Below are 72,089 nucleotides of genomic sequence, written 5' to 3'. Positions count from 1 at the left end.
TCTCAATTTGCAGATCGCATCCTGGCCACCAGAATTCATCACGTATTCTCTGTTTAGTCTTCACTATCCCTTGATGACCTTCATGACCTAATTCAACGATTCTTTGTTGTAGGCCCACAGGTGGAATAATTCGATCTCCTCTCATGATTCTGTCATTCGTCACATTGAGTTCATCTGCTGCTCTCCAGTATTCCATGAGATTGGATTCCTTGAGTTTGACTTTCCTCAGGTTTTCACCGTTTTGTATAATCTGTTTCAAATTAGTCATATTATCATCTTGCCTCTCTGCTTCCTCCCACTCAGTTTGAGATATAGATAATGTTTCTATATTCAAAACCACTTCTGAATTATTTTCACCTTCGTCATCTGCTTCAGAAGTATTGGTAAGTCTCGACAGACAGTCAGCAGCACGATTCTTCACTCCTGGTACATATTTTACTTTACAATTGTATTCTTGCAACAGTACAACCCATCTTTTGATTCTGTTAGATACATTGTCCAAACCCTTATTCATAATGACATGTATTAATGGTTTGTGGTCAGTGCGAATCTCTACTTCCACTCCCCAGATGAAATTTCTGAATTTTTCTGTCGCCCACTTGATGGCTAAAATTTCTTTCTCTATTGCAGCATATGACCTTTCTGCACCTTTTAATAATCTTGAGGCAAAAGCAATTAAGACTTCTTTTCCATCAACTTCTTGGGTGACAACAGCACCTAACCCCAAGTTGCTTGCATCTGTTGTAATTATGGTCTTCCTCCCACTCTTGAAATTCTTTAATGATGGTGCCCTATTTAATTCCAATTTGATATTTTCAAATTCCTCCTCACATTCTATGTTCCATTCAAATATCTTTCTTTTTAAAAGTTCACGGAGTGGAACTGTGTGCACTGCAAAGTCCTTTATAAATTTAGAATAGTACTCCGCCATCCCAATGAACGTCCGCACCTCTTCTTTTGTTTTTGGTCTTGGCATATTTACTATGGCATCAGCCAATTGCTTCTTTGGCCTTATGCCTGCAGCAGAAATGTTATGCCCTAAATATTCAATTTCACTGCGATTGATGTTACATTTGTCTCTACTGAGGGTCATTCCTGCTTCATATAATTTTTTAAAAACGTGTTGTAGTCTTTCATTATGTACCTTTTGGTCAATGGCATGCACTAAAATATCGTCTTGGAAACAAATAATTCCTTCATCACCTTCAAACAGCTGGTGCATGATCCTTTGAAATACTGAAGCAGCTGATACTAACGCAAAAGGTAGTCTCCTGTATTGGTACAATCCATCCGGTGTGATAAACGCTGTCATCTTCTTAGATTCTTTATGCAGCTTAAGTTGGTGGTATGCTGACCTCAGATCAAGAGTAGAAAAGTACTTCGAAGTTCCAATGGTGGAGACAATTTCCTGTATGTTAGGAAGTGGATGTCTGTCTGGGATCACATTTTTATTTAATTCCCTCATGTCCACACATATCCTCAGTTTTCCAGATTTTTTTCTCAAAACTACTAATGGTGAGACCCATTCACTGGCTTCTATTTTTTCAATTATCTTCTGATCTTCCAATAATTTAATTTCCTTTTTTACTTCTTCTCTCATAGAGAGTGGGATGCTGCGCAACTTCTGCACTACAGGAACATAGTTCGTCTTCATTTTAATCTCATGAACAAACCCACGTAAGCATCCAATTTCCTCTCTGAAAATTTTCTTCATTATGTTAACATTATCTGTGCTCCCTTTAACACTTTGAATTCCTCCAGTACCACTTTCAATAGAATATACTGCTTCGTCAGATGCAGCATCTAACTTCACTTTTAATTTGCTCTGGTGAGTCCAGCTTAACAAAGGTGTTCTCCCCTTCTTTGTTATGTATATTTTTCCATTGGCTCTCCTCTCTTTGAACTTGAGTGCTCCCCAGAACCAACCAATGACATCTATTTTAACTTCGCCATATGCTCTGGGTCTTATGTCTGGTTCATGTAAATACTCATGTCTCTTTCTGTCCCAGAGATTTTGTGGTATCAGAGTGTATTTAGCTCCTGAGTCAATCATCATGTGCATGTCAGTACCATCAACACACACCACAGCCTTGGGACTTTCCATCTCTTGCTCATTTTCTTCATCTGTTACAACAAATACACATTCATCTCCATCTTCATCACTACACTCGTCGTTTCCTATCCAATTAGTGGAAGTGTTCTGCATTCTGCAACATCGAACATAATGCCCTTTACCTTTACATTTCCCACATATAATTTTCAGGGCAGGGCATTCTGGATTATCTGCCCAATGATCTATGCTATCACATCTAAAACATCTCCCTGTATTCCTCCTTCTAGGTTCATCTCCTCGTCTGCGTGGACTTTTCTTCCTCCCATCTCCATTACTGACTTTTAGGCTAGGTTTTTTTCTTTTATCGTCATTCCAAAGCAATCTTCCACTCCTTTCTGACTTGTATCTTTTACCGGGATTTTCTGTCACTTGAGCAATAGACTCATTATTCTTGATCGCTCTGGGTATAGTAGTCTTATCCTTGGAGATTTTAATGTTTAATTTCAGTATTTTGTAGTCTGTTCTCCAACTCCTTGACACATTTTTCGGTGTGTTCCACCTCCTTGGCCATGCGTAAAACTGTGTCCAAAGTGGGGTCGTCCTCAGCCCACAACCTTTCTCTTACTTTACTGCTCCTACACTCCAACATGAATTGATCCCTTAATCTCTCATCCAGTTGGGCATTAAAATTACATGTTTTAGCCAATTTCCTCAAATTTGTAATGTATTGTTCTATACTTTCACCTTCTCCTTGAGTCCTCTTCCCACACTTATAATGTTCTAGGATTGTGCTCAGTTTCTTTTCATAATGCTTGCCCATTTTCTTCACTGATCGTTCGTATTCATTCAGGTCAATATCTTCATTGGGAAGTAGATCCGGCAGATCTTCAAACTTCTCCTGCCCTGCTGGGCCCAAACAATGCATCAAAAGGGATTTCCTCTTTTCCACGCTGCAGTTTTGGCCACACACAACACCAGCGTAATGTTCAAACGATTTAATCCATCTCTTCCATGGAATTGCCGGTTCGCCAACATCTGACAAAAAGAACATGGGCGGTGGCACACTACTGAAAGCCATGTTGTAAGAGATTAATCATACAGGGTGTTGGAAAAAAATATATGTGTGGCTGTAGAAAATGGATTTGCTGCAGAATTTATTAACAAAATTCAGTAGCTGTACTGCCAATATGCTGACAAAAATTTTATATATGTCCAGCAATTGTGCTTGGTTTAGCACAAAACAATTGCCATCTGAATTATTGTCTTCACACAAAGTCAAATACAGCTGTATTTGTAAATTCACTTGTCCTTATATACAGTATTATACGGTAAGAACCGTCTTGAATTATAAAACTGCCTGTCCTCGTGTACTGCGTAATATAGTAAGGATTCAAATGCACTTTCCCTTATATACAGTATTATACGGTAAGAACCGTCTTGAATTATAAAACTGCTTGTCCTTGTGTACTGCGTAATATGGTAAGGATTCAATGCAGCATGCAACACATCCGGACGACACGAACATACGCAGCAATGAAAACAATTTGGGGCCACGCAGGCACTCACTGCGGTAACGTTCCCGTGCTCAGGATCACGGAACAGGAAACCGATGGGCGGAGCGGCCACAGCTTTTAGTACAGCTGCAGGGCCTGCTACACACCCAATGCACAGCTGACAACCCGAGCGGAGCGGCCACAGTTTCTGACAACTGCGCGGCCTGCTACACACTCAAAGATGTGTCTTTGGAAGTCGTCATCGCCGGAGGGAGAATCTGGAGGAAATGTGCAGGGCGGTGGGGCCTGAAGTTTATCCTCATTGCCACTTGAAGTACCGGAGGAAAGACCAGGGAAATTATATATAAGGTAAACATAAGTTGTTTATTCAACTACTAGAATTAAAGTATGTGTGGACAGGCCCCACCGACCATGGGCAGCAACTGAAAGCTGCATTTGAAATGCTCGTTCTTGTCGCGTCATAACATTCCATTCGTCCTTCCATCACGAGGCGAGCATGCGCAGCTCCTCGTGATGAAAGGACGAAGAGTGTATTACATTACAGGTTTCCTTAAATGTTTGTCTTTGAGTGTTTTTTCAGCATGAGATGAGTTAGGCTGGTTATAATATGAGGTTGTGCATGGATTTCCCAGCGATACAGAGATGAAAAACACAGTACAGCTCAAGATGTGTGGTGCAGGATGTGTGATTTAAGGGATAACTGGAATAGCCATGTACAGTGCAGGAACATGTGATTTAGGGAGGGGGGATACCTCAGCCATCTAAAGCTTAAACATGTACAGTATGGTCTGTGCAATTTACGGACCAGCCCTACTCTTTAGCCTGACTATCTATAGTGCAGCAGATTGTGTTTAGGGAGAGAGGCGTGCTGACTAAAATGCCACATGCCAAGATTGCATTTTCCCTGCTGCCTAGCCTGAAATAAGAGCCTGTGCATGTAAGCATCAACCAGCCTTATTGCAGCCTGTATCAGTGCAGCCTTGCCTGGTCATCTGGACAGCAGGAAAGGGTGATTGTTGCGTATCTGTTCACCTCTCACACTGCTGTGCATTCCGCCTGTCACCAAGAAAAACCCCTCACTCAGAAATTCCTTCAGCTTGCATGAGGAAAAATGCAATAGTTGTTCCACTGTGTGAGAATCTGTGACATCTGTTGTGAGGCCGGATCATCTGTGTTGTGTTCCTGGGCCCCATTCCTTGTTATAGCTGACCTATGCATTGCCAAAGTCCTGTTTTGGTTAGGACTATTCAGGTCCCTGAAGGATACACATCTCACCACCCTCTGCAGACCCGACTCAGAGCTTAAGAGGGCTTCTTCAAGGAATGCTATAAGTCGGTTTTTACCATAAAGTACTTTTTACTGGAAACATCACTGTGCACCAGACATCCCACTACGGAATGACAAGTCTGAAGAACATGTTTAAACACATCATCACAGGCAAAGTACAGGTACAGCTATAAGGCACACCAACAACTTAAGAACACAGTTGGCAATCAAGTTTGTAGGTAAATCAAAATAGAGATACACTTGGAATGTTGTATATGCTATTGCACAACTATCCAATGGACAGATTGAGTAACTGCCTACTGATCAGCCCACTTACACGACACAATGGTCACCTATTCTCCCCAAACAAACAATATAGAAAACACACCACAAGCACAACCGGACGAAGAAGACTGTAATCCTCACTCTTCATCTAAAATGATCCTATAGGATTGCATTTAAACCCAGCACAACGGGAAACAAAGAAGAATTGATTAAAGTACAACAGCATTGTAAGAAGAAAAAGAAGACTTCAAATACACTGAATCGCTGGAGGACAATACTAACACACTTTGTACAATCCCACCTTATTACATAACAAATGAACCACCAGAAACATTATACTAACAAAGCCCCTTTATGAAACTCACTCAGACACCTAGCCCCTAAACTCTCTTTCATAATGAGGAACAGGCACACATACACATCAGCAAGCCTGTATACGTCAGAAAACCAAATCAGTGAAGGAAGTGACCCAAAAATAAAACCTACTAGAAGAGCTCAGAGAAAGATTCACCACAACTGAGATAGGATACACAACACCCCAACCCTTGATCAAATAGGGATGAAAGCACATCAGTCAAGCTGCACATGCTTTACAGGAACACAAGCCAAACTAAAGGGAGGACCAAATATGGACACACATTTGCACTGCCTACACATCGAAAGCCATGTCATTTCTAGCTACAGGACCAAAGAACATTCAGAGAATGAACCAAAATATACAACCTAATATTTGATGGATGCGCCAAAATACTCTTCTGTAATGAAACATGTATGTACAACAATTATAAGGTGACAGTACAGCGAGTCATCCGACCCATCTTCACACACATTTACAATAACTTGGAAGGAAAAAGAGGATTTTGAATTGCTGCTGTTCTGAAGAACCACTTTGGCATAAGAGCATAATCAGCAAAGAATATTCAGGATTGCACATCCTACCTTGTTCATCTGAACTTCAACCTTCATGGAAATCTATACATCGTACTTGTATACTAACCTCCATCATACAACTCCTCCTTTGCTGATAATTTTACAGACGTTGTTGCCAACCACTTGATGGAAGAAGAACCTTCATGAATAAGTGCACCTTAAAACATTGTTAAAATTGGAAACCCATTTGGTTGTGAATGATCTGGATGTGAATTTCTGCTGGGTGGAATAACAACATCTGCACATAGCCAAATACTGTGGAGTTTCCACCTCAAGCCCCACAATATGCATGATGAAAGCAGCAAGCTACATGAAACATTGGAATACACTCAACTTTGAATATCTTGACACATTATTGGAGAACACCAAACCAACCTTTTCAGGATTACCACACAGTCTGTTGAGGAGGAAGAACAGACCGTTCACAAATGGATTCCAAAGTGCCGTGCATGCTAACTCCACTGAGACAAATCACTGCATCTGATGAATACATGGAATATCAATGGATCTCACCCAAACTACTGACCCTCAAGAAAATAAACAGGAAACTCTGAACGACATAGAGGTACAGCTACATAAATCAAGACACAGCAACATACCAACTTCAGATCCCCTTTTACCCCCTTGCCCAAAAGACATCTACTTGGACATTTGAGGAAGAAATCAATTTCACACCTCTACTTGTACCTTATTAACTCCTAATTGGTATTGTACAACAGGATTACATGACTGCCTACATCAAATAGCTTCTGAAAATCACAACAGCGAATTTCTAAAATACCATACTCAGCAAATGTGATTGATACTTTTAAAATCAACTCTTGTAGCACAGCAAGACTATCAACATCCTGGACCCTGCCCAAGTAGGCTTCAGCTTGACGAGACGATTGGAATCTGTGTGTCTATCAATGTGGGGTGGCCTGAAGTCCAACACAGATGCCAACATTATCCAAGCCCTTATACTTATAGACATATTTACAACTTACAACTTGGGGAGCCATTCTGAATAAATTACATTATTCAACGAAGCAAGACTGTGAAACACATTTCTATGATGGCCGACCTCATTCTGTGCATACAAAACATTCACTGCATGCCTTACCACCCACAGATATTACACATAAAACATAAACTGTGGATTGCAGGAATGATCAACTCTATGACCTCTACTTTCGAAACATATACATATGCCCACTTATGAGACTCATCAAGAGACATATATGGGCCTCATTAAAGGTTCCAGGTGTCCTGCCGGAAATTCTGCAGGATATCGGGAAACTACCTTACCATCTCTGCCGCCTGATATCACGGTATAACTGGGATAATAAGGGCAGCAGAGACTCCGGTAAGACCCCATCCCATGGAGTCCCATAGAACTCTATGCGTATGCGATTGGGTTGCCCGAATCACCAACACCATTAGTAACGGTGCAGGTGATTCAGGCATTTTTCTGCTGGTTGGGGCCTGATATACCAGTAGGTCAGGCCTGTCGGCAGATAAGAGTCCCTACCTGCAGACTTGGAGTTGGCCAGTCTGGAAAGGTGCCGGAATACTTTGTTACCATTATTTACGGAGCAGACAACTCATAATGAGGACAATAGACTCAAATCCTACAATTTAGGAGAAAATATGAAAATATTGCTCAAATTCACCACCAACAGCTACACACACGCCAACCTCACAATATGCCTCACTCAAATTAAATGATGGATGATGAAAAAGAACATGAATCCTAACTAAACAATTTGGAGCTCAATCATGGTTAACCCTGAATTCAAATCACTGGATCTATTAAGAATCAACTGTGTTAATTGCATACAACTTGGAATACCTGAATATCTGCAAAAAAAGATTTGAAAACTCAGAACCTAGCCACAAGAATGCTATAGTAACTTGACTGAAATAGACTACATTACACCAGCATTGTGAATGTTACACTGGCTACCAGACAAGAACATAATGCACCTCAAAGTGCTTTGCATCACTCATGGCAACCTTTAGGACCATGGAAGTGAATTCATCTCTGGGGAGACCACATCATACCTCCGAGGGGACAATTGAGATCCAGCTGTGACGTAATCCTAACAATTCCATGATATGGAATGCATGTAGGAGCCTCTTTCTCTATGATTACAGATACATTCTTAAACCCACTTTGAAATGGAACTTGCACAACACAGGATCACTAACAGTTTGGAAAACACTTGACATTCTTTTTACTAAATATTAAGAACACAATATCTTTGTCATGCAAATCAAAAGAACTGTTGAGGAGACCTGTCTGCAGTTAATGGAATCATCTGAAATACATGCATGGTTTAATACAAATATATTACACGGACGCAGTAGTGGCCGCGTAGTTATGGTTAAGTTGCTAATCCCATAGGAAGAGCACTTTTTGGGTGGCTTATAACTTCGCTCTCCCTGGACGAATCCTCACCAAACCAAAAAAGTATATGGCCCACTCTGAATTTTTTTGCAAAGTTTGGTGAGGCTTGATCCAGTTATAGGGGGGGTCCCAAAATGTATTTTTTCCCATAGACTGAATGGGGGAAAAATTTGGTGCACGCCTAAAGCCCAAACCGCTGGACGAATTTTCACCAAATTTGCGGCAGGAGCAGCGGCTTGGTCCCGAAAGCGTGCTTTTGTAAATTTGGTGAAAATCTATCCAGTAGTTTTTTTTTAAAAAACGATCAAAAAGTAGGTCTAAAAAAATTAGTGATATCTATGTCCGCTCCGCGGAGACACTTCCCTGTTCGCTCCGCGGGAAGGATACCGATTGGATAATTGGCTCGCGTCATGTCTGCGGACACGCAACGTGTCCACGATTGGCTGAAGTGAGGCATGATGTGCGTCAGATTGTTCCGATGCGCCCGCCATTTCGGGTCCACCAACAGAGCAGCGGCCAACAGAGGCAAAATGCAGTTTTGGGTAGTGTTTTGGTGTGCAAGAGTGCTTGGGGAGGTTTGGGGAGTAAGAGATGGGTGAAATACGGTATTTGTTTAGGTGGCAGGTGCTACTGATGTATTCACCATGCCCTCACTGTCTGGGATGTTCGTAATTAGTGAAAATGAGGGGTGTCCTAAGGATAGTATTCCTGTCCGTGCTGTGCGCAGGCAAGTTGAAACTGTTCTAAGGACACAAGCGGTGTCAGCGGACATAAAAATTGACCATATGCCTCAGTTGAAATGTTTGATTCTATGGGTATGATATGCTGTGGTGGTTGTGGCCAGGGCCTAGAGTCTTGGGTGCATGGCCAAAGGCCGTAGCATATCAAACCCATACATCACACCCATAGAATTGAATATCTATCAGGTGGTTGGGGGCAGGGCCTAGAGTCTTGGGTGCATGGGCGAAGGCCATGCACCCAAGACTGAAGTTATAAGCACTGAAGTTATAAGCCAGCATAGGTGTGATATGCTGTGGTGGTTGTGGTTGTGATATGCTGCGGTGGTTGTCGCAGGGTCTAGAGACTTGGGTGCATGGGCAAAGGCTATGCACCCAAGACTGAAGTTATATGCACTGAAGTTATATGCACTGAAGTTATAAGCCACCATGCGTGTGGTATGTTGCGGTGGTTGTGGGCAGGGCCTAGAGCCTTGGATGCATGACTGAAGGCCATGCACCCAAGACCTAAGTTATAAGTACTGAAGTTATAAGGCACCTTGGGTGTGATATGCTGCGGTGGTTGTGGGCAGGGCCTAGAGTCTTGGGTGCATGGCCGAAAAAGCCATGCACCCAAGACCTAAGTTAAAAGTACTGAAGTTATAAGGCACCATGGGTGCGATATGGTGCGCTGGTTGTGGGCAGGACCTGGAGTCTTGGGTGCATGGCCGCATGTTGTAGGCCATACACCCAAGACATTAGGCCCTGGCCACAACCACTGCACCACATCACACCCATAGATCACACCCATAGAATGGATGATCTATCAAATATTTGAAATCTACAGTTTCTGTACTGTTTGATTTGTATAGTTTGTATGTTAAGTTTTGGCTATGTCATGTTATTAAGATTGCAGCGTTTAGTAACAAGCACTGCAGTATAACATATCCATGGAGGTGAACATTTTGTATTGTGGTGTATGGTTAGATGTTTGCTTCAATGGTTCTGTTATGCAGCAGTATGTATTCGTTGTATTAGAATATACTTACTGTTTGATTTGTTGAGATTGGATATATTTTTTTCATGAGTTTGGTAACTGGAGTACATATTCTTTTCAATGTCTTTGATAAAAGAAAAGAGCATGTTAGTGTATGTATTTTATAAAAATGTATTATATTGCATAATAGACATTTCAGCTTTTTTGTTATGCTAAAGTCTATTTGTTTGTTTGTTTTCTGTGTTCACTTGTTGTTTCTGGCTAATGTTCTATCTGTTGGCTTGTTGCAGATTTTTCGAGCAGTTAGATACCTGTTGACATATTCTAAATGTCTATTTTTTGTTATAATTTAGTGGTATACATTTATCTGTTTGTTTGTTATAGAATCTTGTGGCAGTTAGATACCTGTTGGCGTATTCTAACAGTTTATAGTTTTTTAATTAAAGTTTTGTTAATGTTTAAGTACAGATTAGTTATTCAACTTTGGTTTTAAGAAGATTAAATAAGCGTTTGTAAGATTTGCTGGTAATCTCTGCTTTAGAGTAATGGTACTATCATTACATTCGAACCATCTACAATTCTTTTATATATATGCAGTGTAGTAACCTGAATGGTTGTGGCTCCTGCGTGGTAGATTATACCTATTGTTGTGAAGGTTTTCTTACCAAGTGATACTTGACCATGTGTGAATCCAGTCAGGTTGCAGTTGTTTTTGGTACCATCTGCATTGTAACGTAAAAGCATTAGCATTACGTATTTACCATGTGTTTGTAAGGTGGAGCGATTATCCGAATTGCAGGTAGAACATAATCTACCATGGTTTGCATTTTGTACAAGTTGCTTCATTTATTTTCACTTCTATTTTGTGAAAAGAGTCTTTTTTTATTTTAGTTGTTTTATATTTTTTGGGGTTTTTTATACACGACACACTAGGAGAGGAGGGGAAAGGATGGTAAGGGGGGACACCAACCACGGGGATAAGAAAGGGCGAACTGAGAGAGGAAGATGTAGAGTGGATTTTACTTGGGTAGTGAGCAGATCTTCTCGTGCTCTGAAACGATAGCCTCAAAAGCACTACGAAGTCTCTCCCCCCGCACAGTATGCGTCGCAGTACATACACACAAGTGTGACCCTCGAAAGGTAAGGGTCATCAGTATTGCGTATGGCCTGTGAGGCAGCTTGTTCCTTGTGGTGACAGGATTGGAAATGGAGGATGAAGTAGAGGAAGTCAACCTGCTACGCTCCTCGCAAGGTACAACCTTGCGAAAGGCCCCAGTGTGGAATGACTTTAGGTGTCGCTTCATGGTAGTTGTCCCAAAGCTGTATAACCCAGGACTCCTGCGACTGAGTACCATTTTGCACTTGTTGCAGGTGACTTGGTTTGCACGTGCCTTAGGACCATTACCACGAATGGTAAATAACCGCCACACCCAAGACTCACGCCGAGTGCTGGTAGTAGGGACATCCCCTACCTCATTCCCGTGATCCTCTTCATCCTCCTGTGCATCCTCACTCCTGTTCCCCTCTTCAGGCCCTTGGGGAGGTGGTGGTGGTGGAGGGGGTGGGGGTGTTGCTGAGGCAGATGCAGCACCAGGTGGAATGAGTGGAGCCATTGAAGCCATTAGCTTGGAGATGAAAATCTGCAAATTGGCATCATAATTCGCTGTGTTCTGTAGGATAGTCAGAAACACAATGAGAATGAGCTCTAGGGCGTGGTCTTTTATAGGGGTGCTTGTGCGTGGTTCGCTGACATCCGCGCTGTCCGCGGACAGATTGAACAGAAAAAAGGGTTCAAAAAGTCACAAAATGTTTGTAGAAACTCAGGATTACTATGTGGGACTTGTTCTATGGTGAGTTTTTATTGAAAAATATTGTAGATTACTTAAAAATGTAGTTTTAAATTGTTCAGGGACACAAAAAGTGTTCATAATCAGAACATACGCTCATCGGGTGCACTGTCACATGATAGGTTCGTGAACTTGTTCGCGAAGGGAGCGGGTGTACGCAGGACACCAAATGCACTGAAACTGTTTTGCGCATGCGCGTTGGTGTTCTACGGACACTGTTCAGGCCCTGAAGTGATTAAAAGTGCGTCACAAGTGAAACAAACAGTTACGGACAGGCGTTTGTTCCTAGAACAGTTTCAACTTGCCTGCAAACAATACGGACAGGCATAGCGTCCTCAGGACACCCCCATTTTGTTTATTTACGAACATCCCTGGACACTTGATGTGTTCTTAGAACAGTTTCAACCTGCCTACGAACAGTACGGACAGGTATAGTGTCCTCAGGATACCCCCATTTTGTTTATTTACAAACATTTTAGGAAACAGCCTGTGTTCTTAGAACAGTTTCAACTTGCCTGCGAACAATACAGACAGGCATAGCGTCCTCAGGACACCCCATTTTGTTTATTTACAAACATCCCAGAAAACCTATAACAGTCTCAACCTGTCTACGAACAGTAAGGGCAGGTATAGTGTCCTCAGGACACCCCCATTTCGTTTATTTACAAAAAATTCAGGACACAGCCTGTGTTCTTAGAACAGTTTCAACTTGCCTGCAAACAATACAGACAGGCATCACATCCTTAGGACACCCCCATTTTGTTTCTTTACGAACATTTCAGGACACCGCGTGTGTTCTTAGAACAGTTTCAACTTGCATGTAAACATTACGGACAGATATAGTGTCCTTAGGATGCTCCCATTATCGTTTCTTTACGGACATTCCAGACACCCGCGCTGTCCGCGGACACCTGAACTGCTTTTTAAAGAAAGACAAGAAATGAATTACGACACAATATTATAATTTTACTTTATTTTACATGGATGTTACATTTATGACAGAGAAGGTGAGGCAGAAAGTGAAACAAAAACAGGAGAATTGGGGGTTTCAATAGGATATATATGAGGTGAAGAAGGGATGGAAGTCTCATCAAAACGTTTTGGTTCATGGAGAAGGTTTGGGGATAATAGAGTTGGATATGGTGAGGGGGGACAGGTACATGTGGAATAATGGTATGTAGTTGTTCGTTTCAAGTGATCCTCCACAAAGTTTTTTAAATTATTAAAATTTGCCAAGAGTAGGTCCATTTTTTGTTCTATGTGCTGAAGAGTCTTATCCAATACTGCTTTTTCTTTAGTATTTTCAATTTTTGTCTGGTCTGTACAAAAAATATATATATATATGTTAAATGTATATAAAATAATATATATTAATTGGTTTATATAGTAAAGTGTCTACCATTAGGTTCTCTATCTTCTGACATTTCCTCACGTGGGAAATGCTCCTCTAAACACTCCACAGTACTTGACATTTCTGTAAGAAAAAAAACATAATATCAGTGTTTTGTATCTAATACAGAAAGTTTACAAATATATGAGTACATTGCCCTTTGTGAGATATCTCTTTTGTTTTTTCCACGCCAGGGTATCAGTGTTGTGTGCCCTTGAGTGGTCTACTGTCATATACTCACATGAAGATTCCTGTGCCAGGAGGGGGGCATTGTGATTATTTCCACAATGGCGTTGGTCAGGATGATTTCAGTGTCAGTGCTGCTTTCTAACTGAAGCAAAATCCCTCTTTCACTATATGCTAAGCATTTCAACTAAGTCACTCACACAGAGCATTTCAACACACCTTTTGATTCAATAAAACCACCATAACCCTACAACTGCAACTTGAATAATAAAGTCAGTCATCATGCGTCCTTATATTAAGAACACCAACATATCATTTGAGTATCCAGGTACCTCGAACACCCATGAAACAAATCCCCAGACCAACAAAAAAACACATCATGGGTAATTCATATCTACACACTTCAACAAAAAGTCAAGCTACCATGCCTCTTTTTCCCTTTTATCCTACTAACTAAAACTACTTTTTTTCACAGATCCCATTGCGCCAAGAGACCATGAACATTGCAGTATATTTTGTTTTGGAACCCAATAATATAACATACAGTAAATGATATTTTTGATGTCTTTCATGTCCTGGGAATTAGTCTTAGCAGTGCACGGTGGTGGAGCAAGTTATGGTTGCTTAGTTTACCATAACTGGTGAATTTCCGAGGTTTTTCAGTTTTATTGTAACCATAACCTGAGGTAACAGCCCTGTAGTTATGGTTAAGTTGCTCAACACATAGGAAGAGTACTTTTTGGGAGGTTTATAACTTTGCCCCCTCCCCCGGATCAATGCTCATGAAACTTTGCAAAAGAAGTATATGACCCCGTCAGATCGATCTTGTGAATTTTGGTGAGGTTTCATCAAGGGTGGGCAAATTTATAAGGGTGGTCCCAAAATGTGTGGTTTTTTTGAATAGACGCAATTGAAAAATTCGTCCAGTAGTTTGTTTTTAAATGACCAAAAAGTAGGTAAAAACAAATTAGTGCTATCTGGGTTCAGTCCGCGGACCCACTCCCCTCTTTGGTCCGTGGACGGGCTCGCTCGCTGATTGGTCAATAAAAAAGTGAGGTATGTCATATTTTTAGAAGCAGTCGCCGTGTTGGATTCATGGGCAGGTCCCTGTGTGCGCATACATCATGGTAAAACATATTAAAGAACACAACATTGCACTTGTCAAACTTATCAAACAATCTCTGGGGAGGTCAGGGGTGATGAGGATGGGATGGTATGTGGCCATAAAAAGCCCACCAAACAGGTGTTTTTCTTTTCTGATGTCCGCAAATAGTCCGGGGCAATCCTGAGATGATCGTGAACATCAAAGATGTTCAGGGGCATCTATGCTTATTTGTGAATTACAGGGTTGATGAAAAGCAGTTTTTGGATGTCTTATAACCTTGGCGCCACTCAATGAAACTGCATGAAACTTGGAATCTCATTTTAGACCTGATTCTGAATGGTTGTGGAAAGTGTGGTCCTGCTTAGTCAAGAGGGAACAAAATTAGAGGGGGGGGGGGTCCTAAAATATTGTAAAGGTTTATAAATGTGGTGCAATTTGACGAATGTGCACAAAGGATTTCAAAACTATCTTAAATCTAGATTTAAATGTGTTTTGCAAAGTTTTGTGGGATTTTGTCAGAAAGGGACAAAATCATAGGCGGGATCTCAAAGTATTGTAAAGGCTTATAAATGTGATGCCAATTGACGAATCTGCACAAACTTTTGCAAAAAAAGATTTTAGGTCTAGTTATAAAAGTTTTTGCAGAGTTTGGTGGAGTTTTGTTAAGAAGGGGATACATTAGAGGCTAACTAGATGTGAACCTTGTTGTATGTTCTTAAAATATTTTCCTTAGGGTTAGGTCTCAGCTCATGGTGCACATACATGGGGCAATAAGCAGGCCTCAAACCCACAATTTATTTGTATACATGACAATAGACACATAGGAAGAGTACTTTTTGGGCGGTTTATAACTTTGCCCCCTCTCCCGGATCAATGCTCATGAAACTTTGCAAAAGAAGTATATGACCCCGTCAGATCGATCTTTTGAATTTTGGTGAGGTTTCATCAAGGGTAGGCAAATTTATAAGGGTGGTCCCAAAATGTGTGTTTTTTTTTAATAGACGCAATTGAAAAATTCGTCCAGTAGTTTGTTTTTAAATGACCAAAAAGTAGGTAAAAACAAATTAGTGCTATCTGTGTTCAGTCCGCGGACCCACTCCCCTCTTTGGTCCGTGGACGGGCTCGCTCGCTGATTGGTCAATAAAAAAAGTGAGGTAAGTCATATTTTTAGAAGCAGTCGCTGTGTTGGATTCATGGGCAGGTCCCTGTGTGCACATACATCATGGTAAAACATATTAAAGAACACAACATTGCACTTGTCAAACTTATCAAACAATCTCTGGGGAGGTCAGGGGTGATGAGGATGGGATGGTATGTGGCCATAAAAAGCCCACCAAACAGGTGTTTTTCTTTTCTGATGTCCGCAAATAGTCCGGGGCAATCCTGAGATGATCGTGAACATCAAAGATGTTCAGGGGCATCTATGCTTATTTGTGCATAACAGGGTTGATGAAAAGCAGTTTTTGGATGTCTTATAACCTTGGCGCCATTAAATGAAACTGCATGAAACTTGGAATCTCATTTTAGACCTGATTCTGAATGGTTGTGGAAAGTGTGGTCCTGCTTAGTCAAGAGGGAACAAAATTAGAGGGGGGGCTTATAAATGTGATGCCAATTGACGAATCTGCACAAACTTTTGCAAAAAAAGATTTTAGGTCTAGTTATAAAAGTTTTTGCAGAGTTTGGTGGAGTTTTGTTAAGAAGGGGATACATTAGAGGCTAACTAGATGTGAACCTTGTTGTATGTTCTTAAAATATTTTCCTTAGGGTTAGGTCTCAGCTCATGGTGCACATACATGGGGCAATAAGCAGGCCTCAAACCCACAATGTATTTGTATACATGACAATAGACTTTAATGTTATTCATATGTTCTTGTGGTGCTGTTTCTTTCTTCCTTTGAGCTCAGAAGAGAAGTTCAATAAGTACAATTAAAAATATGCAGACAAAGAGAACTGGATCAGGTACACCCATCCATAAACACTCATTTCCTTTTGACACGACAAAGGGTGTCAGTGGGCAAGCCAAAGAGGAAGGGAAGGATGTCATAGAGTTGTTAGGTTCTTTAAATGCATGCTGCAATGGCATGCAAGCTTGAGCAGCAAGAGGGACGTTCTGCCAAGCTGAGAATGACGAGATGGTCAGCTGCAAGCTTCAGCAGAGCCTAGAACCAAATCGAGGCAGCTCACACCATCAGAGAGTGCCCCTACTGGTCGAAAAAGCAAACACTTCTGCATCCACTATTAGCCCTTCACATTCTTGTACACGCCCTGCTTGAGGTACAATGGGCAAGTACTAATAGACCCAGCTGCAACAGCTACCAGGGGTTACTGCATGCTGAAAAGGTAATTCTGTCAGGGTACACGCCCCATGGACCCTGGCAGATAGGGAGATATAAGAAACGTTCCTAATGTGTTTCTGATTTATTTGTAATAATACAAAGGAGCCAGAAAATGTTACCAAGAGTTGAGTTACACCTCCTCCTATGCCAGCTAATCAGAGTACAAACCCAAACAGAGGCATGCCATCACTTAAGTCATAAGTGTAACTAGCCTTATTAAGACACAGGATAGGGACAGAGCCAGCTTAAGTGATAGATCATTTGAGGGTGAAATTTCCAGTGGTATGCCCTAGAAAGACTGATTGGGTAAAGATACAAAAATTGTGAATTGAATAAGAATGAAAGTCATGCAGATGATCTTTAGTGTGTGCAGGTTGTGTTTGTGCAGCAATATGGGATTAACAAACTGACATAAACCATTCAAAAGGACTATGGCTAAAGCTTCTGTACAGAGAATGATGCTGAAACTCTAGCAGGTGATGACGGCTATTTGCACACAGCTAATGGCAAATAATTGATTTCCTTGTCAAGGACAACAATATAAATGAACTGAGTGTAAGATAAAGGCTCTTCAATGACAACATGTGCAAGGTCAGTTCAGGGGCATAAATATGCATGTGGATGCAGATGTAAGGGTTCGGTTACATTTGAACGCCAAGTCGCGTGGACGTGGAAGAAGAAGTGGGAGAGGATGGAGTGGTGGTGCCCACGTCACAAGGTTGCCAGAGTTTTCAGATTGGCACTTTGACACACACAATAGCATGGCTTTAGTGCAAGCAAGATGGGCTCTAAACGTTTGAATACTCCAACGGATCTCAGTTGCAAGCTGCTGCAAATTCTGCTGCCCCCTTTTCAAATGTGTCTGCATAGAACTTTTAATTTCAAACAAAAAGTGAGGCTTGGACCAGCAAGGGGAAAAGCAACAACATTCAAGCATTGACTCATAGATCATAGATGTGCTTTACAGAGTCATGTCCAGTGCCACTGTGTCAGGAGCATGTATCACGGCTAGGCAATGCAATGTTGCAGTATTGCCAGAAGCTGCTCAAAGGTCTCGAACATATGTGTTCACAGGGTCTGCAGGCACTTCCAATAGGACGTGAAAAGTTGTCTCACCTATTCATGCGTAGGCACAGACAAGGCGCAAGCACTGTGCGCCGAGAAGAAGCATGCGCCTAATGTGGTGCAGAGAAATGAGGCGCAGCATCATATTAATGGATTCCCTAAGGCATCAGTAGCCGTGGCGCAAGGAACAGCAAGCTGTGCCAGTAACACACCCAAAACGCCCCCACATGCAGTAAAAAGCAAGTGTAATGCCGAACAAAGTGCAAGGCTCTGCGACATCCTTGGTCCAGAATATAGCCCCCCTAGCCAAATCGTATGAAAACTCTACATGAGCCCCAGCCGCACCCCAGTGTAATTGCGTGAAAACTCAGCACGTACCCCGGTTGCCCCCAGAGTAATTGCGTGAAAATACCCCACAATCCTGGCCACCCCCAGCCAAATTGCGTGAAAACTCTCCACGTTCCCAAGTCGCACCCCAGAGTAATCACTTCAAAACACCCCACAATCCCTGGCAGCGCCACAGCCAAATAGTGCATATGCACCTCGCAATCCTCTGGAAGCAGACCCCACCTCACAGGACACCCACACCCCAGCCCCCATCACTGTGATGCCACCCTGCAGGCCGCCCTCTCAACATGGGACACCCCAGCCCCCATCACCCATGATGCCACCCTGCAGGCAGCCCTCTCCACATGGGACACCCCCACACCAGCCCCCATCGCCTGTGACGTCACCCTGCAGGCAGCCCTCTCCACATGGGACAGCCCAGCCCCCATCACCCCAGCATGCAGGCAGCCCCCTACAAATGGGACAACCCAACCCCCATCACTTGTGACTCCACCCTGCAGTCAGCCGTCTCCACATGCAACACCCCAGCCCCCATCAACCCAGCATGCAGGCAGCCACCTCCACAGGGGACAACCCAGCCCCCATAAACCATGACCTCACCCTGCAGGCAGCCCTCACTGCATGGGACACCCCCAACCCAGCCCCCATCACCTGTGATGCCACCATGCAGGCAGCCCTCTCCCACGGGACATCACCTGCATGAAGGACACTGACATGGTAACACATGATCACTCCATCGATGGTGTGTTGTGCACCTTGACTGCTGTGACCACCATGAACATCCACAGCAAAATGAATAATGCAAACACAAATAAATGCATACACCTTGGCCACATCCTTGAGTGTGGCAGCTGCTCAAACACAATTGCTGCCTGCAAACATCTCCCAAAATACACATCTGACAAGTAAATGGTAAAGTGAGGCCCAGCTGGCCATCTGACAATGTCATGTCAATAATCCTCATGGAGAAATAGTCACACAATGACAGAATAAAAAGCAGCCTAAATGTGTGCCACATGAACAGACACTGCCCAAGCGTGTCACGGCCAGAGCCTCAATGAGATTCCATTACCAGAACAGATATCCAAATGAACAGATCACTGTTCCTCCCATGTGTGAAGGACATGACATGAAATCATATCAAATGACATGGCATTCATAATGGGCCTATACACAAGTGTCTGAAGGCACAACGAGTCTGGGGAGGGGGAACAGAGTGAAGACAATGACAACCATTGTGGTAGGCCAGGTGGCATTGATATGGCGCCAGTGCATGGGAAGTGTGGAAGGAGAAAAGTGCAGGGCGAAGGGTGAAGGGGCAGTGCAGTACAATGGAAGGACATCATAAAAAATCAAAAACTAAGGAGTTCATCAAACTGCGGGCCAGCTGGTGGCAAATGCAAGGCTAAGTGCAGACATCAGGTATCAAGTTCAGGTAGGGGGCTGTTGGTATACAGAAAAATGGTCCAAGTGCGGGGGATGCCAGGTAGGTAGTGCGGGTGTACAAGTGGTGGGCGAGGTGACCTTGGGCCAAGGTCACAGGGTAGCCAGGTGACCATTGCAGATACACACAGGAGTTCAGCAGGGTAGAGGAGGACAGAAAGCACAAGCAAAGAGGAATTACTTGATTTCTGATCAAGAACATGGCAATTGCACTGCATTGGTCTGCCGATGTGCAAAACCAAAGTAATGCCAATATTGCATGCCAGTGCAAGATGCAGACCAACACCAGAGACAATGATAACTGCACAAACACATGCTGGTGAAGGGGAAAGCACAACATGTGTCTAACACAGCATCAAGCAAATAATGAGCAAATATTGAGAACATGTAACACTCCCACAGTCACCCCACTCACCTCCCTCACAAACACAATGGGGGCCAATACACAGTGAAGCTGCACATGTGAAAGCAAATGCAACTTGACACTCCACACCCAAACTCCCCCTTCACACTCCTCCACTGGTCAGTCACATGTGTACATTCAACACGCAAAATGGATAGGAAACATGACAAACACATGCAAGTAAGCACAGCCATGACCAACAATGGTCAGTACCAGAGACACTAAACAGACTAACAAAGTGGCACACTGATTTTTTTTGTCTGAGAAACAATGACTGTGAGTTAAGAAAATACATTATATTGTACAGTTGTATTTTGCTCCTACACACTGTAAACCATAGTTCCAAATATGTACATGAATAAAACAAAAGAATGGAAACATGCCCATGTCCATGTAAGTTATTTACAATAGCAGCAAAATGATAAAATAAAAACATTACTGCATGGTGAAAACAAAATTATAAAAAAACATGTAAACGATGTACATAAAAACATGAAGTAAAGTCCAAAGTGCCCTCCAAATAATACAATAAATGAAAGCAAAACCACACAGTCCAAAAGCTCTAAATAAAAAATAAAACCAACAGAAACTTATATCTAAATAACTATTTACAAAGGCAGCAGGCTAGTCCTTCTCCTCACCATTCTCCCTCACTGTTTCGACCAGGGCATCATCGTACACTTCGTCCAATTCCAATAGGCGGGCCTCTGCTCTATCCTCAAGGGCTTGGTGGGACTCGAGCATGGTCCTCTTCATCCCTTCCCACTCACTGCAAATATCCTCAAGGATCTCAACCCGCCCCTCTGCCCAACGCAATGCAATCTCTGCTCTGGCTATGGTGAGTCTCGCCTCCCGAGCCCGCTGTCTCTCTGCCCCGATTTGCTGCCCATACCGCACTAACATGGAAGACATCCTTGTGCGAAGGTCCACATTTGTGTGCTGCCTGACGCCGGATACCTGCCCACTTTGAATGGTATGCCCTGAGTCACAAAGCCTCCTACTCAGAGCCCGATGCTGCTGAATTGCCAGTGCCTGTGTTGCATGCTCAGCCTCCAGGCTGATGAAATTACCCTGGGGGCCTCTGGCACGTGCCATGCTCCTGGGTGCCTGCTCACCCTCCATTGCCACAGCTCCTGTCGTAGCCTGGACCGACGTGGTGACCACCTTGGCTGATCCATCGTTGACTCCCAACTCAGGCAGGGATGTTATCTTCACCAGATGGGCTGACGTGGGTGGGACAGGTACACATGGGGCCCTGGTGGTATATGGGCCAGAAGACACCCGGGAGGATGACTGGTGCACAGAGGAGCAAGACGAGGAGGAGGTTGCATAAGTGGCCAGCCTGCATACCCAAGTCGAGAACAGGAATGTTGCTAGCCAGTTCAGGAGATGCCAGACCTCATTGTGATGATGTGCAAGGCCACACTTGTGAGCCTGCACATCATCACGAATGTCAGCTGTATGCCTCGCAACACTGGCTAGCACAGGTTCCGCAGGTATCCGCAGGCATTGGGTTGTTGTTTTTTGTGGGAACATCTGACACCTCCGGCTGGGTCTGGCCTGGGGCATAATGGCATACCGGTGCAGGCGCTTGACCAAGGGCAAGATTTGGCACAGGCACCTGCACAGTGACCTGCTCTGCCTCCTGCCCCTCAGTCAGGACTGCACCAGTCACACCGACCTCACCACCCCCGCCGGGCCCCAATGGCTGGGTTGTTACGGCCTCCTCCTCCTCCCCCACTAACCTGGATGCCTCCCCAGCGTCTTCCGCATTGGATTGCCCCAGTGTGAGCTGACCTGTCCCCCCTGCTGCTGAGGAGTACACGTCCACCTTCACCCTCTTGGACCTCCTCTCGGACAGCTGTGGCTGATGGATCAGATGTGGCACCAGTCTCCTCCCTCCCCGATGATGAAATGACCCGGGGGCATGGCTGGGCCTTGCGTCTCAGCCCGGTGGAGGGATCCCTGCTGCCTTTCTCCACAGCACCTTCTCCACCCTCTTCTTCCAACGCTGCTGTGGATAAGAAGACATAGAATGCAAACATCATGGTATGGTACCTGCGTGTTTGGCACAAAACATGCACATGAAGTACACTGCGAAAGGTCAGAACCATCATCACCCTCCACAACACACAGGTACATGCAATGTACTTACATGCACATACATGTCTGTCCTTCACAACAGAGAATTACATCCTTGGGCATGGCACTCTCACCACCTACAAATTGTGCATGCTACACACACATGTATAATGGGACATACACATGTCATGCAAACACATCACCTGACAGTCCTGAAGCATTGCATTGAGCTATCATATCAGAGTCCCTTCAATGTCAATCAGGCAACAAGAGTAGTGCACACATTGAATTGCACCAGTTAAATCCATCCAGGAGTGATGGCCAGTCACATCTCAGTCACATACACATGTACACCATGCCTGTTCATGATGTTGACGACAATACCCATGTGTCATACCTCTCACAAGGGCACGTCTCACATACATGTAAGAAACCACCTGCACATCATAATATGCTGCAGTACAACACACGTGCTAAAGGTAACACCGTTGGAATCACGTATGTTTCATTGAACACATGTGCAGCACTGTCTGGGACATTCACACAGGCATCGGTACAAGAGGCATACTTGCTGTACGGCCAAGGTGCACACTCCTGCCATACATCAACATGCACATGTACGGTGAAAGTCAAAAACACATGGGCACTCACATGACGACTCCAGACGGTGCTCAAATTGCTGACCTGGGTGTGCAGTTCCGGGTAAAACCACTCAGGGACCCGCATGTCGGTGTTGTTCAGCCGGCTCCGGTTGCCCACTTGGTTCTCACCAGCCTGGAGGAAGCGCTGGGCCTTGTTCTGGGTCCTGCACTTCAGGTCCTCCCGGCGCTTGCGCACATGGATGTAGTCACGGGGTGCCACCCCTATGCTTTAATGGCACCCACGATATGTTCCCAGATCAGCTTCCGTCCTTCCTTGCCGACTTACATTGGGGCATTGAAGAGGGCATCAAAATGCCTTAGGACATGCTCCACCAGGATGTCAACTTCTTTGGCACTGAAGCTGACATCCCTCTGCCTCGCTGCCGTGGGGTTGCCACTTGCCTCTGGAGATGTTTGCTCAGACATGGCAACCCCTGAGGCAGGTGTGGGTGGGTAAGGTGGTCCTGGGGCTGGGCTTTGGAACAGTGCGGATGAACTGGCATGTAGAGAGTCTTCAGAATCAGCTGAGGTGGTCACATGGCTGAGGACAGGAGCTCTGGCAATGGCTTGGCAGCAGGCATTTAAATTGAAGGGGACTTAGGAGATTTTTGGGGGGCAACGGTCTGGTGGTGAACTGGATGAGAATCCCTCTATGCTGTTGCTGGTGAGTGCATCAACTGTTGCCTCTGTTGTAGCCTGTGCATCTGCAGGGGGTCATGTCCCCTCACATGGCCAGTCAGTGCTGTTAGGTCAGTCTGTGGTGGTTATGGCTGCAGGGTCATGCTCCACAGTATTGCTTCCTGGTCCTGGGACAGCTGAGCAAGGGAGGAATGCAGGACTGCAGCCACAGACAGCAGCATCACATCAAGGTCCATGCTCCCTTGTGTCTGGCAGTCATTGGGCCCGCACACACAGTGGCTGTGTTGCGACTGGCGATACAGTGTGGGAGCATTCCATGTATACTGTTGCAAAACAACAGGGTGCTTCCTATGAGATGTTGGCTCAGGCCATGGATAGGGTGGCTGATTCCAATGTCCCTTAAGCAACACAAGTAGAGCACCAGATGCAGGCATTGCGCTCCATATGCCGCTCACACAGGCTGCACATGGAGGCCAGCAACAGGAGCCACTGGGCCGACCTGAGGTCTCTGCAAGCATCCCTAGTTGCAGAGGGTCAGGCACACAGGGAAGCCCTGAGTCGAGATTTTCTGGCCCTCAGACCTACACTGGAAGTGCTAGAGGCAGCCCGCAGTACACAGTATGAACGGCAGATGCAACTGTAGACTCATACCATCTCAAAGGAACTCTGTGCTTCCCATGAGGTGTTGCATGGGACCTTCAAGGATTCCGGTTGCAAATGCATTCATCTCAGTCCTGCCTGGTCGCTGCCATTGAGGACCAGACCAGGGATATACATTGTGAACCTCCCGTACCACTGCCACCTTCAGATACTAGACAGGAAGGTGACAACAGCAGTGACAGCCCTCCCACTCCATGATAGCTCTGCTGCCCATTAACCCATGGTGTTTTTTTTTTCTCTACATCCACACATGTGGATGTTGACCTGCACCATGCACCTCCATCCTCCATGGTGCCGCCCCACTCGACCCCCCATCCAACATGGACATTTTTGATTTGTATTTACTTGTTTTTACCCTTGAGAACCTTGGTTACTTTACTTTCTATTTTACCCTAGTTATTTTAGTTGCCGTTCTTGTCCTCACTTGTGCATCAGTTTTTCCTTTGTTCATAGTTAGGCTACTGGGGTTCACAGCAGGCAATCTGTGCACCTTCCCTTCCCTTGTCTTACCTGTGGTCTATTGTGTATTTATGTAACAGTGTGTTGCCTTCTGTTCCCTCCAAGGGCATCCACTGTTGGTTCTAGCTGGACCCATACCGGCTTGTCTTGTGTTAGTACACTCCTTGTTTGTGCCTTAGGGTCCAGACACAGAAACCCTTCCTGCTTCCCCTTTTCATAGGCTTCCAAGGAGCGGTGCCTGTAAAAGTAATTTACACAGAGGCATTGGGCTTCCCTTATATCTGTGGGCAGTCTCAAATCGAATCTGTGTATATAGCCCTAATGGGATTCCACATTGTTTGTCCAGTGCATGGTTCCCATCACTTTTTGGTTGAACATTGAGATACATCCTTTGTTCCTGTTCCATCGTTATGATTTAACTTGCATATCCCCATCCTTGTTTTACTTCCTGGTGTATGCGCGTACCTGCTCCTTTGCATTAGCAGAGACACACAAAACCCACATGGGTGTCCTGTGTAACCTACGACACATTGAGGCACTTGTGTAATTATGATGAGTCACTGTGAGACAGATTCACTGTTAGGTCCTGTGTTTATGGTATGTTGTTGTGGAAATTACTGTTCCTGTGAACATTATTATGGATATGTATGAGCGTGTGTTTTTTCTCAACTTGTTCCATACATCATTGAGCGCTTTGTGACAGTAGTGTGATGTATAGGCCATTTATGTTTCTCATTTGACATTGCATGGAATGGCACAGTGTGGGGACGATTTTACATGACATGTGGGACAGTTTATGTGACACACTGGCAAATAGATGTGCACTTTGGCATGGTGTTAGTGGCATACACTCACTTCTATGTGTTTCTTTTGTACACACTAGATTGAATTAGTTTAAGTTCTGAGGGATACACATAATGTAGCACTTCCGAGGACACATTCTCAGGATGGTTTGTTGGGCAAAGATGATTGTCCCTTTGTCATCATTGAATGGCATCTGGTATGTGCCAGGGCTGTGTGTACTCCACAGGGGTTGGATTTTAGGTGAAAAATTGTGCCACAAGCTGGGTACGGGCAGCCTTGCCACATGACCTTTCCCCTACCATGCACAGGCAATGTGCATGTGGTTGGGGAAGTGGGGGCACCACCATGTCCACCGGTATGCCACACTGTGTTGCAACATTGTGCAGAACACATGCTGCCACAATAATCCTGCACACTACTGGTGGGGCATATAGCAGCTCACCGCCAGAGTGGTCAAGGGAAAGGAACCATGACTTGAGCACTCCGAATGTGCGCTCCACTATGGCCCGAGTTGCAGTATGGGCTGCGTTGTATCTTACCTGGGGTGGTGTGGCAGGGTTCCGCATAGGTGTATAGGTGTCATCAGGTAGGTGCTCAGAGGGTAGGCACCGACCCTGCAGAGGCGAAAATGTTTGATATTGGTGTGTATTTGTGTGTGTGTGTGTGTGTGTGTGTGTGTGTGTGTGACATGCATGCATGTGCACAGGTATTCATGCTCACCAATGAGTCATGTGTTGCCATGCCTCCCAGCTTCAAGGGCCCGGTGTAGGGGTGACATTCTGAATATGAAACTGTCATGGGTGGAGCCTGGATAGTTTGCATATACAGAAGTAATGACACCTTTGGCATCACATACAAGCTGCATGTTGATGGAATGCCAGTGCGTGCAATTGCGATGGATGTGCTCTGTGGCCCTAGGTGGACGTAGAGCCACATGGGTGCAATCAATCGCACCAAGCACTTTAGGGAAGTGCGCCACCCCATAAAAATACTGGACCACGGCCTGCCTTTCTGCAGGTGTTCTGGTCATGTAGATGTGCCTGTGGACTGAATGGGCGTGCAGTCATGATTGCCAACACCTGGTGTAGGCAGTGTGACTGTGTGGCCTGTGAAATGCCCCCAACTATGGCAGTTGTTCACTGAAATGACCCAGTGGCCAATAAATGCAGAACATTGAGCACCTTTGCCAAGGGGCTCAGTGCTTGGGAGCTCAGGGTGGGTGATATAAGGTAATCCTCCTACTCCGTGACCAGGTCTACTATGATATGAGATGGAAACATATACATGCCATAGACCTAGTCATTAGGCATCCCAAAAAGGCTTGTCCAAGGTAGAAATATCCTTGCCCTGGTCATCCTCCTCCTCTTGTGGTGTCCCACGATCACTGCTGCGAAAAATGCTACATTCATCATAGCTGTATATGCACGTTTTTTTGTTTGCCATGACTTTTTATGCACATGTTTTAGTGCGCGCTGACAATTACGCCAGCTTTCATGTGGCGGATGTGTTATTCAGATTTGCAAGTCTTTTTCTGCGTGCCGGAGAGCCCTGATAAATTCCATGAATACTGGTTTTTGGTGCGCGTTTGGACATAGCGTTGATTTTACTGTGGTACTTCCCTCGTTACACCCATATTTTCGCTTGTTGTTCCCCATTCCACGTGTTCTCCCCCCTTTTTAGATGACTGCGCAGTACAGAACGCACCTTCGCTACGAGTCTCGCACAAGGCGTTCATAGTGTCGCAGTGACTTGCTGGACCAGCGCAGATTCCTCACAACTCCCTGGTAAGCCCCATGCATTGTGTTCCATGAATACATATACTGGCGCTTGCGTGCATTTTCACACGCAAGTCACCCTTTTTTGGTGCTAATAATTCAATGAATCGGGCCCGTGGGTCTTCATAAGAAGTCATGTTAGCATGAACTGTTTGACACACAGATGACGGGGGTCATATGAAATAAATTGTACAGCTAATACTGCCATCCACTGAAGAGATGTGCCATTAAGCTTTATTCCAGTTAATTTTCGAAGTGATGCGCTACAAGACGTGGTGGTATTTGATGGCACTTTGTCTGGCTAGCTATATGGTGTGTTTATTGTTAAATTCCTGTCCAGATGAGATGGAAAATGGATACAAAACTGGAAAAAAAGAAAATGGAAAGACATCAGAGGGTGGTTAGAGTAGTTGGGACATGGCTTAAGGAGGATTTTAGAAACTGACACTTGTGGAAAAGGAGGGAAATTGTTGTGTGACAGGGAGACAATTACAAGAGCACACCCTGGGAATATGGCATCACCTAATATTTGGGAACTGTTTCCCAGTGTAAGTGAGTGCACGTTCAGCCAATTGCCTTCAAGTTGTAAAATGCTCCTTTTGTATGTTTTCAAAGATCGGGAACTCGAAGTTTGTTCTATGGGACTTCCTGCACCAGAATAGGGCATGATTCAAGTCATGCCAAGTCCCAAAATTGAAAATATTTTCCAAAAACTAAAAGCACCAACTGTTAAGCAAATCATATGGTCAAGAGCAACTCAGAAAACTATATTGAATTCCTATTGATCAAATCATCTTTATTTCCTAGAGTAAGGAACATTACACAAGGCAGTGATTCAGTAGATGATAAAAGGCATTAAGAAAATAATAATAATAATAATAATAATAATAATAATAATAATAATAATAATAATTTAGCATTTATATAGCGCTACGAACCCTCTGGCATCTGAGCGCTTATTATTCGAACCTGCGTCAGCAGGCTCTGCACAGATGTCAAAGTGAGCGCTCTACTCGCTGTGCTATCGGACCGGCTAGATGAAGGGGAGGTTTTCTTCTAAGGTGATCAGTTTTGGCACAGCCACATAAATGACCAGGCAGAGACTGTAATGCTACCATTGCTCTGTGTGCCAGATAGTGACAGGCTGAACAGAATACAAAGATCTGAATGGTCATACAGTTGTGTATCCATGGGACAATGTTCTGCCAAGCCAGACTACCCACAGAAAAATTAAACATTCAACATAATCCATTTCTTTATAGAACCAGATACCTTGGTTGATGTTGATGGGGAAAAGGCAATGTGCCCAAATAATCTAATTGTGGTAAATACAATGTTATGCCTGACACAGTTATTTGCCAATATTAAACTTTCATGTGAAATCACATTCTCCAAATTGTTATATGTTTGGCTCAGCACACACATTGTTTAAGGTTAAACACGGGAAGCATATAGATTTGATAGGTTGTATATGAGTTGGCTTAATTTCAGTAGCATCTGCACGAAATACTTGGTTTTAGGTGTATGAAGATAGAATTGGGAAATTGGGAAATTGGAAAAGACAAAAGGACTGTGAAAAGGGGAACAGCTTTTGAATATTGATCCAAGCCTGGGAGAACTTCACATAATTGAACATGTAAGCAGTGTCACACACAAAACAAATCTAAAGTACAAAATTACCTGAAGGATCAGCTGAGGGCCCTCCTGGATTACAACTATGACCAGTCCCTGCTGGAGGCATTGAATGAAGCACTGGGAGTACTGATAGAGTCATTGCCCTGGAGTAATTTGCGGGAGTTCTCCTGCTGAGAGTGTGACATTGAGATAGCAGAAGGTCCCTTCACTGCTTATGGGCCCATCAAGGGAGAGTGTGTTCCTGTGTACTAAAAAGTACCTCACTTTTGGGCAGGTTTTAGAAGAGACTGAGTAATCCGGCATGGTGTTTGAGAGATCCAAATTCTCAAGAGGCAAAAACATTTCTTTGTAAGTGTTGCTGAAGTGGACCAAGATTTGTGGGTCTCAATGGAAACAGAATGTTCCTTGTAGCCCAAAGAACCACAGTCAATCCAGTGCATGGACAAAATGAAACATGCACAAGTATTGACTTTTGGAGGATACATCTTATGTGAAGGCAAAGCAGCGGACTTGATGCTGAATGAAATACTAATGACAGCTATATCCACACTGTTGCAGAACTGACATAATAATCATTTTTCTTTTATAAGACACTTAATACCAGCCAGTGGTTTGTAAGAGCGGGATATGGATTTGCACCTGTGTTGTGCTTCGTTGTCTTGCTGTAAAGAAAAACGTGTTTCCCCTGAGCTACACTTCCTCCCCAATGTAGTGAACTTTGTTCTAGCCAGACTGACATTCAATAATAATATTTTCTGAACAACGAAACTGAGCATCCATGTGAATCTCAGAAATTAGGTGCAACTTGTTTGGTTGTCCTTAGTGCCATATCATTTTGATAACTTGCTTGAGTTGTTTCCTCAAAAATGAAAGTTTGAAAATGTAAAGCAGGAACTATATGTTTTCCAAGTAACTTTTGATAAACATTTACTTTCTTCAACTCAAAAGAGTACATGTGTCATGGAACCCACATGTTTTAACTATCTGATTCCACCATGTTTTCTATCCATATTACTGTAAATATTGCCATCATAATTGCCTTTTTCTTATGCTGGTTTATCTCTGGGCCACAGTAATTATGTACATAAGCATGCAAACTGGATTCTCCCAGTGTTGCTAGGTAGGATACAAATAAAGTTCATAAAGAGAAACAGAGAGATGAAGAAACCCATGATGAAATTGCAAACAAATAAACATTGAACATGTTGCATGTATGGAATACCTTTATGTGTAACATGTTTAAATGCAGTCTTAGAATGATTTTGTGCGTACTGGGATAAAAAATAAAGGCTCATAACATCGAAGAGCAGAAGCATAATTGAACGTAATGCATGGGAATAAAGAGAAATAAAATACAGAGAATCCAACAGTATTTATGTTCTATTATGAGAACTGTAAATGCAGCTTTAACAAGTAGAGCATCATTGTGTCCATGATTAGTGATATTATGTGGCAAGACTGCAAGAAGACATGATTGGTTGGCAGTGATTTAGAGTAACCAGAAATATCTGTGGCAGTGATTTTAGTCTCTGCTTGGGGTAATCGGTATGCCCAGTGGCACAAAACACAAGAGAGTGAAACATGCTTCCCTAAGAACCAGAATAGAGGTTACCTGTGCACTGGTAATTATGTCAGGACCATTACATATTCTGGAACAATTTGCTTTTGTCACATGCGTAGGCAATGCAGAATTGTATAATGATACTTGGCATTATTAAATCATGCTCCTCAAGGTCATATAATGCTTCTTTAAGAAATTTCTCAAACTTACTAAATGACTTAGGGCCTCATCACGAGTTGGGCACCGGGGCTATTAGACCTACCGCCAACCCCCCGGCGCTATTAGCTCCGGATCACGGGTTTGGCAGAACGGTAAGTCCCCATTCCCCATTGGGACCATTCGGGAATTTCCCATTCCTCATTGGGACCAATGGGGAATGTTCAGCGATATTACCGCAGTAATAGTGCCGAAAAACGGCAAAATCGTGGCAGATTTGTCCCAAGCTCAGAGCTGGAGGTAAATCCGCCAAGCACATGATTTGCGGATCCTTAGATTCAGCAGTGATAGCTTTACCGCCGCATTTAAGGGTTACCGGCCAAAATCGTGATGAGGCTGTTAATGTATTTTACAGACTTATGTATGGTTCGCACTACATAAAACCAACATGAAAACTAAGACATTTGTGTATGGGGGCATACCTTTCAGGAAATTGAAAATGGAATGGAAGTTCAGGGGATTTCTTGTCCATTTATCTACAGCTGTACAGAAGTAAAACTGGACTTTGCTGCTCTGGTAATCATGTTGGATTTATTGGGTGGGTATCCACAATTTCTCGTAGAGGATAGAATCCTAGTGAACATTATCCATGATGTACACGTATGTGATATTTGCTATCAATGAGTATCAAATAGAAGATAATTGCAGAATTGTTTGGAGGCAGGAGGTTATATTCATTGGCGGTAACTGAGTGTGTCATTTTTTACTGATGTTCTTCCCCATCTCCCTCCTCTCCCTCTGCATGTGTGACCCTCAAACCCAGCACTCCCATTCTTCAAAGCTTTCCAACCTCTTCTTTACACTTCACCAACAGCATACCACCTGTGTCTCTCATTAGCTCATATCACTCTTTCACTTGGCCTCTGAAATGTACAACAACTATGATATGAAATCATAAAATGAGTCATTTATAACACAGCTGTACACAAGTCCTTCCATTTCCAACATCACTGACAACTTTGACTATTATTTCCCCAACTTTCACTTCTTGTGCTCAAGAAAACTGCAGTATCTCCTCATGACTATGCTATAATAAAGTTTCTCCGCACTGACTATGCTACCTTTTCCCACTCTCCCTGTTGTTAAGGGTGATGGAGCAATGTTTCCTTATCAATAAGGTCCTGACCACTGCCGCTGCCTTCCACTGATATTCAACTTCTCCCTCCCCATTTCTCTCAACTCCTTTTTCCCTAGCTTGAACTTTATTCTTCAGAAACTTCCCACTAACAGCCCCATTGTCATGTTGGTGAGGTGTAACCTTCCCAGGCCCTCTACAACCACCCACCGTGAATTTTACTCACTCCTATCTTCTGACCACATCCTCTGCTCCCTCCAGGACTGTCTGATACACCCAAGTGGGAATTCACGTGACCTTTTCCTTCTCTCCACATCACTTCCCCCTTTTGTCACCCCCATGAACCCTATACCTCTGGTTACTCGACTGTTTGCTTGAATGTCTCAGTCCCTCCACCCTCTAGTCCTCTTTTCCCTGCATAAGTGACCAAAAGGAAACTCATGCAGGGCTCTCTTCCCTCTTACCTTGATGATATGATGACATATTGCCTGTCAGTCATCCATGTTCATGCCTTCTCCATTAACTGTGATTTTCAGCCCTTCACTGAACATATGATTCCCTTTGATCAACAACATATTGCATGCAAATTCACATGTTTCTGCTCCTGCCATCAGCCCCAGATCAGCTTTGGAAATGCACCCTCTAAACAAGCCTGCACTGTAACCTACAATGCTTGCACCAATATAAGACCCCCACCCTACTCCTAGCTAACAACGATTCCCTTGCGCTGTTCTAACATATTCACTGGACACTGATATTCCTCCCACTGGACCAACCACATTTCTCCACTTTTCAATCCCCACACCAAATATTCCTCTACTCTCCATGCTTTGCCCCATGTCCCAAGACACTATTCACTGACTCCTCCCTCTCTGCTTATGAGTCCTTAGTAATGAATGTGATCTCTACTATGTTTCCTCTAATTCGTGACACTCTTATAGCCCTCTTCTTCTTCTCTCCTCCAGGATCCTTCTGTCCACCATCTCTCCTCTAACCCTTCTGCTCTCGACTTCTTCCACCCTACCTCTCCTACAGTATTAGCAGTCATTCTTCACAGAGAAAACCCATAGTGTGCTGCTATGGACCTGTTTGCTCCTCAAATGGTCAAAGCCTCAGTGAATCATCTGCCCTCATCTATATGAGCTCTGTCACATCTCTCTCCCTAATGGACTTTTCCCTGCCTTCTTCAAATCTGAAACCGTCCTATCACTTTTGAAGACACCAACTGTTGACCCAAATATCCTGGCACAACATCACCCAGTTTCTCTTTCACCCTCCTATGCAAAAGTCTTTAAGTGGGATGTCTTCAATCAGATTACTAATTACCTTGGTGAAAATGGCCTTGGAGATCCACTTCCTTCTGGTCTTCTTTGTTAACAGTCTACTGAGAATGCACTAATTCATGTCTCCAATATTCTCTCTGATGCTCATTACTCTAAAATATGTTCTACATAGATCTTTTTGGATCTCTCTGCTGCGGTTACACTGTGAACCACTCCTCTCTCCTACTCACATTCAGGAGCTTGTGTTGAATTACTCAGCTGTAGACTGGATTGCCTACTACCCAGAAGGTCACCCCTTTGCATCTCCTGCAATTTGCAAAGCTATGACCCCCCTTCCTTCCTGTCAGAATCCCCCAAGTATCAGTCCTTGGACTCATTATCTTTACCCTTTAAACGTAGGCCCTAGGTTGTCTAAACTTCTCATTTGGATTTCACAATCACCTCTTTGTTGATGACACTGAAATATCTTTTTTTATTTATTTTTATTGCTTCAACCCAGCCATCTTGGAATTGATTCCAAACTGTCTGACTGCATTCCATAACTGAATGGCTCCCTGAAGCCTTGCATTGAACACATTAAACAATAGTATTAACCTTTTCAAAATTCAGAAAATGTATCTATTTTTTATTCAACCCTCTACAAAAACAATAATCTCCACACTTGTGCTAAGCAAACTTGACTAATGCCATGGCTACTGCTTAGTGTTCCTCTCTACTCCTTTCTCCTCCTAAACACTGTCCTCCAGTGCACTATCCACACTCTCTACAACCCACCCAAATCACCTCCCCCACACACATTTATCTATCAACACCTTGCTGGGTGGCTCTCTAGGTGCAACCACTCCCTTTAAAAGTCCTCTTTCCTACTCTGCAAAGCCATCAATTTCTGTGATTCTCAGTAGTTTGCTGACTGCATCTCTGTCTACTCACCATCTCTTTCCCTTGGGTCCTCCTCTGCACTCAGCTGCACAGTCACATGCCCCCACCATACCACATCTCACTACTGCTTATTCTCTTTACTCACCCCAATCCATTGGAACCTGATATCAATCACAAAGAAAGCAGGATGACTGTTCATCTCTTCAAAGCTCGGCTTCAACTTCGACTACTTGCCGAAGACAGAGCTCACCCTGACCCTCCCCATACTCATTTTTTTACCTAACCCTACCACTCCCTCCAGTGCTCAGTAATGATGTAACGTTGTGTATTTGTACACTATTCCTCTTTAGTGTGCTGTACCTTCCCTCCTAGATGAATGTTATCTTTCTTAACTGCCCATATGTATTTGTCCATAGTCTACATCCAACATTGTTCACTCCCTCATAAACTGTGTCAACACTCACTCTTTGTTTGTGCCATTGTACAGCCACCATTTTGGGCAAGGCCTTTAACAATTGTAAACGTGTTTTTTTTGGTAAGTAGTAGTAATAGCTTTATTCCGCATAAAAATCTTTAGCATAAATTCAGTTTTGACAATTTATACAAGAAAGAAAAAAGGACAGTACATTAAATGTTAAAAGTAATACAATAAAATCAATAGATGGAACTAGCAGTTTAACAGAGCAAGTCGTAGAACACCAGTCACAAAATGTATTACTTCTTCGCCTAATATCACTTTTTTTAGTAGAGCACGCCCGCAGCCTCTTTATGAAAAACACTTCCCATGGGTTGATGGATATCCTCGTCTGCTTCCTTCTGGGCGCCTACTGGCTCGTGGCCCACACAGCGTTTCAAGCCCACGTAGGTGGTGTGTTCCCAGGTTATCCCCAATTTCCTTGTATTTTCTGCAATGTCTCCTCTACACTCTCCGCTTCTCCCCCTTGGTGCGGGCCTGTGGGGAAGGCTCTGCAACCTCCTAGTATGGGATAAGGTTGTGTGGAGGGCAAGGTTCCTGGGGTGGAGAGGCTCCCTGCACAGCTGGTGGGACCGGGTCCTCCAGTTGCTCCGTGACTACCCTCCAGGGACCACTTAATGGGGATCTGGGTCAATGGCCACTGTGAGCACCTCCACCCACTCTCCTTACCTTCTTGCACAGCTTCGCTGCATGTGCGACTCTCTACAGCGGCACCTGGTGGATACCGCCTCCTACCAGTCATCCCGACTTGTCACTACCGGGTCCAATTGCTGTCAGGGCCTGCCAAGCAGGTGGCTCCGGGGGCCTGTGTGTTCTGGCCGCCTGTCTCCTCTTGAATGCGGGCCGGCTCCCCACTTCCTCACCCGCATATACCCAGTCTTGGGGTTTCTTCGCCGTGAGGGGGGCCTGTGTTGGCAGGATCCCAAGGGAGTCCCTCTCCGGTTCCAAGGGCTACAGGGCCCAGCCCCACTCAAAGTGCACCCCGACCGGTAGCGGGGCTGTGGAAACTTTGGCGCAATCGGCACCCACTGCTGGATCCCTTGGCCTCTTTAGGTTGCTGCTAGGCTCTCGATGCGGCAAACGCTCCTGGTGCTTAAATCTGCCTGTTGCCGCAGAGCGGGGGGTTTCCTGTCAGGCAATGTAGATTCTGTTTCACCCCTTAACAGCCAGGCGGGGGAGCTGGCCAGGCCTTGGTGTGCCCCTGTTTCATGGAAGGGATGGTGTGGCGGGGAAGGGGCGGGTCAAAGCTGCTGCTTGCCGCCGGCTCCTCTTGGTGGACCCAGGCGTCCAGCTTATCCTAGAAGCTCTGCGTGAGAGCCCCTCGACTGGGCACACCCTGATGTTCACTGCAATGAGATATCGTCACCTCCACTACTGCTGCGCTTCACCCAGGACTTTCACACTTTCACACTTTGCAGGTTGCAGGTTAGGGATGTGTTTGCTTCCATTGGTTCCGACTCCCTCAGAGCTCCTTGCTGCATCTCTGCACCCCCAGGTGTCACCTCCATGGCACCACATGTGTCCCCTGTTCGGCCACGTCACAGGGTTCAGGCGCAGGGGGGGGGGGCTGATAGGGAGAATTCTCAAGAATGTGCTAATTTCCCTTACCTTTTCAGACCCCCAGCAACTTTGATGGATTTCTAGGATTTACCTGGGAAGAGTGTGAGTCTTCTTTTTACCACTCTTCCATTTATTTTTATGTGTGTTTTACTTTTGTGTTCTTTGGTTATGGAGTTTTAGGACAACTCCATAGGCATCATCTTTTTCTATGTGTCACACAGCATCTTCAGTGCAGTGGCACAGGGATGTCTTTCAGACTTCCCAAGGTTTAAATACCTTCTCTGGGACTGACTGCTGTCTTCCAGAGCATGTAAAGTTAAATTGACTTTACTAGTCTCTTTAAATGTACAGACCCAACAGACACTGTCTTTCTATAAAGTGCTGGAGGGGTTGCCTAGCTTCCCCTGAGTCAAAACACTCATGTAACAGTCAAATGTTACCCTTGCGTACATTAAATTGCTGGTGGCAGTGGTTTAGATCAAACTACCGTGATTTTTCTGGCGCCTGAGTGTCTGGGATGGACAGAATGTGAGGGAGGTGCCCGAAACTCCCTGTACTTAGTCTCCTGGGAGACCTGAATGCACTCTGGCGTAATTGGCCAGCTGGCTGTCAAGCAAGGACAGCCACCCTGCTGTGTGAGTGACAGCCAGACTGGAATGAATGGGTAAAAACTGTTTAAAAGCAGGTCTCTGGCACTTGGAAAGCATAGTCGACCACTGGAATGAAAGAACCGATGACGAGCTGAAGGAAGAGGACTGCTGCAACTCCTGGATGACCGGTGAAGCCCTGCTGCAGGTCCGAATTGCCTGAAACTCCGTCGACAGAGAAGCCCTTCAAGGTTAACTTCTTCCCTTGAGTTTGGTGGGAACAACCAACTCGTAAGCCACCTGGACACCGTCCCCTCCTGCTCAAATTTTCTGCAGAGTACTGTGGAAAACCGGATAGCCAGCGGGAAGGATAACAGTTTGTGGTCTTTAAGGCACTCACACCTTAAACCGACATTTTTCCAAGATTGTGGCCTCATCCATGGGCAGTGCAGGAACCTCCTGATGTCCTCCTTCTTGTCCCCATGACTGATGGTCAGAAACAGCGAGATCTGCTCGAACTGCCAGGAACAACTGCCTCAGCTACAGCTCTTCTTCACTTTTAAGGTACTGTGAAAACGTGGTACGGAAATCTTTTCGGCCACAGAGAAAGTTTTAGAAACTTTGCCGACTTCGAAGATGTGTCCTTCCCTAAACATTTGTCTAACTTTTTCATAGCCAAATTCTTCTGAAATCCGTGGCAGACTTAACCGTTTACTACCAGAACTGTGCTATCCTATACAAAGACTCTGAACCATTGACTTTGGCCCAGGCCTATGAACTGGATTGCTGTTTGTAGTTTACTGAAAACCTTTGCCCTGCCTATGAAAGTATTTGGGGTGTCTATTATTATAACCTTGTCTTATTACCCCTTTTGAAAGTATCTGAAGTGCCATTTTGCTCCCACTTCAGGGGAGCTGAACTTGTTCAGTAACTTATTGGTTGTAAATTTGTAGTATATTAGTAGTGTCATATTGAGCTGCTCTTGCTAGTGTAATGTTTTCAGACTGACTGTGTAAATAAATGTATATTCTTTTACCAAAAAACCTTGAGTAAAGTGTGTGTTTGAATCACTGAATTTGTTGGTCCTATGTGTAACTTGTTCTACTGCTCACTCAACGCTTGAGATAAGTCTGACTGCTCAGCTATCGCTACCACTTCACTGTGTAGTACAGGTTTGTACCAAAGGTAAATTTGTACTGACACTTTTAGTCTTAATTGCATGTAGTGTTCCCAAAGGAATGTGATTCTGCCTAACCGGGGCACCTTTCCATGGTCAATTCGCTGCAATCCTCGCCCCGAATTTCTCTGAGAATCAAGCAAACGACTCTTGAGCCCTTCTACCGGTTTTCTCTTGAATTCCAATTGGTTGCGGGCTGGGCAACGCTGTGAATTTTACTGCTGCACGAGGGCGTACTAGGAGACTGGCACTCAGGCATCCATATTGCCTGCCCCCCCTAGCAGCCATAACTCATTTAAGATTCGTTAAACAAAAGTACTTTGAGGAAGGGGATAAAGCCCACACATTATTGGCAGTCAGGCTAAGAAAAGAAAGAGCAGACAGGGCGGTCTTAAAAATCAACTCAGCTTCTAACGTTCTCCTGGCCAACCCGATGGACATCATGGCTCGCTTTGCACAGTACTATGAGCAGTTGTTAACGTCCGATTCAGACAAGAAAGGAGTAGATGGCTAAAGTCGCATTCCCAGCACTCTCGGTGGCAGACCGAGAGTCGCTAGATGCCCCGAGTGATGCAGAAGAGTTGAACCTCGCAATCTCCCACTTGAAAGCGGGTTCCGCACTGGGGTCGGACGGGTTCATGCCTGCATTTTACAGGTGGTTTAATTGGGTGCTAACCTCGTTCCTGGTGCTTCTCTTCAACAGCATAATGGCATCGGGCACAACCCCCCCCCCACCTTTATAGAGGTCAGAATTATTGTCATCCCCAAGGAAGGGAAGAATAAATTAGAATGCTGGTCATACAGATCGATATCAATGTTGAACGTTGATGCCAAAATGCATGCGAGCATACTAGCCAGGAGACTGGGCGGAGTCCTCCTGCGGCTCATTCACAATGACCAAACGGGGTATGTGTTAGGAAGAATTCTCTCTTTAGGCTGAATCTCCTAACCTAGTGAGTCCCCCAGCAGCTTTGCTGGATTTCTGGAGTTTGTTTTTTTCACTCCTGCCAAGAGTGAGACTCTATTTCCTCACACTCTTGGACATGATTTTTGGTATTCCTTTGAATGTTAATGTGTTTTATGGGCTATGGGTTTTTTTACTCCATAGTGTCTCATGTGTTGTTTACTATGTGTTTTACACAGCACCCTCAGTGCAGTGACACCCCACCATAGACTCAATACCCTGGGACTGACTACTGTCTTCCATTGCATGTAAAGTCACCATTGGCTTTACTAGTCCCAAATTATTAACAGAAACCGGTACAAACCATCATATTGTGGACATACTGGTCAGGGCAATTCGATTGCCCCGGGGTCTGTTAGTCGAGGGGGCACGTCTCCATCCCCCCTGATCGAGTTTTGGCTGGTGGCAGTGGAGACTACTTTTTATATTCGACCCCGCATATATCCCTATGGGATTTTCCCATTGTTCGAGGCTACCAACTTTAATTATTTAATTCTCATAGCCTCGAACATACCGGCGGTTCATTTAATTAATATTCATTCGCTGGTTGGTATTTTTTGCCAGGACTCGATTCTAAAATGGCGTTTGTGTTCTCTTCTGTGACTCCAACCCAAGTCGAGTCCTTTGTTCCACTTTTTGGCGGGCTTCTCCACAGAAGCCTCCAAAAGATGTGCCACTCTGTCTTGGTACCACAGGGGGTGTGGGAGGGGGTTTAGGCACCCTGGACTGAGTTACCTTGGTAACTCAAGTCGCACTCTTGTGTGATTGGCCCAAGTGGTGAGCCGGCCGGATGGGGGTATGCTGGATAAAAGCAGGGCTTTGGGGACTGGAACTTCAGAAGTCGCCACAGGACCTGAGAATCCGACGAGGGAGAAGCTGAGCCGACCTACCACCACGACACCACCGGAGGAGCCCTGCGGAACCGACTCACCACTTCCCGACGACAGAGAAGATCACCCGGCTGGAGAGGCGTCTTCCCCTGACTGGTGGGCAAAACCAGTTTCCCTTCTTCTCTTCGCACCCCAGACCTGCTAGTGGTCGAATTGCCCGTGCCAAGCACCCCGGCAACCGGATAGCCACTTACCACTGGACCGCAAACTAAAGGACCGCTCCTTTTACCTGAGAAACTCCGCGGCTGGTTTCTTCCCTGGCAGTGCAACGGACTCCTGCTTTTCTCCCCGACGAGATCCTCTCTTCCCCCGGACGAAGCACCGACTTGCATCCGCTGCCAGGAACAACTGCCCCCGCTGGAGTATAACCTTCTGGACAGGGCTGGCCGCCTTGACCTTCTAACTGATCCCTTTCTTTAATCCAACTCTTTTTGAACCTTTTCAAGACTTTTGTGCACTGCAACTGTGTGACCTCTTAAGTGGATCCGGCCTACTGACTCTAAACTCACGGTGTTACTTTGCCTTCCTCTCTTGTTGTGATCAGAAAAAAGTGTTGGGATCTGTTTCGATTTATTCTCTGCTTTTCTCTCCCTTTTAAAATGAATTATTAGAGTGCCATCTGCGCTCACCGCTGTCTGAAAATAAGTGGGGCTTTACTTAAAACTTGTCTATTATTCTTCTAAGGGAGTGTATATCTTTTAGTGACCGTGTTTTTGAATTGCTTACTATTAGTGCCTGTGTGTTTTTCTAGATGTGGTTTTAAATAAATAATGATATCTCTTTTACACCAAGCTCTGGTCAGTGTTTACTTGTTCTACTATGTTCTTTTGACCTATTGTGAATACTCTGTATACTGCCTAACTCTTCTTGAGGGAAGTCTGACTGCTCAGCCACAGCTACCAAGTGAATCTGTGTGGTACAGACTGCTACCAAGTGGGTTTACTGCCAAACACCTGTAGTGCTAAATCTTTTGCAGTGGTCCCAGAGGGAACTGCACAGGTTTCTGCCTAACAGTATGTCACAGAGAGGCAGGGGGTTGACAATGTCGGCAAAACCTTAGACTTAATAGCTTCTCTCAATGACCTAGAGGCGGAACCCACGCTGATTTCGGTCAACGCCGAGCGGTCATTTGACAGAGTTGAGTGGAGCTTCATGTCACGCATCCTACCTAAAGCTGGTCTGGGCCTTGAGTGGATAAGGGGGGCTCAAGCCTTATGTAAAAATACCAGCGCCAAAGTAGTTGTGAACGGAGTCGCCCCTACCCAGTTCAAACTCACTATGGGGATGAGACAGTGGGGCCCCCTTTCTCCACTCGTCTTCGTGCTGGTAATGGAGCCACTGGCAGAAAATATAAGAAATAATAATAACATAAATCGGTTTGTCAGATACGGCTCAGAATACAAGTTAGCCCTCTTCGCTGATGATGTGCTGGCCTACATCACCCATCGCTCGCAGTCCATCCCCGGCTTTCTGCAGGAAATAGAAGAGTATGGGTCCCACTCGGGTTTCCGCATTAACTGAAGAAAAACCGTGGTTCTCACCCTCAAAGACATCAGCTCTCAGCAGTCGCCAGCCCCGCAACTTTGTGGACTTCAGGCTGCACAGACTAACATAAAATAAGTGGGAATCACCATCACAAAAAATCTGCACGACTTATATCAAGCCAATTATAAGCCCCTCTGGGCTGCCATACAGCAAGACCTCGCAAACTGGAGCAAACTAGGACTTACATGGGCTGGCAGGCTCACTGCCATTAAAATGAACATCATGCCCCGGATCCTCTTCCTGTTCCAATCCCTTCCAATAGTGCTCCCGAACACCTACCTGAACACGATGAAGAAAGCTTTGCTGGCCTTCCTATGGGAGGAGAAGAGACCTCGAATCAAATATAGCACCATCATCCTCCTGAAGGAGAAAGGGGGTCTAGCTTACCCAGATATCCAAGGCTGTTACGCGGCTGCTCAGCTGCGCATCCTGGTTAGCCACTTAAGGAAATCTAAAAGCAAACAATGAGTTGGTCTGGAGAATGGCTTTTTCGCCCCTGTCAACTTGGGAGAGTGGCTATTGGTCCCCTGCAAGGAAATCCCATGGAGAGCTAGGGAACACCCAGTGCTGAAGGCACTATAGTCTGTATGGGATGATGGCAACAGTGGCATGCCCGGGGTTACTACCTGGCCCTCACCCTTAAGCTGCATATGGGCTCACCCAATTAGAGATGCCATCACAGAACCCCTCTGCTTCCAACCCGAACATGAGTAGGGCCTGGTGAGAGCAGGTCAAATGTGAAGGGACGGTACCTTTCTCACCAAAGATGAGCTATAGATGGCCCAACAGGGTCTGAAGAGCAAACCTTTGCCATTCCTGCAGCTAAAGACAAGCTCAGCTTTTCTCTCAGACAAAAGAAGGAAAGGTCAGTTACAACGCCCGCTTACCGCATTTGAAAATATATTAAACAAGCATCCGGGCACCAAGGGGCTCATAGCTAAGATATACAGCGCTCTCATAGATCTCTCAAGAAGCAAGTGGCAGCTCGGGAGGAGACAATACTAAGGGACCCACCACAACGAGTAGCACCCCAACATGATGCCCCCATAGCTGCAGATGCACCTCACAGTAAGCACAGGCAAAGCCAGCTTACACTCAATTGATAATTAAAACCTGCATACGAGCCACCCCACAACAGCAGTAGACAAGACCCTTTGCACGATTCACACATGAAGGGCATTAACACCCAGTAAGATGACCCGCAAGACTAAGGCTATTCCCAAAGCTTGGCCACCAGGGAAGCGGTGGAAATTCCCTCTTTCTGGCTTTCTCTTTTCTGTCGCAGGCCCTTCCCCTCTTATTCCTTTCTTTAATCGGGCCGACAACTCTCATTCTCATCTTTTCACTCTGGCATTACCTCTCACTATTCTTCAATGATGGGGGGCGGTGGCGGGGTTTGTGCTCTGCTTTCTTGAAAAAGTTTAAAACCACCAAAGTTGATTTGATTGTCTGAACGGCTAATTGCATTATACGGTATTGTCGATGCACTGGCAGATCACAATACATACATATTTACAAAAAATAAAACACTTCCCATGTGTCTCTGCCTTAATAGCCAGGCTTGATGCACATAACGTGCCGATGGGAGAATACATTTCCTGTCAAATGAGCACATGAATAGTTTCATAGCTACCCTTGTGTCAAGCACTACCAACACGGTAAATAATGGTTTCAGGTACACTCTTCTTAAATCTATACTAACAGGGCATATTGGCATAAAATGTGTTAATGTTTCATTGGTAGAAGCACACAGTGGGCATAGCCCAGATCTCGTTATTTACCATGTGCGAGTGTACCATGCTATATGCAATATCCCCATCCTCATTCATAAGTACAGAGGACGCTCGTAAGGGGCCTAAATTTCATCACAGAAGCTCAGTGAGTTTCCTGTCATTTTACGGCATGGAAACTCCAGAGCATTCTTAAAGGAAGCCAATTGGTCGTCCAGCCTTTCCATCGCTTTCCACCTTGGCATTGTTTTAAGCTCCGTTTTGACAGAATGATTACAATTCAGTGGATTATCAGAGAGGGCTCTCCCATTCCACATACATAATAGATGCTTTAAGAGGGCCAGCCAGCCACAAGTATTTGCCCCTTTCAAAAGTAAAACCTTTTTCAAAGCCTCCCGGTATGTTGTCTGGCCCGGTACAGACCATAGTCTGACCCAGTAAAGTACTGGCTTGAGAGCAATCTCGTTGGCTGTGTACAAAACACTAAGGAGCGCGAGCACCAGGGATGTCGGGGCACTTGTAAGTAGCAGAAGTAACTTTTTCAAGAAAGTATTCTCAGTACTTGACAGCAGGAGCGATTTGGAATAACTCCACTGTTCTGCCCTGTAGAGTGTCACTGATATGGCTTGCTTATCTATAATTCTAGTGCCGGGGAAATTGCTCCACTACCATGACTATAGAAAAAATAATATATTCCACTGCTATACTTGCCCAGGCTAGCCTTAGCCTTAGTCAATTGATCAGACCAGCCACCTGACTCGTGGAAACTGATTCTCAGATAATTCATAAATTTGACTTGTTCCAACTTTATGCTACCTACCATTGTTTTCAAATGAATGTTCTTCATGTGGGGAGGCTTGAGGACAGTGAGTTTAGTTTTGGCAGCATTTAGTTCCAGACCAAAGCTCGCTACACTTGCTCTCATAAATTGTCAATGATGTCTTGAGACTCTTAGGAGATGTGGACAGGGTGACCGCATCATCAGCATAGAAAAGGGTAGGCCATGTCTTGTTCCCAATTCTTGGGGCATCTAGGGCATCCTTTTCTAGTACATCTATTAGATCTTGTATTTAAAGTAAGAAGAGGAAGGACACCAGGACACATTCCTGACGCACCTCTCCATTCAATACAAGCGGCTTTGATTGCTCCCCCCTGAGTCCACAGCAAACTGAAGCCTCAGATTTTGAATATTATAATTTAATAGAATCCACCACTTTTGTAAGTAATTTCTGATCAAACATGAATATTGTTCTTTAAATAAATTTAAATACAACTAAATACAACTACTAATAAGAGAACATCCTAGAAACATTTTGAAGCAGGTGATACATTCAATGATTGTACCTTAGTCTACCACTTTTGGTGATAGCTGAAACAAAATGTAATTTGTGTAGATTTGTAATGAGATAAAATAATACTTCTGAAAAAAGGATTTTTGCATTGTGTTGGAGTATGATATACATTGAGATTCTGTTACTGACTAGGCCAACTTTTTGGGATGAGATAAGAGAAAACATTGGTTGCAAAGAAAATATATTAAGATTTTTTGAAACACTGGAGATTATATTTAGAAGCTGCACCTAAGTCCCACATTTCTTAAATGTGTGAACACCTGAGAAGTGAGTCGCAGAGTTGGTTGGAGGAAAGCAATCCATTACATTTAACGGCTCCCATTGAATGTGCAACACACATGCTATCCTTTTTGTGGCTAAGGTGAGGAAGGTACAATTGTGCGTGTCAACATGCCCACCTTAAAGTGCCTTTGGGAGTGGATTTCAGAATTATCGTCAGTAAATTAAAAGCATCTTCTGCCACACTTTATTCTGGTGCACAAGATAAAGTGTGGCATGCTCAAGTCTAATGCTGTCATTATAGGAACAATGAAAACCCACTGTCTCTGGCGTAGTTATGGTAGAGGAGTTGCAGATTGTTTTTTTCTGGACATTTGCAGGGATAAACAAACACACATGATGGAAGAACAAAATATGACAAGTGCCTGGTCGCATGTTTGCCACTTGTCGGAAAATGAGTTTGAGAATAATGAAGATAAAAGATGATGCCTATTTGAGACCAGACCACATGACATGATTTTTAAACCAGTGATATAAAGAAGAAGGCAAAGCCTTAGTAACAGAGAGTGGAAAGAAAAACAAAAAGTCTACTTAACATTTGTACAACGTCTTTCAAACATAGATTGGAAGGCCAGAAAGAACAAACCATTATTGTGTGGCATCCACACCACCAATTCCACCACTACCCCTTCAAGGTCAGATGATCATAAGAGGGCACTTATTGGCTCACAAAGAAAATCTAAAGTATGCTGTTTCCTTAAATGGGACAAATAAGCTCTTCTCATTAACTGCACTATTTGTTCCATGGAAATGCTTTTATAAAGTGTCCTATTTGTGGGTGTCACATAGTTTAGCCCAATGCCCTGGATATGATTGAATGCGGAAATGTTCAACGACAGCCCTCTTACTAGTTGCCAGTTCCCATAGCATTCCCAGCCCATGCTGTCCCACTAGAAAATGTTATTCTTGTAATATAGCTCTAATAATAACTGCATTCTGGTGATAATATAATACCATGAGATGCCATTAACATTTTTGCTACATTACAACCACAGTACTACGCAGAGACACACCTTGCAACAGGGCAGGCAAAGCCACAGGCACTTTTATGTGTCAAACGAGAGTCTCAAACATGTCATTTTTAGGGATCAGCTAAATAATTGGGAGTTGCAAATATGAGCAGTGTATGGGGTTTACATCTTAAAACCGAGCTACAAACATACTGTTTGGGGTTGCCTTTCTAAACGAGCGCTGTAAACATGAATATTTTCAGGTTAGAGCTACTATGCAGTAGCCATCATCTTCACAATTACTGAATGAGAGCTGCAAACATGAAACTATTTTGGGCTCCCATGCTACACGAAAAACATATCATGTGAGATGTATTGCTGACCATTATTCTCTGATCACTGATCCACAAGTGTATTTTAATTTATGTTTTTTTGCACCTTATTATGAAAACATAAGTCAATCATATGTTCTCAGCAAATGTAATCTAATTGTACGGCCCTTCTCAGCCCTACGCTGGTTAATGCTTTACTTTCCCGCTCCTGGAGTATTCGGATCATTAGCCCAGTGTAGGTAATGGGCCTGCTCAACCCTGCTCGGTTTGCTACATTTCTCTTCTGCTTCTGGCGAATATGTACACTCAATACAGTGTGGATTACATGCCTGTTCAGCCCTGAATTGTTTGTTGCTATTCTCTCTACCTTCTGGGGTGTTTAGATTGTTAGCCATGAGTGGGATATGGGCCAATTCAGTCCTATTTGTGTGGTTGCTTATATCACCCACTACTGGGGTATTCGGCTGCTCAGCTCTGCATGGACTTTGGGCTTCTTCCGCCTGACTTGGTCAGCTCCTTCTTTCACCCTCTTCTGGGGTTTTCAGCTTCTTAGTCCTTTGTGGGGATCAGGCTTCTTCTGCCCATCTTGGATGGTTTATTCTATCACCCCCTGCTGTGGTATCTACATTGTTAACCCTGGGTGAGCTACAGACCTGCTCTGCCTAGTGTGGGTTCTGACTTTTCTCACCCCCTTGCAGGTTATTCACACATTCAGCAAAGTGTGAGCTCGGTTCTGGCCTCACCACCCACCAGCTATTCATCTGATGCTGCAGTGTACCTTTTATACAGTGTTGCTGCTCTGGAATGGAGAAGGTTTATCTGTCCCAATGCGGGTCTGCGTCCTTTCCTTTGCTCTCGTCTGGGCGGTCTGCTGTTACGCATATGCTACCCCTTGTCTGGGCTTTGGCAGAACAGGATGCCTGTGAGTTCTTTCTTATTCAGTTATGCTTCATTAATCTGAGTTCCCTGTCCTGTCGGGGCTCCTGCCCTCATTAATGCAGCATCACTCCACAGGTGGCCTTGGGTCTCCACTCACAACAACAACTGTGGGGCTTTCAGTTTAGCTTGTGCAGGAGGGTCTCCCTCAGCTCGCTATCCATTCATGCCATTACCCCGGCTCATTCGCCCTGTTGGTGTACAGTGGCATTTACATTCCTCCTTAAAATGGACGGGAAGATTCCATTGGTCTGGCCTTTCCAAAAAAGGCGGCAACAAAACAATGTCAGAAACTAAGCCATCCACTTTAAAGAGGCCCCGTACCTATTGGCAATGTTCAACTCCCATGTATCCAAAACACATTGGGGAGTTTAAGGTGAAAGAAAGTGCAATGGAATCCTTGTTTGGGCCTTCCTTGTCACCAGAGGGGGCATCCGCAGTGGGATCCTGTTTGCCAGGGGGAATATAAAAGTAGGCTCACCTCCCTAGCCCCAAAGGGTGAGAAGAGACACAATACCTGAATTCATCACATATGTTTTTTTTAAAAAAGACCATTTTGTGCTGAAAACATCACTTCACATTCTTTTTTTTTTTGAAAATGTATTTTATCTTTCAGCATTTACAAATAAATCCATAAACTTCAATAGTATGTTAAAAACACAAACTTAACATAAAAAATCATATGTACAATAAAGAAATACCCTAAACCACCCATCCCAAGATCCAAATCATATACAATTGATCAGTACAATATAAGGAATCTCCCCCAGATCTTCTCAAATAAAGCAAGTTTTTTATCTTTCCGAAATATAACTCTTTCCATCTCAGCCAAATCATGCATTTCATCAGTCCACACATCTATGGTAACAGGATTCACCGTTTTCCAACCTCTAAGTATTATCTTCTTTCCCATCATTGCTCCTCTAAAGATCATTTTTTTTTTACTTATAGACACTTCTTCTAGTAGTACATCGCTTCCTAGTATTAAGGTTTTAAAATCAAAGGGAATTCTATCATTAAGCACATTTTGACAAATTCTGCCCTTCAGAATTTGGTACAGTTCCATAGCATATCCCTTCACTCTGGTACAGTTCCATAGCATATGTTCAAATGTGCCAGTATCATGGATGTAAGCCCAGCAATCAGAGCTGTCCGCCATTTCTCTTTTTTCCAACCTTTCCGGTGTCCAAAACACCCTGTTTAAAACCTTAATTTGGTGTGACCTCTCAGTCAAACTCAGAGAACATTGTCTTACATTAGCACATATATGTGACCAATGATCCTCATCAATGTCACACCCAATCCTCCGACTCCATTCCTCTCTCAACACAGAATTATTTTTACAATTTCCCACAATCAGACCATATATACGACTCACCAAACGACACTTTCCTACTTTTGGCTTTTGGCGCAGTAATTCCTCATTGAGTCTCAGATCCAAGTCTATCTCACCAACTGCTTTCTTGATTTTTCGATAATCAGCCTTACAGAACTTGGCAATATTACATTTTGAATCTAACTCATTGCCATACATCCACCTTCCATTTACAAAGAGACCTTTCAGCCATTGTAAACCAGTCAGAAACCACTCCGGCCAAAAAAAAGTCTTCCCCTCCAACTTAATACTTGGATTTAGCCATATATATGGAGGCATTAGGATCCCTTAATGCATCAAACCCCAAATAACTATTCAAACTTTTCCAGGATTCATGCAGACTTTTTGTCAAAGGATCAACTACTCCAGCCTTTCTTGGTACAGTCGTCAACAGAGCCCTAGGGAGTAGTGGACCATTGTGACTAGATTCAGCACAAACCCATTCATTTGGGTTCCGCTTTGCAAACTCAATCAAAGTGTGTGCCATAAAGGGCCAAATGATAGGCTTTTTAATTAGGCACCTCACTTTTCTAAGGGCAGCTGTAATGTGTTCAATTTCACTCTCGGTGGTTTTTGAACCCATAAAAAGTTTTGATTCAGTCTATCCAGTTCCAACCAATACTTTTTTTTAATGCCCAACAGAATCATACTTAACATGTAATTTATTCTTGGTGTGGACACCATTTGCAGCGCATTCACCTTTCCCCACAGTGATAAGTTCAGCATGTTCCATCTTCCTAAATCCATTTTGTATGTATTGCAGACCATATTAATATTTTCTGTAACAAAATCACTGACACTTGGTAAAATCCATATTCCCAGATACAGCAATTTCTCTGTACACTGCTTAAATCCCCACTGTGTCACAAAATCCGTATCACAGAATTGTACTAAGGGCAGGACCTCATATTATTCCCAGTTTATCTTATACCCTGAGTATAGAATAAATGATGTCAAAATATCCATAAGTAACAGCAATTAATGGCTCATTTTTTTAAGAACCAATAACAAATCATCAGCATACAATCAAACCTTTTGTTGCAAGCCCCAACAGCTGATACCTTGAAGGTCCTCCTCCATCCTTAATGCTATAGCTAATGGTTCTATTCCAATCACAAATACTAAAGGGGATAAGGGGCAACCCTGTCTTGTTCCCCTCTCCAATTCAAAAGATTCTGATCTTTGTCCATTGGTGTTCACATCTGCCGTTGGTTTGGAATATAGCAACTTGACCCAAGATAAAAATTGATTACCAAACCCCATTTTCTCCAGTTTCATGAACATAAATTGCCAATTTACTCTGGCAAAGGCTTTTTTCTGCGTCTAATGACAGGACCACCGAATCTTATGTTGACTCAGTTGCCTCAGATATAGCATGTGGCAACTTTCTAATATTACTAGAAGTCCTTCTTCATTTACAAAACCAGATTGGTCTTGATGTATTCATTTTGGCAGCAGATCCTCCATCCTCATCTCCAGTAGTCTAGCCAAAATTGTGTTATTCACATTGATATTGCTAATTGGTCTCTAGCTTGAAGCCAATGTCTCATCTTTGCCTTTTTTTAAAAAACACCAACATCATACCATGTCATGTGGCTGGCGGGAGTAAACTCTCAAAGTGAGAAGATGTGAACATATTCAATAAGAGAGTCAATGCTGTATTTGGCAACCATTTATAAAATTCAACTGGCAGTCCATCCGGTCTAGGTGACTTGCCAGAGTTAAGGTTCCCAATTGTGTTCTTTACCTCATCTAATGTAATGTGTTCTTCCAATTTCCTCGACTCTTCCCAAGAGATTTTTGGAAGATGTAATCCGTCCAAGAATCCACTATCATTTGCATTAACATGATATTCATTTTTATATAGATCTCTGTAAAATTCCTTGAAGATTTCATTAATTTCTGAAGGCTTGAAAGTGATCTGTCCATCCACTTTCCTGATAGAAGTAATTGTACGTTCAGACTCTTTTTTCCTCAGTCTAAAAGCCAATCATCAATCACATTTTTCTCCTTTTTCAAAATAGGTGCATTTCTGATTAATGTAATTCTTGTTCACTCGATCTGCAATTAGATTTCTCAGTTCCATTTTCAGTTTTTTTAGATTTTGGATTAAATCTGAATTTGCTGGATTAATCACTAAACTCTTAGTGGTGTCTTTAATTTTCAATTCCAGATCCAAATGTCTCCCATCAGATTTTTTCTTCAAACCACTTGTCAAACTGATAAGCATACCACATACTGTGCACTTGAAAGCTTCCCATACTATATCCTGTCTAACTTCTGCTGTGAAATTTTCCTTCACAAAGTAATCAATATCCATTTACATTTTATTCATTTCATCCTCATTATCCAAAACTCAGGTATTTAATTTCCATGTATATTGTTTGTTTAACGTAAAATCCAATTTCAAATCCATTGCAACACGGGCATGATCAGTCAATGCAATGTTTCCAATTCTGGTTGTCAAATAGTTCTCAGACACTCTCCCAGATGTCAAAAGCATATCTATTCCGGTGCATGTGCACCGGAATAGAAGGTAAATTCCTTTGAAGTTGGATTTTCCAACCTCCATCCATCTTTTAGATTATGTTCCTCCAGTAGATTTTCCAATGTCCTAGTATGCATGTCATTATTCCTAGTTTGTCTCGAACTGATCCTATCCATGTTCAAGTCCAGAACTTTATTGAAATCTCCACCCAAAATTATGTTTCGATATCCCACATTCTGTAGAATTTGTTCTACTTTCCTGAAAAAAGTACCATTGTCAACTGTTGGTGCATATACATTACAGAAAATTATTTCTGCGCCTTGGATATTTGTCACAATTGCAACAATTCTACCTTCCCCCTCATTCACTTCTTTCAACACTATAATTGGAGCGTTTTTCCTGATCAGTATTGCCACCCCTCTAGATCTCGAGTTAAAAGTGGACCCATACACCCTCCCAACCCATCCTTTCTTCAGCACTTCCATTCCTCTCACTATCAGATGCGTTTCTTGAATAAGACACACATCACCTCTTAGATCATTTAAATATGTCATAACCTTTTTCCACTTTTGCACATTGTTTAAGCCATTAACATTCCATGTCGCCACCCTCAAATTATCATTCATTTTCAAATTCATCCTCAACACACATACCAGCCCTAGAAAACAGTTAATTGGAAACCCCTGATCTATGATCGAATATGTAGATGTGAACCCCACCCTAACACCCCGAAATAGATGCAAAACACAAAAAACTGCAACCGGTATAATGTTGTATACCACATTCCAAGATGGTCAAAGTCCTGGAAACCTCTCCTAATATAACTGAACACAAACAAATCTGAAACCCTCAATGATAACTTCCAACCCAATGCTCCATACACCCCCACTTAAAAGGCAATGCCATACCCACCTAAACCATCTACTACCAATAAAACATCAAAAATATTCATACCATTCCTGTACATTTATAATGTTTGAACCACCATCACAAGATGCTCAAATTAAATGAGATTTGTTCCCCTGAATCTGAGTAATAAGAATAACCCACTACATCCATCTTAAACAGTAACCACTTGAATTTAATTCATTCCTCTAACTCACACCTAGATGCCAATACCCCAATGTTTATTATGTGAACCAATATCTGTTGATTAGTCTAGTCCATAAGCCCCAAAATCCTACATAGCAGTGCATTACAATCATGTAAAATAGAATCCAAAATGATCACATTTTATAATGTCAACTATTCATTTTGTAAATTATATCATAAACCTGTAAACTGATAGTTATAATTCCAGAGTGGACTTCAAGCCACAGGCATAAGCACACTCTAAGGTTCTGGATTACAAGGATGTCTTCATGGAAATAAGAAAGATATCCTGTGCAAACCAATGGTCAGTGAATCAAACAAACAAATGACAAATAGGAGTTCACAAAAATCCATCAATTCCAGACTCCCCATTGACCAAACGAAAGGGGGGAAAAACCAATTTGATTTCAACAACTGATTCTCCATTAACAAAGACCCCCCACTTTAACGCAGTCTATGATCAAAGACAGGTACTTGGTATCTTTTGCTGGGAAATTAATTGACCCATATATAAAACCAAATACCTTGCACAGAATAAATTTGAGAGTAAATATGGTGCCATTCAGCATTTCCCATGGTCCTGATCAAAGCAATCAAAGCAAAACTGTAGGTGGTCAGCAAGTCACCAGTTCTGATTCAATAAAGGTTTTGATAGCTACAATTATTCAGATAGCGTTATGGACAAATAGCTGGTATCCGCAATACACGAGAAATATCCATTATCCATTTTGCTTGGTGATTTTCTAGGAGGTTCTCCAGATGTTGCTGGGAATAGGCCTTGCACTACCCCACAGGGCACAGTCCTCTATCATCGTTCTTTCTGGTACCACTTGCCCCTAAAATTCATTGCAACCTCTGAAGTATTCTTCTTTCTGGTACATATTGGTTCATTACCATCACAACACCACCATTTGGCCACACCTACTCCTGTTACTGGGCGGTAGAGCCCCTCACCGCTTCCACCCCAAGTCGAGCACTGAAATCCTCATTGGTCGCTGGGTGCCAACGACCCATAGTTGTTGGTCTCCATACTTAATTTGTCAGACCATTACTAGAGTTCACTATGCCACAGTGGCAGGCCGCGCAACACCTGTGAAGTGGAGGAAGGCATGTTCTAATTCATCCATTGAATTAGAGGGGTTTCGCGAGGCATTCAGCCAGGTCGTGGCTTCATTAGGATCTGAAGTTGATTTCTCTCCTTCAGGAAATACCAATGTCAGTAGATTAATTCTGTTTAAAAAGGCCTTTATCCCCAGAGATCTTGCCAAGTCTTTAGGTCCTTTAAAAGACTTCTGAGGCTCCAAAACTTCTTTAGGATAATCTGGGTAAACAAAAACCCTGTTGCCTTTGAAGTAATTAATTTCTTTACTCCTGGCTGCGTTCAGAAAATCTTCTTTGCTTCTGGTATTCATAAAGGAAACCAAGATCTGCCTTGGTCTAGGGCCTTGCTTCCTGCCAACTCTGTGTGAGTTGTCTATGTCCAAGGAGGTGATATGTTCACATTTGTAGGTCTTTAATATTTCCAGCACTATTTGAACCAAATCCTCACTCAATGTCTCCTCAACTCCCACAATCTGCAGGTTCTTATTTCTTATTTTAAGATCAATCTCCAAAGTCTTCATCTTCCCCTTGAGAAAGTCATCTTTCAAATTCTTGCATGCCCTGAATCTGCCTGAGATTTCTGATGACATGGAAGCAGCCCCATTTTCCAAGACAGAGACTCTGTTATCTATCTGTGTGACTCTCACAGGTAGATCTTCCAAGGAAGTTTTAACATCTCCCACATTTTGTGCCACGTTTCCCAAGTCTTGAGCCACCTTTAATAGAAGTGAGTAAATATCTTGAAGGCTAGGTATTTCTGCCATCTCTGTAGTTGATTTAGTTTTCTTTGGGATTGGGTTGTCAGCAATTTCAATCTTCTTTTTGAGTTAATTATCTTTCATCATCCAATAAAAGGAGAGGGCCAGGAGCTGTAGGTTTATGCTGCTGCCTTTGCTGCCTGCATTCCGGAATCCACATTCTTTTTTAAAGTGTGTTTCCCCTAATCATTTACACTTCAACTAGAAATACAGTGACCGGAACCATAGACCATAGAGAACAATGCATCATATGAAAGTATATGTTTTAGTTATTTGCATTAGGGGGAACATTTTGCTCTGCAAATTGTTATCTAAATTTATAATTGTTTAAATATGAGTGCAATGTACTTGTGAGATTAAATAATGAAAGGATAACTTTATTATATTTAATGATATGCTATGAATTATGATTACATTTGTATTATTTGGTCATTTGGAGTGTTTGCCTTTGTCAGATACCTAAAATACAATAGATTTTTCCTAGATAGTGATTCATTTCTCGTGGGTCCAGGCACCAGGTTTAAGCAATATCCACAACAAAGGAAGTGAGAGCGAGCTCATCCAGGGATGGAAATTGTCCATCCCTACTTTGTTGATATTGCTTAAACCTGGTGCTTAGGCTAAAGGGTGAGCCCCCATAAATAATTGTGAATGAACCAGCGAAACTTTGAAATTCAGCAGTGCCCACCCTACCTCCTAATTCTATATTTACTCCTTGTGGCACACACATTGGGTGGAGGCACGCAATAACACGTCATTCGAAGACATCGAACAACTCACAAATGTAAGAGCAGAAACCTTAGGTTTGTCATCGGCAGAGGCCGGGGCAATCCTGACACAAATCAGCGATCCGGCATGCAAAACAAAAACTGATGATCCTAATCCCATGAGGAGAATAAAACAATTGGAATACCTAATTCGTAAAGAAATAAACAGAAAACTACACACAATAACTCTAGGACGATACTATAAAAACAGAGAATCCCAAGAGGACTGAGAATCAATTTGAGACCTACCCTATGTAAGGAAAATAAGGAATTTGTGTGCAAGTGAAAGGCAATTCTAAATAATTGTTCGTTAGATCTAATTCTTCTGACCATTCAAGAGCTCACCAAAAATGTTAAATCTCTGAACGAAGAAATTGGAGAAGTCGAAAAAGAATTGTGCACACTAGTTAGCAAAGAAGAATTAGGAGCAATATTAGTAGACATCAATCAGAAACTAGAATCATATAAGAGTGAAATTGAATCTAAAAAGGTGAGGAAATTCGGGAGGGACACCTACGATTATTTAAACGGAGAAGTTACACTTGGATGAATAAATATCCAACTCCATTCCAGAAGAAACAACACCAGGGGAGTACAGATAACACTTCGAGCACAGACTCTGAAGACCCTAGAGAGAAACAAAGTACATCTGGAGAAAGAAGAACAACAGAGCGACAAGCAGAACCCACCACATCAGAAAGAGAATCTAGGGCAGCACCCGTTTTTTTAGGTAGAGAGACAGGAAGAAAAGAACGAGACGTGGGAAAAGAAAAGAAAACCCAATGGTAGAGACCAGGGGAGCGAGACAGAAGAAAAACTAGTTGTGAATATATCATCAAGAATACTAACAAAAAACGAGGAGATGTTAATCCAGAAGGGCCTAAGTTATGTACCTACACACAGTACAACTTTGTTTGAGACTAAGATCGACCTATTCAAACTGGTTAGAAAACTGAAACTAAAAGTGTTTTTTGATGAACTCGACCCGACGCAATTCAAAGAGCAAGATGCAGAGCAATTACAAGAATTTAGAAAGAAAAGTAACTTCATGCCACCGATCAATGTTCCATCCATAGACATTTTCCATCGACATGTGCTTAAAGACTTGAAAAGAGTGTCATTTAAGCGACCGAAATATGGGAATCTGAAACCAAATGAATTCAATCTGCTTAAAGGTTTATTTGGAGATGATGAGATAACCATACCCCCAGCGGACAAAGGGGGAGCACTTGTAATTACGGACAGTCAGGATTACCATAATGAATGTATGGACCAACTAAAGAACACGGATGTGTACTCAGATCTGGATAATGATCCCACAAGCGAGATATTGAAAAATTTGGAAAAACTTTTGGAGAAAGCAGAAGAACTAGGGTGGATAAGTGCAAAAACAAGATCCTTTCTTACCAACAAACATCCAAGGATACCAAATTTCTATACGTTGCCTAAAATACACAAAAGTCTGATCAAACCGCCAGGCAGACCCATAGTTTCTGGAGTAGATAGTGTGCTACAACCATTAGGTCAATACATTGACCAATATTTACAACCATTGATACAAAAAACAGATACCTACATCAAGGACATTGCTCATTTTTTGGAACTATGGAGAAAGAATGAATTTACAGACACCTGAATTATGTTTACCATCGATGTAAAGAGCCTTTACACTTCTATCCCCCACAATTTGGGTATAGAAGCAATCAAATGGCTACTCCTCAAGGAAGGAGATTTGAAGGCAATTAAGGAATTCATCTTGGTACTATTACAATTTATATCTGAAAACTCATATTTTCAATATAGAAACAAATTCTTCATTCAAACATCCGGCACAGAGATGGGGGCCTCAATGCCCCCAAGTATGCAAATTCCTTTATGCATACATTTGAAAAGGACTATGTGCTTGACCATGCAGTGTGGTGAAATTATATTTCAATGTGGGTCAGATTCATAGATGATATTTTCAGAATATGGATCGGCACAGAGGAATCCCTTAATGACTTTTTTGCATACCTCAACAATATAGACCAACGTATACAATTTACACATGAAACTTCGAAAACTCAAATCCATTTCCTGGATGTGGCCATACAAATTCAAAATAAAAGCTTTTCGACCAACATCTATAGGAAAGAGACAGATCGCAACAATTTACTCCACCGCCTCAGTTTCCATCAACCAAGCCTATTTAGGAATCTACCTTTCAGTCAGATGATGTGAGTAAAATGGATTGTCAATGACCCAAGAACATGTGCGGCAAAGATTGAGAACATGGGGAAAAGATTTGAAGCAAGAGGGTATAAACCTGCAGAGGTAGAAGCAGCCAAAGAGCGACTGAGGGAACCCACAATCAGTGACACCAAGAAAGACAAGAAAGAACCAAATATGGTCTACGTGTCATGCTACTCAGTGCAGAGCAACAGGATCAAGGGTGTAATCAAGAAAAATTGGAGCACATTGACAAATGACATGAGAGTCGAACACTTGTTTAGAGAACCATCTACCTTTGCGTACAAGAGGAGTGCAAACCTAAGAGATAGACTGGTGAAGACAAGACCTGGAAAGAAATCATTAGAGACATCAAGAAAAGGAACATATCCCTGCTTACACTGTAGCAACTGTAACTTCATAACAAAAGGAGATACCGTAGACCACCCCCGTACAGGCAAAAAAATAAAGCTAAGTGGATATGCAACATGTGACACACCTAACATAATCTATTACATCAAATGTCCGTGTGGCATCTATTATGTAGGTCAATCAAAGAGACCAGGAAAGCTACGATGGAATGAGCACAGATCGTGCATTCAGAACAACAATGTGAACTCAGCGGTGGCTAGACACTGGAACTCAATAAAGCATAATATTAGCCAGATGAGGATACAAATCCTAGAAGTCATCAGACAACAAAATGCGTATGAAGATGTGGGAAGGAGATTGAACCAATGAGAGTCATTCTGGATAGATCGACTTGACTCCCTGAGAACAGGGGGCATAATGAGGAGATGAATCTCATGTGCTTTTTGTGAACTTTCAGACAATATGAACATTTGAAAGATGTAATTGCAATCAATTTGGCGAAATAGTGTGTCTTATGAAATACTAATAGAGAATCCACAAAATGTCCTGCAAGGAATTAACCCCCTGTGGGACGTAAAGCAGTAAATTACTGCCTGGGAGTGGATTCTCTTGATTAAATTACAGATATGATTACCTATGATTACCTATGTGAACGTCATCCTTTAGCAAGGGTAACAAATTGGTAATTGGTCCTCGAATGTACTTTCCCTGGTAATTATAAACACAGAAATTTTGAGAAGGGACGTTGCAATATTGACAGAAATACAGGTAATGGTTATAGAGATTTTCCCATGTATGGATTAAGGCGAGACACGATATATGGGACCAAAGCGCATGTGTGGGCCCCCAATAGCATAGTGGATGAAGCGCGCACGCGCATTTGACCGACATGCATACTAGTAAAGATATGCATGTAGCATTATCAATAATTGCTTTAATTCCCTAAGGTAATAAATAAACAAGGCATGAGTGACACAGTACACAAATTTACCCGTCACAATCTGTCCTTGGGATAAGAGGATCGAGAGTAGGTGGCAGAATCATGCGCGCATGCACAAGAGTGATTAGCAGCACAGAATAGGCACGCGCGTAAATGAGTAGCGCTCATAAACGCTACCACAGATGGCGGCAGCTCCTTTGGCCAGCCAGCGCGTCAAGACAGTGAAGCAACTAAGAGGTAAGAATGAGGGGAGTAGAATAATGCGCAGGGTTACAGGAGGGCTGTAATTCCAATTTATGGTAGTAATGAATACAAACATTTAACCTACAGAACAAGTGCTGCATAGAAATACTCTCTACAGAGATGAACATACACTATGGGGGATAAAAAGCCAAACAGGTAGAGACCATTAACTGCATACTTTGAATTAATATAAGAAAATAGTGTCTAACAATGGTCTACAATGAATTTCTTTGTGTTTCTTGTATTTTTGCATTGTTTGAACCCCACTGCGGATCATAACCATAACCTGGTATGTGTAATTTTCTTTATGAATTCTTTATGGATTTCACTTCATGGTGAATAATTGGGAATGGATTACAATGATGGATATGTCACTGATTTACAAATAGTGTTAATAGCCCTGATGATGGACGGAGGTCTGAAATGCATTGGCAATAATATTGTGACACTGACTGGTCAGGAATAAATAAGAATACTTGAAAAAACTGTATAAAGAATTGTGGATTGATAATTTGGACCATAACCACTGAACGAAGTGTCTCAAATCATTTTGAGAGTTAATTGGAACGCAACAAGGGAAGTGAGAGCGAGCTCATCCAGGGATGGAAATTGTCCATCAATTCTTTCATTACCCCATTTATTCCTATAAGTCATATGCATGTTTGCTTCCTCAAGTTGGTGTATTTGCTAATATTGAAAAATATTATGTTGTGTCCACAGATTTTGATTGATTATTGCTTCTAAGCTATTTATGGTGGGATTTAATTTTTGAAATATGGGGGTAATGAAATGACTTCAGATGTAGAAATTAAAAGTCATTAAGGGAAATACTTTGGCATGGTGGTATGAAGAAAACGGTTATTTTGCTCAAAAGCTGTGAGATGCAATATGGACTTGTTGGTTGGGGATTTGTATAAGACTCTAATTCAACAAACCATTTGTTAGGCTAGGATTTAAGCAATAGGCCCCAAGCAGGGGGACAGGCCTGAGCAAAGGCCCCAGGGCATTACCTGAAGTGGTAATGGTGCCCCTGTGAGGGGTCTATTGCTATTAGACCCCATAAGACCGGGGTACTAAAAGTATTTTTTTTCTGTTCTGAAACGCCCCAGTGTTTCGGAACAGAAAATAAAATGTAAACAATTGGACACCAGGGAAGGGAAAACAAAATCTGTTTTACCTTTCCATGGCAGCCACTGACAAAATTTGAAAAAAGTAACCAAGAAAATGGCTGCCATGGAAAGGAGAGAATGGACTACATGCAGTCCCTTCTTCCTTTCCATGACGGCCTGTCACAGATCAGGAGTGGACACGCTGGGGACAGAAGTGTTCCGAGTGTGTCCGCTCCCGAAATGGACTTCAACAAAGGTAAGTTGGGATGTGGGGCGGGGAGGGAATTCTGTGGATGGGGAGGTGGGAGGGGAGAGGGGAAGTGGGACATCACTTAACTCATTCCCCTTCAGGGGAAGATGGTGTCCTCCAGCTGTGAGGCTGCTCGGAGCAGGGGATTACCACTGGTAATGCCCCTGTTCCAAGCCTCCTCAATGGCTGAGAGGCTGCCACCCTCCCAACCTCCCACCGGGTACGAATATTGTATATGGCAGTGAAGAAGCTGATATCTCGGATTTTCATACTGAGTGAATTTGCAAGCAACTGCTGGAAGCATTCACCCACAATTATAAGCTTACTATTTTTAAAAGGGCTGCCCTTCAAATTTGTAGGGACGGAAAGGTTCTTTGATTTTCCCCTCTAATAGATATTCAGATGTTTGATGTGTTGGAAATGTATCCCATAAACACCAGTAATATTCCCAGACTATAAGTCTGAATTTCTGAACATGCCCCATGTAACTTTCTTATGTCTCCTTTTACTGATGGAAATGTTCCTTCAATATTTATTGAATTTAGACCTTGTTTTAATCAAGAAAAGTCAAACCTTTTGCATATAAAACATGGTTTCTTTCTAGTCAAAATTATCGGCAAATGGTTACTCACTAATATACCTAAACCTTAAACTCATCACACTTATAAGTTTACTTTAAAAAGATGTACAAATATTACTATTGCTGCATGTGTACTTTTCATTGTAGTAGCTGTGCTTACCTATTCCTAATTACCTGCGAGTTAAAATACATACATGTTGTGTGCTTTCAAGCATGTTCTTCCCTGTGCAGCACCCTACTCCCTGACGTGTGGCACACTAGGTGTGATATACGTGCGTTGTGCGTTGCAACGTCACCCTTCACGTTACTTTTAGCATTACTGCATTACTTCTTCAGCTTGTATGTGTGCCCCTCTTGCGAGCATTGAATTTGCATGTTCACTGGCACATAATGAATATGAGTTTTTTTTCTTTTAAATGGAGAACATAACACAAGACACTGAACAGAAACTAAGCCAAAGTGGAACAAAAATGTCTTCAAAAGCACACTAAACAGGAAGTAACTACACAAGGGACCAACAATAAACAGATACAACTCCAACCACGTTTAAAAAGTAAAAAGAAAATGCAAAACCCACTAGGTCTGAGCATGCCATGTGTGACAGCTTCCCTCAGCCGATTAAAATGCACAAAGGAACAAGAAGGGAGGTGAGCGTTTTGAAATGTGGAGACACTTCTTTTAAGAGATTTGTGAAGTTTTATTGGCCGTACGTCCTCAGAAAAAAACAAAAAACTTGGCAAATCACCCAAAAATAGCTTTCATTAGCTAAATGAATCTGAAGAATAGATCCGCAAGATGCGATGCTACTGGTCAGACAATGAGATATCACACGAGCGCTGGACGTCAGTCATGAGCTGATTAGAGACTCATTGGCACCAAATAACCAACGTGTTCTAGCAACAGGGATGAACCATCAGTAAAAGATGTATCAGCTACTATTGGTCCTTTTTGGAGAAGCTCACCTGAGCATAGAGCATATCCCTTGATTGACTCCCATTTGCAAGATGAGCAGAATTCAATGCATTGTGCTTAGTTAATTGAACCTTGTACGGAAGACGCTTTAACTTCTTCAAGGATAATTTAAGTAATTTCTGTACATATTCATAGCAATGCTCCTTCACAGCCCATCTGCACCAAATCCCACATTATCAAGAAACATCAACAGATGGAAACGTTTTTTTAGATGCAAGCTCTTCAAGTTCTACCAATAGTCTAAATAATCCCAAGTAACAATTTTCCATTGAGCAAGCTGCAAAGCAGATCTCAAATATTCTAGAATAACCCTCAGAGACTGTATATCATGCGGTCACATCATATACTAACATAGTACAACATGATGCAAACATTATAGTTATCTTAAAGAGGCTACTTTCCAACCATTAACTGTAAATGCTTAGAAATAAAAATGGAAATACAAACATGTAAACAAAGGCTCAATGTTTCTAAACTAAAAATAACAGTTTTATGATATGTGTAAGGCCAAACATGTTAACAGGTTAACTGAGACAAAGACAGGTTGCACTTAAAAAGAAATGGAGCTGAAAGGTGCGTGATGAGCTAGACAACATGAAAGTCAAACCACCATCTTCCCGTGAGGTAAAATTGTCACCTACCAAAATAGAATATCTGTCAGGGGATTTGACTGTACAGATGTTCTCATTTATTTCCTGTGAAACTGAGGAAAATGTCTTTCTTTTATGGTATTTTGTACACTTGCCAGTACAAAACTTATTTTATTTGGAAACACAGAAACGCACAGGGCCCGATTCATGGAATATTTGCCCAATTGAAAGTGAATTTGCACTGCAGAAAAGTGACTTTGCACTGCCGGCACAAACCCTGATTGATGGAACCATGCAAAGTGTATTTTTGCAGTGCATAGACCGGGCAAAGTCAGCACATAGTCATTTTTGCAGTATAAGATTACTTTGCCCGGAACATTGCCCTGCAGAAATACACTTTTCACGGTTCCATGAATCAGGGTTTGTGTGGGCAGTGCGAAGTCACGTTTCAGCAGTGCAAAGTCACGTTCAACCGGTCAACTCTTCGATGAATTGGCCCAATAGTGTTAGTATTTAGCTCATGTTGTTTACAGCAGATTAGTTGTAATGCTAAATCTGTCCTACATAGTTGATTTCCAATCCAATGTCATGATTCATCACTTGCATCTGGAATGAGTACCAAGCTGTTTCTGTGTCTCTGTGAAAAGTCTGTAAGGGATCATGATTAAGACTCAGACACAGTGTCATGTTTGTTGATTGGGGGTAATCCCATTCATCTATCCCTAACCTAAGAGTGGTTTCCCTGCCTCAACAAAACAAAGCAACTTCTGCATCAGGATGTTAAACAAAGGTGTGTCCTCCGTCAGGTGTCCAAAAACCCTAATCTGACCCTTACACTCTAAACTCAATATAATGTGCACAGGGGGAGTTATTATAGACTATGCATTTGTAGCCTTCTTTCAGAGTTCCACAGTATACAGTTTAAGGTGTAGCAAATAAAGAAAATAAGTTCTACTAAGAAAAGGATCACCCTTCCCCTAGATTCCTTCCTTAGTTTTAAAAAGTAAATTCATCACAGTCTCAAAGTTAGTCTCAAGGTTTTTCTTCACAATTACCCTTCTCATGCACTTCCACATAATCCCTCTTAATTGTTCCAGTTCTTCACACTCTCTATCTGCCACTCGTTTTCTGAGGGTATAGCTCTACCCTTCTCTGCTGATTGCTCCTCTATGTGTCCTTGGTATACTCTCCTGTCAGGGTATTTACTCCTTTCCCACTGATTCCAAACAGAGATATCATTCTTCGCTTTTATGTTTTGGTTTGAGACTTTTCCCACTTCAGCTTCACTTCCTTCCCCATTCCTGGTTTACTCTCCTGCTAGAATGTCACACAGTTCCCAATGTTCAGTTCTCCTGGTTTATGCTCCTGCCAGGGTATCACATTGTTTCTCGAGGTTTACTTCTCCTGATTTGCTATCCTGCCAGGATGTTACACTGTTTCACAAAGTTCACTTCTCTCCCAGAGTTTGAGCTCAGCCTCACGATTTGACTGGTTCACTAACCTGCTAGGGCTTTTCCATTCTACAACTACTTTTCAATATGGCTCCCAAGACCCCTCTGTAAAAACGGACTCTGGTCATCTTTTTTTGCCGTTTCTTTGTGGAAAGGTCCTTCTGGTGTTTAACTCGGCGCGCCAAACCAGGTTTGGTCCTTTGTTCGTGAGCCTTTGGCGGGCTTCAGGACTGAAGTCCGCCCATAGTGTCTGAGTGTCTGGGGTGGGGAGGAAGTGAGGGAGGTGCCCAAAACTCCCTGTGCTTAGTCTCCTAGGAGACCCAAATGCACTCTGGCATGATTGGCTGGCTGACTGTGCGGCAAGGACAGCCACCCTGCTGGGTGAATGGCAGCTAGGCTGGAATGAATGGGGGAAAACTGTGTAAAAGGCGAATCCCCAGGACTGGAAGGCAGAGTCGGCCACTGGAACGAAAGAACCGAAGACGAGCTGGAAGAAGACAGCTGCTGCAACCACTGGACCGCTGGTTTGCCCGGTGAAGCCCTGCTACAACCCTGAATTGCCAGATCGTCAATCGACAGAGAAGCTCCTTAAAGGCCGGCTTCTCCTTTTGAGTTGGTGGGACCAATCAACACAGTAAATGCCTGAAAACCATTCTCTGAGCTGGTTAAGGTTAACCTGGGGAAGGACACTAGTTTGTGTTTGAAGCCACAGCTACTTGTGCTGAAGTGACGCCATTTTGTTTGCTCCAACGATGACCCTGTGCAGTGCAGGAGTCCCAGAGTCCCCCGACATCCTCCCTCTTGTCCCCACTACTGAGGCTCAGGAACAGCGAGACCTGCAGGACCTGTCAGGAACCAACGTCTTCAGATGTATCTTTTTGCTCCACTTTAAGGTACTGCGTCATATGGTTGAGAGATCTCAACTCTTGCGGTGGAAGTTCGTGAAACTTTCCAAACTCACAGGCCTAATCAGCTTGTGAACCAACATATTTTGCTTTTTCATCTGAACTACTTCTAAAAACTTTTACGAAGACTTCTCTATTTGTACTAGAACTGTGCTATCCTATCCAAGAACACTAGACTATTGACTTTGGCCTGGCCTATTGAATCGAATTGACCTTCCTGGTACATTGAACCTTTGCATTTTCTAAAAGACGTGTTTTCTAAGCCTTTGTACAAACCTATGCTTGTTATTCCTATTTAAAAGTACTGAAGTGCTATTTGGCTCCTTTTTCAGGGGAGCGCAAACTGTCCTTATAACTTAGAGTGTGTTACTGTTGTATATAGGTGTTTAATATTGAATTGATTTCTACAAGTGAAAGTTTTCTAAATGACTGTGTAAATAAATGTTTAAGTATTTTTTCCTAAGAAACCTTGAGTGTAAGTGTCTACTTGAACCACTGTGATTGTGATACTTCTGTGTAACTTCTTCTACTGCTCACATTCCCTCTTGAGATAAGCCTGGCTGCTCAGCTCGCTACCAAAAGTGTGTGTAACAGACCTATACCAAAGGTTGGTTTTTGCTAACACCTGTAGTCCTAATTGTGGGTGGTGTTCCCAGAGGGTAGTGCCTGCAATTCTGCCTAACATTGCTGAATCTTACCTAATGGGGATAACTGTACATAAAACATTGAAGAAAGAATTCTGTTTTGGACAATTTATAAGCCACAAAAATGCATTTATTTTCATGTGCACATCGATGAACGTGAAATGTCATTCAAGTTTCTCTCAAGGTAAGAGTGATGAAATGACTACTGCTCCCCAGGTGTATAGGGATGAGTGGCTAACCACCTACTAAGCCCCACACTACTACAAAACCATCAATGATTCCAATCATAAAAGTAAACAGGCACAATCAAGAGATCTACCCCTTTCCCCTGTTGTGGTAACGTGGCCCAACGGCAGGCAATACTCTTAGGAGGAGTGGGAATGTGATAACAATAGCATCCCAAATGACAATAGTATCAAGACACAAAAAAGAATGCCCAATAAAGGTTTTATACAAATATATATATACTTTAATTAAACACTCAAGAATGCAAAAAAGAAAAACTTAAAACACTATTAAAAACCCATCCTTGTGGGAAGAACACAGACAATGTAGACCATATATGTGACAGCACACTGGGTACTGAAGTAGGGGAGAATCAAGCAAGCAATTGCTACAATGTCACTGTTCAAGAAAAAGGCAAAGATAGAGGCTTCTATTAAATGTCATTATGGTCCTACAAGTGGACCGGTTGGCAGGGCCGCTTCACAGTACCTTATTCTTGTCTTTGGGGAATTAGCAGCATTTTGCCTGGTTTCTAAGTGCTCCCTGAGATGGAGATTTGGTGTTGGGTTGGTGAGCTGGTCGACTGAGTCCAACACCTGGTGTAGTACAAATAGCAACGGCACATTGCACAAAGACGTTTGGGACAGGCAGGCAATGTCCGGGTCAGTCTACCTCACAAGAAGATCAATGTGCAAATTAGGGTCCAGGGCAGCCCTGTAAATTATGGGTTGCTGGAAAGTCAAATTCAGACTATAAAAAGGCAATTTAAGTTCTTCTATTGCTCGCCCAATCCAGAGAGCTTGATTGACACCCATAGGGTATATTTCATCTTCAGTAATCGTGAGCCTGGTTACATTGCTGCCAACAGTTAATGCCTTCATCCACAGCTGTTAAACCCCATAGGTCCCTGAGGATCATTATGGTACAGACCTCTCCTCTGCCTTGGATGCAACAGTCTTCACCACTATGGTAGAAGACATTGACATAGATTGCATAATGCATGTCTTCTCCTTGGTGTACAAGGAAGAATCAAGGTTGGAGTGGGAGGATCCTTCCTTACAAAGGTTAAAGTACACAGGGGATTGGGCAGAAGCAAGCCTGCTTCAAGGGGTCCAATCCCTATAACTGTGACAAATGACCTATGCCTTCTTGTATCATACCCAGAGTGTTTTGTTCTTCAGAAAGTGTAGGGACCAAGAAAGAAAGAGGGCCCCACAGAAAACAAGATCGATAAACCCTTCTCAGTCCAGCTACTCTACCTCCACTCCCCACCCAAGCCTGCAGCTTCCCAAGCCTTTGGTGTGCAATACCCTGGTGCGAGGCTGGCCTTTGACATGCATGTGCCTCTTTCAATTATGGTTCAAAGCAGGTCTCCTGGTGAGTGTTCCTGGGACTTAGGGGAGGAGTTAGCCATCCACCCAGACGATCAAAAAAGGGAGCATTCTCACCCTGTGCCTCACTCGCTGAAGCAGAGTCAAGCAGGCTAGCCATAAGTCCATATAGCTGTTCCATAGCTGACCTGAGCTCACATGGTTGAAATTTGTTCATGCCAATTTGATGCGGCTTTAATAATTGTGTGCACTATCAGTCACAATATCAAAACAAGATATGGTTTATTCTGAGAGATTATTTTCCCAACAGAAAGATATGGCCACAATTAAAATATATTTGAGTCAAGGGTGTCTCAGCAGCTGTCAAGAAGAAATAAGTTACATTTGAACCTGCTATATTTCGGTATCAGGTAATATTGTCCCTATATATAATGTTGCCATACATATAGTCACTGGGAAATGGCATTGGTGACTTTATATATGGAGACAATATATGGGGTAAATGGGAGCAGGATTGCGGGGTGAACCCCACTCCCTCTAAAAGAACAAAACATATATTTGGGATGTGTGGGTGTCCCCCGCAGGTTCCCTATGATAATGTCTCCACAAAAAAAGTGCCATTCTTGCATGGCAACATTTTTGCGGGGACATTATCACATGGAACACTATGTTTCAGTGAAGAGCAGGTGCTGCAGATCAGGAGACTGATGCAACAGGGAAACAAGAATTCAACATGCTTGGCAAGGAAACTTAGGAAAGGTGGAGTCTGATTAGCAGGCTGCACAGTTTGAGATGGATTACCCACATCATTGTATTAGTTAATACAAATAAAAAAAAGCTGGCCAGTATCCTCATCCCAAGAGACAACACGTGTGAACTACTTTGAACTAGTTTACATGGAGACAACAGCAGCAGCAATACCTTACTGGTGAGGGATACTTAATAATGACTTCACTGGCTCATCACTAATCCAAGACAGGCAGAATAAAGAGGCCCATCCAAGGGGCATGCAAGCAAGACAAACTTATACACAGCATCTACAGAAACATGGTTTGTTGTGGTGAGCAGCTTGACCTCTTTCATTATCCATCCATCTTTACATGGTGGGCAAGTGGACAGGCATTACACTTGTGCACACTAATAACATCCCAATGAAGACATAGATTAGAAACAAAGAGTGTTCATTTTAGAAGTTTATGTTTGCTCACAGTTAATATTTACACACATACGTAAACTAACATGCTCTATTTTAGGGATGAATCAATTCACAGAAGTAAATCTGCATGCAAGAGTGGTGTTGTGAGGGTAGTTTTAGTCCAGTGGTAGAATTTGAGGTCAGTGATTATGCCATTGGAGTAGAGGCTGAATAGCAAATTCATTGAGATATGTGCACTGTGCGTGGACTCCCCTGTCCAAACACAGGTGCAAATGAAAGCAGAGGTAAAGACGGAATGATCCATGGCAGGGGCAGGCTCTGATCCCTACTCATCCCCAGAGAACATTTAGTGTGAACTGCTGTTGAGCAAGACCTGCCTCTCTGTCGGTTACAGGCACCCTTTCTGCAGAAGAATTAAAAGAGTTGTGTTATATTAAAAAACATCAAAAAAGCTTTAGAAGATTTTGTTAGGTTGTCCCTGGACTATTTGACTCAGGAAGCTTATGAAAAGCAGCACTGAAGTCAGGTGGCTCTAAGAATAGTAAAACTGGATGGATGTTATTAATATATATGTCCTCGTCTGCAACAGCCAATGTGGTTGTAGAAAATGGTCAACAACTGCCTGGCGATGAATGACAAATGCTCCTACATCAGCGATGAATGACAAATGCTCCTACATCAGTTTGCCCCCATGACTTCCTCAATACCTCAAATTGCCTTTTGGCCAAATCGGAAGGGAACAATTCACAGTGGTAGCAGGGAATGATCTAGACTCCTATGGTGATTATGGCCTTTAACGGGTCCTGGATAATGCACAATCAGCCATAAGTAAAATCCATATCTGATAATAGGTATACTTGCATCATTGAAACATGGTTCAAGGAAACTCCATGTGCACTTTTGGAAGCAATAACTCCACTGGCCAAAATATTTTTTTTCTTCTGCAGAGGAGAGGATAATAATTTATGAAGGCATCATAGTTATCAAAGCCCCAATGGGAAAACCCCTCATTTGAGCGACTGAGGTGTATTGCTCATGTGAGCTAAAACATATGTTGCTATTGAGATTTCATATTTGGCCACAAGATATTTTGCATTCTTTAAATAAAACTGAAGGAGACCACTTATACTTGCAGAAGGGGGGTGAAGATGATGATCTTCTAAGCCTAGGAAGGCTATTTTGAAAACTTGACTATGTGGAAGACAATAGTAGTGTGACTCTTTAAATTCTTTAAACACTAACACATTTGATTACTCTGCAAACACCAGGTCCAGCTGAAGTCCTAGCTAGGTTTTCATAAAAAACTTTAATGAATTTGAAGTCCACATTTTAGCATCTTCAGACACAATGATCCCACTGTAGGCCCATGGCTAGTCCCCAACCAGTTAAAGTAGTAAAGAAAATAATCCTCCACTGCCTTTGAGACATGCTCATTACGAATCACCACCACCACAACAAAGCAGATATTTTGGTGAATAAATATTATGATCTCTGATATTTAAAAAAAAACTATGGGTAGATGAACCTAGCTATTAAGTTCCAATTTACATCATGTCTAGTTAACTTGCGTTGCTTGGGTTCCTGTAAACCTACTTAGCACATCATTACCGGCTTCCATTATGGCCATAAGATGATCAAATGGCAAATTATTAGATCATTTCAGTGGGAGTGTTCCATTATGTCCACTTTGAAAATGTCCAATTATTGGGAAAAGCCCCAGAATTCCAATGTGCGTTCTTAACCTATTGTAAGGCAAGAAGGGTCCGTATGCCCCTCTATACATTCTGCATGAAATAAGTTTATTTGCTCATCCAATCGTGGGGAGGCGCCCCCCTTGTCTTTCACTGGCAACAGTGGGAAGAAGCCATGAGACGATACACAAAGACTCCATTTTGTGCCACCTCAGACTCCATTTTTCTATTAGGCTGCACAATGATCTCTAAAAAGTACTCTCACTCTCACCCAGTGCCGCACACAGCCAGCTCCAACAGCCCTCACACCTCCTCCCCTGTCTGTGCCACACCAGCCCAGTTCTCACGGAAGCCCAGGTGCGAATTGTTGCAAACTAAATACTGTAACCTATCTCTTCCTCTCAGCCCACTGCCCTGTCTGTGACCGGGACAGATCTTGACTTGTGTTTTCATCCGGCTCCACAAACCTGCTCCTGCTCCTTGGCCTACATATTTAGTAATTATTGCCTGTATAACCTTTTGGCCCTCTACTCTCCTTTCATGTAGTAGTTGGTGAGACCCTTCCCCACTGACCACCCTAGATTACCCCCATATGACTAATCTGGTGTGATCATGCATTGCAAAAACAAAGAGGTGATGGACAGTCCAGCCCGAACTGCTAGGTCACATCCCTTCTGCACGAGACCACAAGCATCCCCAAACACGTTTTGCCCTTGTTGGGGCTCATCAGTGAGGAGTAGCTTAGGTCTCTAGGCCCAGCAGGCACGGGACCCACGTCTGGGCATACCCGTCCCACTCGGGGTGACAAAACAAAAACAAAGAGGTGATGGCTGGAAGGTTTAGAATGAATCTTAACCACTGGCATTGCTCTGGGCAACCCTCCAGACCACTGTTTTTCGCCTGCCAAGCCATTACAGAAGGGGAAAGACCATATGCAAATCAGGCTTGGCCCCACCCCAAAAGGGGCAGTCCAGCCCGAACTGCTAGGTCACATCCCTTCTGCACGAGACCACAAGCATCCCCAAACATGTTTTGCCCTTGTTGGGGCTCATCAGTGAGCAGTAGCTTGGGTCTCTAGGCCCAGCAGGCACGGGACCCACGTCTTACTTTATAAACCTTTACTTAGCTTGCATTCTTTATCCTGGTCTCATTCCCTACTGGGGTGTGTCCTTTTATTCCGAGTATGGGTTTTGTAATTTGGGGAATGACCACCTTCACTTGGTGACCCCAACACAGAGATTGCTTCGAGAAGACCCCGGTGCTTCGCGGCGAGATCCGGGGCACCCCCATCAAGACCACCGCCACCTACGGCCGACCGGTATTTAAAACACGTACGCTCCTGAGCAGGTTCTGCGGGTCCGAGCTTTGCAAATACTCAACTGCTCGCCGGAGCAGGTGACGGCTTAGTTGGGGGCTGTACCCCGATTGTGGATAGACCGTGAATGGAGGCTCTCTGATCACCACAAACAAGTGAGTATTATTTGCAAGGAGAACTAAAGGAGGGAAGAGTAACAGGAACAGGGTCAGATTAAAACAGCAGGGGAACAGCCTATGGGCAGGGTTGGGTGTGATTAAGAGTGAGCGAGTGTTGGCAAAAGTGTTTTCTTGATTTTCTTCTTTATATGACCATTAGTTTTTTTTTATTTTTTATATAAGGTGTTTAAATAAGAAAAGATACGGGTTCCTAGCTCTGAAAGAGGGTGGAAGGCAGTGCTGCATAGTACTGTCTCGAACAGTGCAGATTTATAAGTGAAGTGAAGAGGAATAAGTAGGAGTCTTGTATATTGAGCAGACTCAGAGAATATTAGTATTTATTATTTATGTATTTATTTATTTTGCGTGATGAAATCTCCTTAAAGGTCGGCCCAGAAGGGGCCAGGGTGGAGTGACTGTGAGATGTGAATGAAGGGGAAGATTTAGTATTTGTGAAAAGGAAGTGGGGCCTAAAAAATTAGCCTAAAATGACATGTTTTATGTTCTCTGTTGTCAGTAAGGTTGTTCGTTGTCAGTAAGGTGTGTCAGTGAGTCACGTCTATCTGTTCAATAAATTATGTTTCAATGTTTTTTTGCTGTTTCTATGACATGGCCTAATCAAAATAAGGTGTAAGTAAAATGTTTGAAAATGGAATTTTGACAATTTCATGCTAGAATATATAAGGTTTTTGAATTACTACTAGTGATAACTGACACATACACGCATGCACATAACCAGACACTGGAAAGAAATTATGGGGGTAGATACGCCATTTTTTCATATTTGCCAGCACCTTCCCTTATACAGTGAGAAAATAAAAAATATCATGATCAATGGCTGACAGCGATTAAGGGGGAAGGATTGTCTCAGATATGGCCAGAAGGAGGGTCATTTGATAAGAGGGTATTGGATCTAGTAGCGACCTACCTACTGTCCAAATACAAAGGAAAAAAGCTCCAAAATACAAGGGAGGTACTGGATCTTTGGAGGCTGTTTGAAGAAATGCCTCCCGTAAATAACAAAGTAAAAGAGTCACAGCCCGTGATGGCCACAAACCAGGAGGAGGGAGGGGAAGAACAGAGCAAGCGAGAGGAGCTAAAAAGTTGTACAAGTTGTTAACTAAACCTGCTGAAGGATATTGTGACCCACATTTTTTCTTGCCCCGACCAAGCACACCCACCACGCCGGAAGTAGCTCCCCATTCCCCTTGTGATCCTAAGCGTTTGTATAGTTCAACATGCGTACCTCCAGTACACCTAGAATGCCTCACCCGGGATTTTGAAACACTGATGAACACTACACAGGCAGATTTATTCCGGCTTAGAACGCTGTTTGAGAGTACCCAACTTTGGCCCGAGTGTGGCCAGACACCACCTCCAGCGCCATCCAAAACCTCCTCTGGTATAGCAGAGGTGTAGCAGAGGACGAGTGGAAGTCAGGGGACTTTCTCTTCCACGTTGATAGTGCGCCCATTAAAGTAATACGAGTAGAGCGGGAAAAGGTAATTACGGGACAAGGTATGGTGACATCTGACAGGGAAGACGAGTGTTGGAGCGACCTTGATGAGTATGAGGAAGGCGCAAGGGCAGGGGGTATGCAACTGCC

This window comes from Ambystoma mexicanum, chromosome 5p (assembly GCF_040938575.1).
Source record: "Ambystoma mexicanum isolate Mex_15411 chromosome 5p, UKY_AmexF1_1, whole genome shotgun sequence".
Classification (NCBI taxonomy): domain Eukaryota; kingdom Metazoa; phylum Chordata; class Amphibia; order Caudata; family Ambystomatidae; genus Ambystoma; species Ambystoma mexicanum.
This window is presented reverse-complemented; position numbering follows the sequence as displayed.